Source organism: Eriocheir sinensis, chromosome 63, assembly GCF_024679095.1.
Source record: "Eriocheir sinensis breed Jianghai 21 chromosome 63, ASM2467909v1, whole genome shotgun sequence".
Classification (NCBI taxonomy): Eukaryota; Metazoa; Arthropoda; class Malacostraca; order Decapoda; family Varunidae; genus Eriocheir; species Eriocheir sinensis.
Window position 1 is genome coordinate 334,070 of NC_066571.1, and position 72,089 is coordinate 406,158.

General features: G+C 44.0%; 1 long non-coding RNA gene across 1 annotated transcript; it reads right to left on the reverse strand.

Annotated features, from left to right (window-relative positions):
* Positions 1 to 32,985: 32,985 nt before the first annotated feature.
* On the reverse strand, positions 32,986 to 48,929 carry LOC126986804 (uncharacterized). Its single transcript, XR_007739977.1, has 3 exons — positions 48,791 to 48,929; positions 38,880 to 39,041; positions 32,986 to 34,304 (listed from the first exon to the last, which is right to left on the reverse strand). It is a non-coding gene; the product is annotated as an uncharacterized LOC126986804 (long non-coding RNA).
* Positions 48,930 to 72,089: the final 23,160 nt, after the last annotated feature.

Below are 72,089 nucleotides of genomic sequence, written 5' to 3' on the forward strand. Positions count from 1 at the left end.
CTATGTACCATAAACCAAATAGGCTATATAGACTTAATGTCTTTTGTTTGTTATATATTGACTGAAGTAGCAGAGAAAGAAAAGCAAGCTATCATTCACGTAGTTTATTATTTACTTACATTTACGCCTGTTACTTACAGGCGTAAATGTGTGGATAGTCAATGTATTTCTTATTTTGTGATCTTTACATACAAGGTATCCCGTGAGGAATGTCACATATTCTCAGAAATGAAAGATTAAATCATTCTAAGACGAAAATATTCTATGAACATATGCTGATAACGGCTCAATTTTAATTTTAAAGGACCTTTAAGTATGAGCGGTTGACGGGTAAGGAAGGAGGAAGGGGGCCCCCGAGAGTGCCGAGAGGATGGTATAGCTATCTGTAGAATGCTATTTTCTAATCCGCTTTTCGTTATCTAATTACCCTAAAATAACAGTTAAGCATTACATGTCCAACATTTAATAAAAGAAAAAATGTAAAACTCGGTTGTCTGTATGGAGCCCCACAAGTTTTTTTTTTTTTATGGGGGGGGGCTCACTACTTCTTGCTACGGCCCTGTTTGGTACGTGCCCCATCTTGTCACCTGGGTCAGTGCCTGGTATGCTGGCACAAAGGGCACCTTTCCTGATGCAGACTCTTTGTATCAGGGACTTGTTAGTACAATTGAGGACTTTATTGGGCGCAGCGGGTTTCTTTCCAGGTCACCGGTATGTACCCGTAGTAATATCTATGCCAGGGACCCAGTCATAACTTCCTGTCAGCGGACGTTTGCCATATACCAGAGGCGCTGGCAGCTGGATGCTCGCACTGCCATGACTACTGTTGCCCGTCATTTGACTGAACTCCGTCAACAAATAAGGAAAGAATATTGGGGTGCCTTTTTAAATGATGTACTGTACGTGCCACAAAATCCATAACAGGAATTTGGCGTCATGCAAATCGGGTGAGAGATCGGGGCTGGCCCCTCGCCAGTGATCCTGACCCAGCTGGGAAGGCACGTGAATTGCTAAACACCCTGGGCTACAGCCTCAGCACTTGCCTGCTTACCTGCTGCTCACAGAGCTGCCCTAGACTGCCACAGGCAACGCAGACTAGCCAGCGTTCAATACAACTTGTCACTTCTTGGTGATCCTGTGTACCCATACCCCGTGACGAACTGCTTTGTGCAGTTAAATCGGGCAAGTCTACAGCTCCTGGTGCAGATGGGCTCACTTATGATGTTATCAATGCCTTACTAGTCATAAAAGATAATCCTATCTTAGATTTGTTTAACATGTCTTGCAACTCGCAATGCCTACCATCTGCCTGGAAAACCGCTGCAATAATTCCCATCCCTAAGGGTGATGGTAACTTTATACCATGTCACAGAATCTGTATGGCTTTATGAAGGGACGCTCCACTGGTGACTGCTTTATTCAGTGCTTAAGTTCTGCAGGTGCTATTTGTCGTGCTTTCATTGACCTTAAAGGTGCTTTTGACGGAGCCAATAAAGAGGTTCTATGGGTCTAGTTATTAATGAATCCAAAACTAAATTTCAGTCAATTGCCAGAGTATGTCGGGCGCCACGTATCAGTGACGTCAAACTCGATCGTGTGCACTGTTACAAATACTTGGGTGTCTGTCTATCTTAGTTTTAAACAGACCACGGAATGTATCACCTATATCAGGAATCAATGTTTACTACGATTGGCACTGTTGCGTGTTCTCGCACACAGAGGCCTAGGTGTTGGCGTCCCCGTACTTAGAATGTTTTACATTTCTGTTATTCGATCATTGATAGTCTTCGTAGCCTACAGTTCAGCGAGTCCCATCTGAAGCCCCTGAAAGTTATTAAAAATGAAGCAAGTAGGATTATCCTTGGTTGTCCCAAGACAGCTAAGATTGAAGTCCTTCGCGCTGAGTTAGTTCTCCCTAGTGTTGTGTGCCGGATTCGTGAAATTACATGTAGAACTCTCTGCCGAATGGCTTGACATGGAGAAGTACAGCCTCTACGTGCTCTTGTTGTTCTGTCTGCCAACACCAGGGCCCCTGCCAATAGATATCTACGTCAACTTCTTAAACTGCTTAACAGACTCGATATTGTAAACCTATATTTTAACAATGTCCATGCTCCCATGTACCACTCTTGGAGACCTTACAGTGTTAATGTGGACAAAGAACAGCTACAAACTCCAAAATCCGCATGATTTCCTCATGAACTTAAATCACATTTCATGGAAAAGCTAGCAACCTACCCCTTGGTTCATGCTGTCCATATTTATTGTGATGGGTCTTTTGATGGCAGCAAATCAGGTTGTGGTGTCTTTATCTGCAGTTATGGTAGCCCACATGCCTAAGCTGATATTAAGATCTCCAAGAGGCTTCCAGATCCCCTGTCTTCCACGCGTGCCATTCTTGAAGGACTACATGTTGTGGTTCCTTTTGCTAAAGATGTATTCTCTTTGTTGATAGTCAAGGGGCCTTATATGAACTACTGTCTACCTTTCCATGTGACGGCGATATTGTGTCTTCTTGCCATTGACGGCTTAGAGAGGGATAATCATCGGGTTAATTCACCTCACCTGGGTGCCATCTCATGTGGGCATCCCTTTTAATGAACAAGCGGATGCTTTGGCTCGGCGTGCCCTTAACCCCTTCACTACAGCCGGGCCAAAACAGCGCCCCGCGCCGTATCCGAGATTGCCGTGTGCGCCAAATTTCAAATGTCGCTATTGAATATAACAAGTTTTCAGCCATAAACTCAGCATAATCATCATGTACTATGTATGAAAACATGCAAAATTAAATGGTGCACTTAACCTGTACAGTGTTTAGTACGTACATATACGTACCTCTTAGAGAAGTGTTTAGTACGTATATATACTCATGTTCTTTTGAGGGCTTATACGCCCTGTATTTTTATTTGTGTATGTAACATTGTTCATTGACAGTATAGAGCAATAATTTGACAAGTTTTCGTATTTTTAAATGGACATTACAGGGCCTTTCTGTACATTTGTCCGCATTCCAACAAAAATCATTATACAAGAAGGTAAGTTACTTTCTTCTAGGTAATTACTCCTTGATTCTATAATCAGTAAGGCATGAGTAATTGTAAATTACACTTCAAAGTAATCGGAAGTGGAAACTGATCGTCGGAAGCATCATAGTATTATGTTGAGCTTTGAGAATTACGGTTGTAGTAGAGACGGCCTTGAAGCGAGCGGTGTTGCCCGCGCATCCAACCATTTTCTTGTACTTACTAATACTGTTTATTTTTTTTAGTTTTTTTTTGTGATGTAAAGAAGTACTTATACATTACTCACGATATAGGGTTGTGAGCAGTGTTTATAATGTAAAGAATATAGGCTCTAAAAAATTTAAGATAAATTTCCCTTTCCTGGTATGACATCGTCAGCTCTGAGACGGAGAAAAAAATAAGAGGACGAACACTTTAGGGTAGCCGTGCCTCCATTCCTCACATATAAGTAATATATATATATATATATATATATATATATATATATATATATATATATATATATATATATATATATATATATAGATATATATATAATTTTTTATTTTATTTTTTAATTTTTTAATTTTTTTTACATTTGAAGGGGCAAATAAAAAATACGAAAAAAGTGCAACCTGGCACGACCCCTATCGATGACAAAAGACGACACTGTACGGGTTAAAGAAAATCACTACGGCCGGTCCAAAACAGCGCCCCGCGCCATATCTGGGATCGCCGCGCGCGCCAAATTTCAAATATCGCTATTGAATATAACAAGTTTTCAGCCATAAACTTAACATAATCATCATGTATTATATATGAAAACATGCAGATTTAAATGGTGTACATAAAGAAACATAAATTAATAAATAACTTTCAGATGTAAGCATAAATATAGAGATAAAATAACTCTTATTTTGGCTAAACCGAGCCAGGACGCAGTATGCGTCTCCTCGGACACGGTACGGGGCACGCAAGGACGCAGTATACGTGTCCTCGTGTTGAATGGGTTAATAGGACTCTAGAAGGCACTCCTGCAGAATATACTTATGATTATATCAAGGGCAGACTAAAACTCTACACACAAAGCTCAATCGACACTGACATTGCCAGCTGCTATGAGAGGGGTAGTCCAAGCTCTATCCACTATGTCCATGTTTCGCAAGACACCAATGTCACCTACGGTAGAAAGAGTGCCTTATATGATCTTGTTGTAATGCGTCTAAGGGCCGCTTTCACAGTCACTTTGTTTGTTTTGATCGTTACCAATGGCGGCGATCGCCGCTATAGAATTTCCACTTAAAACTGGCCGATGGGGTAGTGGCGGCTGCGGGATTAGCCTAGCCCCGCACCTTACCACACACTCCCAACACCTGTCGCTTCCTCTACAGCCACCACTACCCCATCGGCCAGTTTCATGTGAAAAACTATAGCGTCGATCGGCGCCATTGGTAACGATCAAAACAAACAAAGTGACTGTGAAAGCGGCCCTTAGACTAGGGTATACATACTACTGGGAGGTGAGTGGCGCCCCACCCGAGTCTTGTGCTGTGTGCGCCATAGCCTGTTACCGCCCACAGGGTATAAGTGATGTGCCTTCCCTTGTCGCCTGGTTCATTAATCATAACATTGTAGCTGCCATTATTAAAGAGTACCCAAAGTTTGCTGCCAGGTGGTGATCTATGTGACTGCATGTGTACCTACTCAGGAATATTGTCAGTATTTACATTCTAATTTCTTTTTCTGTTAACTTTATAACCTCAACTTGTGTTTGTATTTTTGTACAATGGAAATTTTTGTTTTTGTAACTAGCCTAGTAAGGCATTTGTCTGCAAGACCAGCCATCCCTCTTTGTTGTATTTTACAACAATAAATATTTCAATTCAATTCAATTCACAATTGTTGTAAAGCATTTTCGGTCGGCAACATATCGTGAATGAGGAAATCTGATGATGAAGAGAAGACTATTATATGCATGATATTCCACCATATGAGTATACGTTACGTTTCATCATCGACGTCTGTTGTGATAGGTAAAAATAAAGGATGAATGAAGGTGGAGATGAGCAAAGAAAGTAAATTAAGTACTGAGTGAAAAAAGTAGGGGAGAGCAGTGATGATTCGGACAGTGGGATGGTCCGGCCATCGCACTTATTGTAAAGTGTATGGGAGTGCCGTGAGATTTTGTGTGAATGTGCAAAACTTTGTTGCCTTGGCCCACAAAGGGGCAACCACGCCCTCAGAGCTGTTCTTTTCGATACAAGTCCGATTTTTTTTTTTTTTTTTTTTTTTTTTTTGCATCTCGTATGTAATATTTTCAGGGTGTATCGTAAGCTCTCACTTAAAAAAAACATGGCAAGTAGCGAAATGTAAATTATCTCGGTGACGCAGCGATGCACGGCGAAGGTATTGCCGTGTAACACGATCACCACCGAGGCTCTCGTGCTGAAAAAGGAGTGTGACCACACATTTGTTTTTTATAGAGTCGTGATGATTCGGACAGTTGATTTTTTCATGGTTATTATTAATTTTCTATCAGTTTGAACACTATAGGTGTTGCAACGGTTATAAAAAGGTTAATTTGGTTGATTTATATTCAGATATTATGCTTGTGAGAAGAGAAGGAAGCTATAATACCATTTTTTTTTCTATATTTCTTGTAGTTCTCCTTTTATTTTTTTCTATAAATATTGAGAGGATACTTTTGTGCTTATACAAATGTCTTGTAGTAGATATAATCTTGTTTATTAGCCAATCAAACTTAAGTTATATTAATGTTATGGCGAGTATTATGAGTGTCCATACCATCCCACCCCCCTGGCCGAACCATCACCACGGTTGGGGATGGTTCGGACGATTTAGAAACTTGTCTTTCATCACCTACATCTGAAAACTGGAAATAGCTACGAGTGTCATATTAGCGGCCTAAAGAGACAAATGACGAAGGAACATTTTGAGATCAACAAAATTACACTACTTCTTAAACTTTTTTTCTAAAAATATTTTTCTAAAAAGTGCCCGAATCATCACCGCTCTCCCCTATAGTCTATGTAAAAAAAAAAATAATTCGGAATATATATTCTTTGTTCTGGGATTTTTTTTTTTTTTTTTATATATTCCTTTAGGGAATTTAATTTACCACTATAACAGATGGGTGAGAAAATCGATCTGGGTATCCTTTAATTACGAGACAACATATTAAACAATAATAAAACAGATGAAGCGTTAAAAGCACGATTGGTCAGAAGAAGAAGAACGAAGACTTGAGATTTGAATTCACGTAAACAACCGGGCGGAGGGACAACGTACAGAGTTATATACCTAGAGCGCGCGCTCCCGTGTTGTGGGGTTGGCGGCGGTTGAGGCAAGCTAACCGGGCGCGGCAGCCATCTTGGGGAGCCCACTTTCCCTCACTCTGTGGTGGTGGTTTTGATGGTGGTGGTGGTGATGGTGGTGGTTAAGGTGGTGATGGTGGTGGTGGTGGTGGTGATGATGGTAGTGGTGGTGGTTATGATGGTGGTGGTGGTGGTGATGATGGTCGTGGTGTTGGTGGTGGTGTTGGTGGTGGTGATGATGATGATGGTGATGGTGATGGTGGTGGTGGTAATGGTGGTGGTGGTGATGGTGGTGGTGGTGGTACGTGATAGTGGTGGTGGTGGTGGTGATGGTGGTACGTGATAGTGGTGGTGGTGGTGGTGATGGTGATGGTGGTACGTGATAGTGGTGGTGGTGGTGGTGGTGGTCTTGGTGATGGTGGTTTTCATAAACAGAGAGAGAGAGAGAGAGAGAGAGAGAGAGAGAGAGAGAGAGAGAGAGAGAGAGTATAAAACCTGAGTTATGTCATATGTCACGTCAGTCCGTCTCTCTCTCTCTCTCTCTCTCTCTCTCTCTCTCTCAACCAACTCCTCCACCCACCACCACCACCACCAGCACCACCACTATAGCACCACCACCATCACAATAGCACCACCACCATCATCACCACCACCACCACCTACCACTTACCTCCACTTTGAAGTTGACGGCTGGAGCAGAGTTGGCTGGACTGGGCTCCCAAAGATGGCGGCCGAGGTACTTCGGGTTGCCGCACCCGAGTGTCTGGCTCGCGCGCTCTAGGTATATAACTCTGTGGGGGGGACCCACGGGCCACGGCGTCTGCCATCTACTGCATCTAGCCCCACCACCAGCATCTGCAGAACGTGGAGACTACCCCCAGAGACTGACGTCCTGACTGCTGAGCTGTACGCCCTGCACCAAGCCCCCACACACCTCCACAACACCCGCAGCAGGCTGAGCAAGGGCAAGGCCGTCGTCTACACTGACTCCCTCTCGTCATTCCACTAGAGTCCACCTCCTCCTCTCCCCCGACTAGCAGCCAGCATCCTCAATGGCCCTGCAGCCCACACCATCCAACGGACCCTCCTCCTCCTGACATCCGAGGGTTGGGAGATCACCCTGCAGTGGATGCCCTCACACTCAGGCATCAAAGGCAATGACATCGCCGACGCCGCAGCCAGGATGTTTCAAGAAATTTGCAAGCTTGTAACAAAATTCGCAAGCGTTTCATGAACGTTAAAATTCTGGGGGGGGACGGTGTCTGGAATAAGGGAGAGGGGGGGGGGAGGGGGAGAGAGGTGGTGGGACAGGAGTGTTACTGTTTCCAAGCACTACACTTGCCCATGCTCTGCAATGTGTGAAGATAACAATGGCCTCTATACCAGATAAGTTGCCACTCTGTTGTTGTTGTTCATTTCTACTCCTGCAAATCCCCTGTCAGTTGCTGCCCTCGAGGTTTCTTTCATATAGTTAACTTTTCCACACCCTTCTGGTAATCTCAACTTTCGTCACCTGAGCCCAAAGCTGGGTAGTGGTGTCGACTCAACAGTGGCTGGCTGAGGGGCATTCTTCAGACACCAAATTAGGGTCAGTATATCGGCTACAGTTGATGCAGCCACTCATTTGCTTGGTAGTAAATCAAGGACCCCCCTGACTGTTGTCCAAGAAAAGGGGATAGGTGTTTGGAAGATTGTGTTGAGCTGACAGATGGAGAAATTGAGTTTTTGAGGCACTGAAGGACACCAACTTACCTCTGTCCCATCCAGAAATGATAGCAAGGTCAAAGGTTAATGTTCTGCAGCGTCCAGCCTTGAGTCATGTGATTCCCGTTGGGAGGGTCTTTTGTTGAGATACTGAGCAATGCACAGTAGAGTTATCGGAATGAGTGGATTGAACATTTTGTTTTGGAAAGATTATTAGTGAACAACAGAGTGGGAGATAGCCCAGAGCCCTGCAAATCATCGCTGTTTACAGAAGCAGGGGAAGAGCAGTGCCGGTCTGTTATAAACACAAGGCCTCACTGTTGTGATTGTTTCTTGAAGTGACCACGTGGGCCGAGCGGAAAGCCATCTCTCTCTCTCTCTCTCTCTCTCTCTCTCTCTCTCTCTCTCTCTCTCTCTCTCTCTCTCTCTCTCTCAGGATAATCAAAATCGTTGCGTAAGGTAGAAATATATTATACAATCTTACACACACATAAATACACTCGGTGGAAAGAATGAGGAATTGGCTAAGAGATGTGGTTTGAAGGAGACAGAGGAGAGACAGAGAAGGCTGCAATGGTTGGGACATGTGAGGAGAGAATTACATAGAATTACATAGACTCCTTCTCCATTCAGAAATGACAGCAAGGTTAGGGACTAAGTGTTCTGCAGTGTCCAGCCTTGAGTCCTGTAATTCCTTGCACCCGTCCCTGGCGGCAGGTTTACCTGGTCGGACACATCAAGGGACCGGACGTGGACAAGCCTGTCAGCAGAGCCAGGGCGGGGTTGCCAAACACTGTCCTCCACCGCCACCACATACAGCAGCACCACACAACACCTCAGGGGAAGTGGATCTTCATGTGTCTGGCAATATTCTGCTTGGTCTTGAAATGTTTTTCACAAACATCACACTTATACTCTCTCAGATCAGAGTGTCTGACAGCGTGGCTGTTCAACTCAGATTTAGAAAAGAACCTTCTGTCACACTCAAGGCATTCATGAGGTCTTACACCAGTGTGTGTAAGGGTGTGTGTGTTAAGGTAACTCTTCCTACTGAACACTTTGCCACACTCATGGCATTCATGAGGTCTTTCACCAGTGTGTGTAAGGGTGTGTGTGTTAAGGTGACTCTTCCTATTGAACACTTTGCCACACTCTTGGCATTCATAAGGTCTTTCACCAGTGTGTGTAAGGGTGTGCGTGTTAAGGTTACTCTTCCTACTGAACACTTTGCCACACTCTTGGCATTCATGAGGTCTTTCACCAGTGTGTGTAAGGGTGTGTGTGTTAAGGTGACTCTTCTGACTGAACACTTTGTCACACTCCTGGCATTCATGAGGTCTCTCACCAGTGTGTGTAAAGGTGTGCCTGTTAAGGTTCTTCTTCCTACTGAACGCTTTGCCACACTCTTGGCATTCATAAGGTTTTTCACCAGTGTGTGTAAGGGTGTGCTTGTTAAGGTTACTCTTCCTACTGAACACTTTGCCACACTCTTGACATTCATGAGGTTTTCCACCAGAGTAAGTGGGTGTGTTTGTTGAGGTCACCCTTCCCAGGGAGTCTTTTCCTACACTCTTGGCACTCATGCTTCCCTTCACCAGCGTGTGCGAGGCTGTGTCTCGTGAACTTGCTCTCGGTCTCAAACCTTTTCTCACTCAAAATCTCCCTTTCCTTAACCCTATATCAACCAACATGACAAACTCATCATACATGTTTTCCTAGGTTTTCAATGGGCCAGAGCAAATCTGGGACCCTCTGTGTCAGACCTGACGAATTTGTCTAGACTTTTTCTCTCGGAGAATAGTAACTGGAAGCTGATTGGTTGAATCTGGGAGCTGCCATGCTCAGTCAGCTGTTGGCCACATGTGTGTGCAGCTGCTAGTTTCTCTCCTACTTATTTCGATGATGGATGAGTTTTCAGGCCAGTAACATAGTCTTGTAGTTACTTTTCTGAAACAATAATGCTTCCAGATCATGGGGAATGTAATGATTCTTCAGTTTTTGTTGAAGTTTCGAAGTTATGAGCGTTTATATATCGGTGACGCTTTCGTTATGTGAGTCAAATGGCGACAAACATTTGATATTTGTAGATAATTTTACCCCTAGCCTAGTTTTCACTTCTGTGCAGAGAATAATCATAGTGTGTACTAAGATTTGCCATACACTTTCTTTAAACAAAAAATTGTTATGACTGGCAAACTGAAATAAGTAGTTACTTTTTTTTTTTTTTTTTTGCTATTATTTATAGTATATCTACTGTTTACAGGGCTCCAGGCTTCCAGCTCTTACTCAAGAGTTAGAAGTAGGCAGCTTTGTAGAAAAAGCACAAAAAATTGTGCCAATTGAACAAGATAATGGATTGAGTAATGAATCTTCAGATGAGGAGGAAGAGAACACGGACGGTGCTGACACAGGTGACATAACTCTTGGTAGGCAAATGTAATGCATGTACTCATTTCCTATGACATGATATATCTATCATGATTATCAATACTTTTACAATTCATAACCGAAGCTTTACTATGTACTTTCTAATTCACATGTTAGTAAGAATTTCATTGGAGAAATTTCATGTTGTGGATTGTCGAGGCTTTACAGTGAAACTTGTGCCCATCTCTGATTTTAGAATTGAATTACTGTTCCACATATGTACCAAATGAATGTGAGGATGAGGTGGTAGAAGGCCAGATTGGCCATGAAAGATTCACTGAAGATAACAGTTGTTATTGATATTGCACCTGATAATTTAGAAGTTCTTCAAGATCTTTCAGCACTTCCATCAACCTCTTCCAACACTAGGGGTGCAGCAAAAGCTTCCCAGCCCTCAAGGCGAGTTCTGTGGACCAGACAAACAGACATCTCACTTTCACCAGTGCCAACTTTTATCCATAGTAGTGTTGAAGCTTCAAACAGCAGTGACCCTATTATCATAGACTAATCTTTCACATGATTGACATGGCTATCAAACAGGATTGGTTGATATACCGCAGAGATTACCAAACAAAAAGGATTCCACGGGAGAAAAGACATTCCCTGCTATCTTTCAGGATGTTTCTATCTGAGTCACTAACCAAGGCAGGAAGCTATGTGCCTAAAAGAGGTTGTCCCTCTTCAAGTGAGAAGATAGCAGATCCCCCCAAGAAAAGAAGTCAGAAGATGGGTCAAGTCAGACCACAGAATGATGTCAGACTGGACAAAGTAGGCCTCTTCCCAGAGGTGAAAAATCCTTGACTATTGCAAGCGACGTGGATGCAAAGGTCGCACAAACATCACGTGCATCAAATGTAATGTAAACTTGTGCCTGAATGAGAAAAACAACTGCTTCCTGCAATTCCACACCTAGAAATGGATGATTCAAACATGCTCTCTCTCTCTCTCTCTCTCTCTCTCTCTCTCTCTCAATTCCTGATGCGTGGAGCAAATTAGAAAAAAAAACCTGCATTACAAAAGTGGATACCTGTTGATATTTTTGCGGTATGTGACACTTTTTTTATATAATCATTGGGGTTCACATTATTATAAAAAGATTTATTTATATTTGCTATGTCAAGCCAATATTCATTCCAAGTAACATGATAAGCTTATGTACTTTCCATGTACCAAATATGTAATAAATTAAGATACTGTATTCAGTGGCTAATTTCCTCTCTCTGGTGACCAAAATGACTAATTCGTCATATGACTGTATAATTGTATAGATTATAATTATAGCAAAGAAGTATTATCTGGGACTTTTCTCCGGTCCATATAAATCTAAAAACCAAAGCATAATTTTTTTTGGCCAAGGAAGGTAGGTGTGGTCCATATAGGGTTAATGGCTGGAGATACCAGCAGCAAAGTGGTGGTGGTGGTGGTGGTGGTGGTTCTCCTGATCACCCTTGATCAGAGCATGCAGTACAGTAAGGTGCTGTACGACTGTGAGGACAGTGACAGCACAGTACAATATTACGTTGGAATTTCTTTATGGTACGGTACGGTAAGAAGGAAGGATCTGTGTTCCTCCACGTTTCTGTACCTCTCCGCAGCAAGCCACTCTTGGTAGAGGCCGGGTGTGGCCCTGTCTCAGCTCCCTCACCAGGCCTGAGTCAGCAGGGGAGCGACAGCAGTCAGTTCACCTTGTCTTGACAAAATTACAGTATAATATCTTAGTGTCAGTACGGTACAAAGGCAGTACACAGGCACTGTACAAAGTTATGGCATTAATTTTTTTCTTTGGCACAAAATATGACGAAAGAATTGCACTGTACTGTACTGCATGGTCTGGCACTGATCCTCACAGCAGTGGCAGGCTGCTCCTGCTGGTCCTGGCCCCTCAGGCTGCTGCCTGGCCCTGCAGCCTCCACTGCAACAGAAGTCAGCGGCAGTGAAGACACATTGAGCGCTGAGCACGGCACCCGCCTCAGACCCTCGCTGCTGCACCAGCACCAGGGGTGGCTGTTGGGACAAAGATCACAGCCTCATAGAAACATGCTTCAAAGTGAATACCAAAAGCATCTACAAATTTCATAAAATGTAATAGAGTGCATCACAGTTACTGGTTTTCAACCCCAATATTGTGACAACTGCATCAAAGAAACTGAGGCAAAATAGACCCAGAGCAGTGAACTACCCTTGACAACCTGGAGGCAACCATGCAGCAGGCAGCTGAAAAGCACCTTGTGGATATGGGAAGCGGAACAATGCTGCAGAACAGGCAGCATAGAAAAGGGCGTCAAGGAAGGGAATGAACAGAGCAGGGAAGTGTGCAGAGCGCCGTCGCTTTGAGAGAAAGAACAACAAGATATTGTGGATCAAAAACAAACAAAAGAGAGAAAATGAAATAAAACCAGACATGTTTAAACATGAAAGAATCAAATCGTTACCAACCAGGTTAAAGGAGACAAAAACTCTGAAAACAATCAACCACGGAGACAAATAAGCACACTCGGAGGCCAAGAAGTAAAGAAGAAAGCTCCCTCTTGCTCTCCGTGAAGATGCAGCAACGGTGCCGGACAAGGGGACCAGACGTGTGTGAGAGCGGTCCGAGGTTTTTGAAGATTTTTCCGGCTACGTGCACTGTTTTTGGTGAGAACCGTATCTAATAGTTACTCAAGAGATAGGTGTGGACGACTGTGGCGTGTGTGGCAAGGAAGTGACCGACAGTGGTGTGTGTTGCGAGAGGTGTGAGGTGTGGTCTCACCAGCCATGTGTAAGCATCAAGACCTCTTCGTGGCTTCTGGAACACACCCTGATCGTGTTCCTGTGTACGGTGTGCCTGAACACCAGCAGGAAGGAATGGCGGAGTGAGAAGCACGACAAAACGGTCCTGACGGAACCCAACGTGGAGGAAAAGGCTGTCCAGACAACGGTCGTGCAAGCCGCCCCAGCGAGTGAGCCTTCTCCCAAGATCGGCGTGGCGGTCCAGACGGAACCCAGCGTGAAGGAAAAGGCTGTCCAGACAACGGTTGTGCAAGCCGCCCCAGCGAGTGAGCCTGCCCCCAAGATCGGCGTGGAGGACAGGGCAGTCCAGACTGCCCTGTCCCCCAGGGCTGGACTTGAGCGGCGGGACCTAGAGGACAGGAGTATCCAGATCGAAGAAACCCGGAGGAAGAAGACAGTGAAGATGGAAGTGAAGAAGACTCCAATCCGCATTATAGGCGACAGCATGGTTAAGAATGTCCACGTGCATGTGAAGTGCAAGTTGGAGGAAGTGGCATCACCAGCATGAGTGGTGCACAGATACTGAACATCAGGAAGAAAGTCCAGGAAGAAGCTGCCGGAATGAAGGATGGCCTCCTGATCATACAGGGCGGTGGGAACGGCCTGCAGTATGTGGGTCAGGAGGACACCATCAAGGAAGTCATCGACTCCGTGAAGGCAGCAGAAGGACGAGGCATGAAAGTGGCAGTAGTGGGCATCATGAGAAGACCGAAGGCAGGACCCGACTATGAGAAGATGCGACGGACGACTAACAGGAAGATCCAGGAAGAGGTGATGAAGCTGAAGATGGAGTGGTTGCAGGAGAAGAAAGGCGACGTCAGCTTCATCGACCTGGACAAGGCGTTGGAGAGGGACGCGGTGTTTGCTGCGGACGGTGTCCACCTCAACGAAGAGGGGACGAGACGGATGGGACAGCGGCTGTGTGAGTGGGTGAAAATGAAGTCCCTCCGTCCGGTAGAGGCTGTATGAATGGGCCCGAGTGCCCTAGTGCGGAGAAGTGAAGACACCAACCAGGCGAGTGAATGCATGAAAATTGGATGTTTGAATGTGAGAGGCTGGGGTGTGGGGAAGTATGAGGATGTGTGCAAGGAGCTGGATGAATAGAAGTATGATGTGGTAGGTCTGACAGAAACACACCTTAGAGGAAGGGTACAGTCTGAGGAGAGTGAGTATGTGATGTTAGGAAAGGGCCGCGAGAAACAGACGATGATGGGAGGAGGCGTAGCCTTTCTCCACCGAAAGCACTTGAAGATGGAAGAGTTGGATGTAGGAAACAGTGCTGGCAGTGAAGATGTTTTGGCTGTGAGAGTGGAATGCAAGGATAGGAAGGGCAGACCAGAGAGAGTAGTAATGGTTGTTGTGTACATGACTGTGGAGGGTGAAAGGGCAGTTAGGGAGAACAGGGTGAAGTACACCATTAGGAAAATTGTGAGGGAGCATGCAGGAGAGAGAGTGATTGTTTTAGGTGACATGAACGCACACACGGGTATGGTAGGTGAACGCATAAACAGGAATGGGGAAATGTTAGCTGAGTTTGCAAGTGATATGGATCTGGAGAACCTGAATGAAACTATGGCAGAGGGACGGGTGACCTGGAGTGCGAGAGACCAGGAGTCGGCGATTGACTATATGTTGGTGAATGGAAGAATGCGTGAATGTGTGTCTCGCTGGAGTAGGTAGGAAGACACCTACCGAACGGGCGCAAGCCACTCCCGGTGAGGTATATATGGGAGGTGAGAAGGGAGCTGAAGCCCTCCAAAGACCCTTCCCATGTCCTCACTAACCGTTTCCCTATTGTCTCACCAACACCGGAGAGTAGTTCAGCATGCTCTCTAAAGACAGATCCTCTCTTTATCCACACCACACTACATTCACATAACATATACACCTTTTTCCAAAATTCAAAATTCAAAATGGCTCAATTAAGCAATGCCTCGGAGTCCCCGCCTGGGGGGGGGACCACAAATTCCCCCAGGGAGGACTCCCCTTCTGGCTGCCGACCCGAGAGGTGTCTTGATAACTCCTCGAACCTCTTTCTTCTCAATTTCTGCAACATTCGCGGTCTTCGCTCTAATTTTCATTCTGTGGAACATCATCTCTCCTCCTCTAAACCTCACCTTCTCTTCCTTACCGAAACACAGGTTCTGAGGCTACTGACAGCAATCTCTACTCTGTTCCTCCTACTATCTCTATCCTAAATTTCAATCCAAAGCTGGATGTTGCGCCTACGTGCGCAACGACATCACTGCTCTCGTGCCCACAACCTTGACTCTTCTGAATTTTCCACCATCTGGTTAAGACTTCACTGTCATTCTAGTAATCACTACATCCGTGCTGTTTATCTCTCCCCTAACTCTACCAACTCTGTAAAATTCTTTGACTATTTGAATTCTAAAGTGGAGCACATCTTGACCCCCTCTCCCTTCGCTGAAATCTCCATCCTAGGAGATTTCAATGTTCACCACCAGCTTTGGCTTTCATCCTCTTTCACTGACCATCCTGGTGAACAAGCCTACAACTTTGCTATCCTCAACGACCTAGAGCAGTTGGTCCAGCACCCTACACGTATTCCTGACCGTCTTGGAGATCGGCCCAACATTCTAGACCTCTTCCTTACCTCAAACCCTTCTGCTTATTCTGTCAAACTGTTCTCTCCGTTGGGCTCCTCCGATCACAATCTTATTTCTGCATCCTGTCCTATCGCTCCTGTACATCCTCTGGACCCACCGAAGAGGCGATGCTTCTGGCATTTTGCTTCAGCTCGGTGGGACGACCTGAGGATGTACTTTTCCGATTCCGTGGAATGATTATTGCTTCCAGGATAGAGACCCTCTGTGTGTGCTCAGCGCATCACAGAGGTGATTGTCTCTGGAATGGAGGCATACATTCCTCGTTCTTTCTCTACTCCTCACGCTAAAAACCTTTGGTTTAATCACGCTTGTTCTCGTGCTGTCAATGATAGAGAGGTAGCTCACAAAAGATACCAGAGCCTTCAAACTAATGCTAATTATGACCTTTACATGTCTGCCCGACATCGGGCCAAATCTCTTCTCCGACTAACCCACAATTCGTTCAGTCATAGAAAATGTCAAAACCTTGCTTTCTCTAACTCTTCCCGTGACTTCTGGCATCTAGCCAAAACATCTCCTCCAACTTCACTTCTTCATCTTTCCTCCACTCCTCAGTCCTGACGGCAACACTGCCGTCTCATCTATCTCTAAGGCTGAACTCTTCTCTCAAACTTTTCTAAAACTCCACTCTGGACGATTCTGGGCATATTCCTCCTACTCATCCCCTCTGACTCCTTTATGCCTGTTATAAAGATTCTTCAAATGATGTTTTCTATGCCTCTCTGGCCTCAATCCTCAGAAGGCTTATGGACCTGATGGAGTGCCTCCTATTGTCCTTAAAACTGTGCCTCCGTGCTGTCACCCTGCCTGGTCAAACTCTTTCGCCTCTGCCTGTCAACATCTACCTTTCCTTCTTGCTGGAAGTATGCCTTCACACAGCCTGTACCTAAGAAGGGTGACCGCTCCAATCCCTCAAACTACCGTCCTATTGCTTTACTTTCTTGTCTATCTAAAGCTTTTGAATCAATCCTTAACCGTAAGATTCAAAAGCACCTTTCCACTTCTGACCTTCTATCTGATCGCCAGTATGGGTTCCGCAAGGCGTTCTACTGGTGATCTCCTAACTTCTTAACTGACTCTTGGTCATCTCTCTTAGCCGTTTCGGTGAAACTTTTGCTATTGCGCTGGACATATCAAAAGCTTTTGATAGGGTCTGGCACAAATCTTTCTTTCTAAACTACCCTCCTACGGTTTCTATCCTTCTCTCTGTACCTTTATCTCCAGTTTCCTCTCTGACCGTTCTATTTCTGCCGTGGTAGACGGTCACTGTTCTTCCCCTAAATCTATTAACAGTGGTGTCCCACAGGGTTCTGTCCTATCTCCACTCTTTTCTGTTGTTCATTGATGATCTTCTTTCCAAAACGAACTGTCCTATCCATTCCTACGCCGATGATTCCACTCTGCATTATTCAACTTCTTTTAATAGAAGACCCACCTTCAGGAACTTAACGACTCAAGTCTGGAGGCTGCAGAAGGCTTAGCCTCAGACCTTACTATGATTTCAGAGTGTGGCATGAAGTACCTGGTGTACTTCAACGCCTCAAAACACAGTTTCTCCACCTATCCACTCGACACAATCTTCCAAACAACTATCCCCTATTCTTTGACAACACCCAGCTATCACCTTCCTCAACACTAAACATCCTCGGTCTATCCTTAACTCAAAATCTCAACTGGAAACTTCATATCTCATCTCTTACTAAATCAGCTTCCTCGAGGCTGGGCGTTCTGTACCGTCTCCGCCAGTTCTTCTCCCCTGCACAGTTGCTGTCCATATACAGGGCCTTGTCCGCCCTCGTATGGAGTATGCATCTCATGTGGGGGCTCCACTCACAGCTCTTCTGGACAGAGTGGAGGCAAAGGCTCTTCGTCTCATCAGCTCTCCTCCTCATACTGATAGTCTTCTACCTCTTAAATTCCGCCGCAATGTTGCCTCTCTTTCTATCTTCTATCGATATTTCCACGCTGACTGCTCTTCTGAACTTGCTAACTGCATGCCTCCCCCCCTCCCGCGGCCCCGCTGCACTCGACTTTCTACTCATGCTCATCCCTATACTGTCCAAACCCCTTATGCAAGAGTTAACCAGCATCTTCACTCTTTCATCCCTCACGCTGGTAAACTCTGGAACAATCTTCCTTCATCTGTATTTCCTCCTGCCTACGACTTGAACTCTTTCAAGAGGAGGGTATCAGGACACCTCTCCTCCCGAAACTGACTTATCTTTCGGCCACCTCTTTGGATTCTTTTTAGGAGCAGCGAGTAGCGGGCTTTTTTTTTTTATTAATGTTTACTTTTTTGTGCCCTTGAGCTGTCTCCTTTGCTGTAAAAAAAAAAAAAAAATGTGGATAGATGAGGAGGGAATGATCGATATTGTGTCTGACCATAATATGTTGACAGTAGCGTGCACGTTGAAGGGTAAGAATGAAATGACAAAAGAGGTAATAAAAAAGAAGTGGAGGCTAAGAGATGTAGGATGGGAGAATTTCCAGGAAGATCTGAGTGAAAGAAACTGGGAGTTTGATGGTGTGCAGGATGTGGATGCACTGAATGAGAGGCTTGTAGAGAATGTAAGAAAAGCTGCAGTCCGCAACATTGGGTATGTCAAAATGAATGGTAGAAAGCGTGTGAGCAAACCGTGGTGGAATGCAAGTGTTAGGGAAGCAAGGAAGGAGCGGAAGAGGTTGAATAGACTGTGTCGGCGGCTGAAGAGAAAGAGGCATGATAGCGAGGAAGCTGAGGGTGCGTATCAGAATGCATGGGAAGGATATGTTAGGCAGCAGCGACTGACGAAACGAACGATTATGAGTGCGAAAGTTGACTGCGAAAGAGGTGTGATTCAGAGCCTGAGAGAGAAGGGGCTTGAGGGTGGCCGTGAATGGTATAGATTCCTAAGAGGTGAGAGGATGAGTGACAGTGATAATGTAGAAAGACTGAAGGTGGATGGTGTAATAATTACAGATGAAGAGAAAATGAGGGAGGTGGTCAAGGAGTTTCGGGAGAAAATAGGAGGAGTGGGTGAAGAAATGAACGTGAGAGAAGCGGGTGTGACCATGGAGAGGAAAGATGCAACTGAGCTGAATGAAAGGATCAGTAGGGAGGAAGTTGAGAGGTGTATTAAGAGACAGAAGGATGGAAAAGCAGCAGGACCAGATGATATCCCGTACGAGCTTTAAAAGAATGGTGGTGAGTGTTATTGACAGAGTGACTGACTTGTTTAACCAGGTGTGGGAGGAAGAGAGAGTGCCGAGCAAGTGGAATGAGTGTAAGGTGACTTTGATACATAAGGGTGGACACAAGAGTAGACAGGAGCTTAAGAATTACAGACCAATCTTCCTTGTAAACACAGTAGGGAAAGTTTTTTGTGCAGTGCTGAATATGAAAGGTTGTGTAAATGGATTGAGAGGAATAGGGTACTAGCTAGGTGAGGAACAGAATGGTTTCCGGGTTGACAGGAGAGCTGAAGATAATATGTTTGTGGTGAATGAACTGATTGAAAGGAAAAAGAAAGCAGGAGAAAAGTTGTACTTAGGTTTTCTAGACATAGAGAAAGCTTATGGCAGGGATAATAGGCTCGTATGTTGTGTAGAGTGCTGGAGCAGATTGGATTGAGTGATAAGTTTGTGAACATAATTAGGAGTATGTATGCAGGCACAAAAGCTAAATACAGGTTAGGGAACCTAGAGACAGACTGGGTGAAGAGCGAGAGAGGAGTGAGGCAGCTGGGCTGCATTCTGTCATCAACATTATTTAGCCTGTATACAGAGGAGCTGGCAGTTAGGATGAGAAGAATGAATGCAGGAGTGAAAGTTGGAAAGGACAAGTTGTGTGTGTTGTTGTATGCGGACGATGTTGTGATTTTGAGTGACTCTGCGGGAGACTTACAAATAATGTTAGATGTGGTAGGGGGCTATGGAAGAGATTTTGGTGTTAGATTTAGTAGTGAGAAGAGCAAGATTATGATAGTCAATAGGTCAGAGGATGAGAGAGAAACAACTTGGAGACTGGAAGGGGATGAGTTGGAGCAGACGGAAGAATACAAGTATCTAGGGGTGTGGATGGAGGTAAATGGATGCGGCAGGGCCAAGAATGTAAAGATAAGTTTGACAAACCAGTGGGTAGGCCGTTAATTAGGGAGTGCAGCGAGGATAAGAGCGAGCAAGTATGATGTCATCCGTGAGGTTTGGAAGAGTGTGGCTGTCCCGAGCAATACGTATGGAATGAATGTGATGACATGGAACGACAGTGAGATAGAAAAATTGGAAGTGGGGCAGAATAGGGTAGCAAGAATGGCACTGAATGCACCAAGGTTTGCAGCAGTAGAGGCTCTTAGGGGTGACATGGGATGGAGCACTTTTAGGGAAAGACTAGTAAAGGCAACCTTGAGATATAAAGTGAGACTGGAACAAATGGAGGATGCAAGATTAGTAAGAAAAGTATACTTGTGGAATATAAGAGATGGCAAATGGGCGAATAAATGTGGGAGAATAATAGACAAGAATGTTATGCTAAGTAGGTGGGTGTACCGACCCTTTGAAGATAGACAGAATGTGTTTGAATGGAGAATAACAAACAGAAATGGAGAGGGGTTTGAGTGGGATGTAAGAAAGTGGAAGAATGTGATAGATATGGCAGTTAAAGATGAGGGATTGAGCAAGTAGAAGAATGAGATGGAAAGAAAGGAAACTCTCGACTGGTATAGGGAGAAAGAGGCCCCAAAGTGTGAGGTGTGGTATGAGGGAAGCCTGGGAGGTGATCTTCTTTTCCGTGCTAGAGCGCAGTGTCTGGATGTAAATGCAAGGAACTATAGATGGTCTGAGTCCCGCAGAAAAGTGTGCCAAATGTGTGACAGGGGTGTGGACGAGACTGTGCAGCATGTAGTGCTGGAATGCAAGAAGTATGGCAGGGAGAGAACGAAGATGATGCATGTGTTTTTGAGTGAGAAGGGGCGTGGAGTGAATGGGAGGACTGGAAGGGAGTGGATGGTGCTGCTACTGGGGCTCAGTGGTGAGACGAGTGGACGAGTGATTGAGGCAGTGAAAGAGTTCTTGGAGGGCATGTGGCGTGCAAGATGTAGGGAATGATATCTTGCCCAGAGAAGAACATAGACTTTCCGCATGCTTTGTTTTCTTTCCGCAGGAGCTGCTGATAGAAAGGCCTGGCTGGGGAGAAATCCCAAGCCACCTGTGACATCAAGATCAAGATCAAGATCGGATGCTGTGACCTCCATGACTACTAGAAGGTCTCTGGCTCAATAAAGAGACAAAATAATGCAAACACTTGTGCTGTACAAAGTCCACAGCAAAACAATGGATGCAACAAACAGCCAACACTTGCCAAAACAACAAGACATTCATATATATTGGAGAGAGAGAGAGAGAGAGAGAGAGAGAGAGAGAGAGAGAGAGAGAGAGAGAGAGAGAGAGAGAGAGAGAAAAATTAGGCATAACAAGTAGTACCTATTAAACAAGGACTCATGGCTCAACAAGCTATTTAAGCTGATCACTTTCCTCACTATAGAAAGGCTACAAAATGAACACACTGGCTTCATAAACCACAAACCCAAACTAGCAAGAGCTTATGTTTTATCGCCACCATCATCAACAAACTCCCTATGTCATGTTTTTGACTTTGGGAAGTTGAAAAAAGCCGTCTCCTTTTGGTAATCTTCTGGTCATAGGCAGAAGAGTTGAGAAAGGTGACTTTGAGGACACGCACACCCCACACAGAAGGACAGAGGCAACTCTGCCCAAAGGTGTGCACCGCACCATGGCGGAAAACTGGCTGAGGAAAATATCTGGAAATACAAGAAAAATGGCTTACCAGGCAGACTGTTACGAGGGTGACGACGTACTGATGGTGTGCTGAAATCACTGCTGATGATGTGCTGACAGTGTGTTGATGATGTGCTGACTGTGTTGATGATGTGCTGATGACGTGCTAACAGTGTGCTGGTGATGTGTTGACAGTGTGCTGATAATGTGCTGACAGTGTGCAGATGATGTGCTGACAGTGTGCTGATGATGTGTTGACAGTGTGCTGATAATGTGCTGACAGTGTGCTGATGACGTACTGACAGTGTGCTGGTGATGTGTTGACAGTGTGCTGATAATGTGCTGACAGTGTGCAGATGATGTGCTGACAGTGTGCTGGTGATGTGCTGACAGTGTGCTGATGATGTGCTGACAGTGTGCAGATGATGTGCTGACAGTGTGCTGATGATGTGCTGACAGTGTGCTGATGATGTGCTGACAGTGTGCTGGTGATGTGCTGACAGTGTGCTGATGATGTGCTGACAGTGTGCTGGTGATGTGCTGACAGTGTGCAGATGATGTGCTGACAGTGTGCAGATGATGTGCTGACAGTGTGCTGATGATGTGCTGACAGTGTGCTGGTGATGTGCTGACAGTGTGCTGATAATGTGCTGGCAGTGTGCAGATGATGTGCTGACAGTGTGCTGATGATGTGCTGACAGTGTGCTGATGATGTGCTGACGGTGTGCAGATGATGTGCTGACAGTGTGCTGATGATGTGCTGACAGTGTGCTGATGATGTGCTGACAGTGTGCTGATGATGTGCTGACAGGGTGCTGATGATGTGCTGACGGTGTGCAGATGATGTGCTGACAGTGTGCTGATGATGTGCTGACAGTGTGCTGATGATGTGCTGACAGTGTGCTGATGATGTGCTGACAGTGTGCTGATGATGTGCTGATGATGTGCTGATGATGTGCTGATGATGTGCTGACAGTGTGCTGACAGTGTGCTGATGATGTGCTGATGATGTGCTGATGATGTGCTGACAGTGTGCTGATGATGTGCTGACAGTGTGCTGATGATGTGCTGGCAGTGTGCAGATGATGTGCTGACAGTGTGCTGATGATGTGCTGACAGTGTGCTGATGATGTGCTAACAGTGTGCAGATGATGTGCTGACAGTGTGCTGATGATGTGCTGACAGTGTGCTGATGATGTGCTGACAGTGTGCTGATGATGTGCTGATGATGTGTTGACAGTGTGCTGATAATGTGCTGGCAGTGTGCAGATGATGTGCTGACAGTGTACTGATGATGTGCTGACAGTGTGCTGATGATGTGCTAACAGTGTGCAGATGATGTGCTGAAAGTGTGCAGATGATGTGCTGACTGTGTGCTGATGATGTGCTGACAGTGTGCTGATGATGTGTTGACAGTGTGCAGATGATGTGCTGACAGTGTGTCGACAGTGTGCTGATGATGTGATGACAGTGTGCTGATGATGTGTTGACAGTGTGCAGATGATGTGCTAACAGTGTGCAGATGATGTGCTGACAGTGTGCAGATGATGTGCTGACAGTGTGTCGACAGTGTGCTGATGATGTGATGACAGTGTGCTGATGATGTGCTGACAGTGTGTCGACAGTGTGCTGATGATGTGCTGACAGTGTGTCGACAGTGTGCTGATGATGTGCTGACAGTGTGCAGATGATGTGCTGACAGTGTGTCGACAGTGTGCTGATGATGTGCTGACAGTGTGCTGACGATGGACTTCTCTCACCACAATTTGTCGGGGAAACAAAACAACACTTGCACATCACAATGGAGGTGAGTAAACAGTAAAGGAGATGAGTCAAGGGACTGGAGATGAGTAAGGAGTAAAGGTGATGAGTAAAGAGCAGAGATGAGTCAAGGGACTGGAGATGAGTGAAGCGCAGTTCACACGGGCAAAGTTTCCCTATGTTTGGCCCAAAGTTGCCCAGAAACTGAGTTCCGGCACTCTTGTTGTATTCAAGTGTCTGCATTCCCGTGTTTCTGTGAAGACAGTCATCTTTCTCCTGTTGTGGGAAACTCTTATGGCCTTCTCACGTCAAAATTACAGTCATTATAATGTCTGACGAGTTGGTGTGGCCTAAGAGTGTGTTGAAATCCCTGTGCGATTTGGTAGAAGAGCATAGATGCCTCTGGGACCCGAGAGATGCTGATTACCCCAGACACAAGCTTCGTGTAAAGATCTCCAATATAGCCCAGGAAATCAAGACTCGGTACCCAATAATGGGCACTTTGACTGGAGATAAGGCTTCTTTCACAATGTTTCTTTAACCCGTACAGTCCCGGCCGATTTAAATATTTTTGGCTTGCCCAGTACCGGCCATTTTTTTTTTTTTTTTTTTGCTTAAAAATGTTCCATGTGATAGGAAAAGTGGAAAAAATAAGAAAACATACGTCATAGACCTACTTTTCGCAGGAGAACTCCATGAAGTGTTACCACGGTGTGGCTGGAAACGGCCCCTGTATGTGATGGTTTATGGAGGATTTGACAAGTGATAGAGACCAGGTAGCCCATTTTTGTTGCACAGGTGTAGAATATACTCCAGAGAGCACCATTTCATGGCGTATAAGCGTGGGATTTTCAGAATTTCAGCTCACTCGTACACATATACTTTTTTTTTTACTGGTATGTGCACTTTATTATTACCGATCTATTTTCTATAAACTAAATGATGAATGAACTGGTAATTGTTTCTCAACCCTCTTATAATATAACATGCTTACAATATTCACTATGATATTATTTAGAATTGCGTCAATATCGCATTCCACTATATACACATGCGTCTATATCGCAGTCTACACTCTACAGTCTACACTATACCACACTAATATTTCACAAGAGTGTGGTATTCTCTTAACCCTCAATTGGGTTTAAGTCACGTCCTTTATTGGGCCAGTCAAGCAACTCTAAATTACGATAATCAGCAAACCATTGCTGGACAACACGAGCTGTGTGGATAGGACATCGGTCATGAACGAAAATGATGGGTCCAGTAAAAGGGAAGTTGCTTTCTTGGAGACAGGGCAGAAAACTTTGTTCTAATATATCGATATATTTAGCAGCTGTGAAGCGTTCTTTAATATGGGTTAGGCTTCCCGCACCATGAAGACGGACCCTTCCCCACATGTTGCACGTCACATGACCATTTTGTGTTTCTTCATAAATATTTTTTCTGTCGAACCTCGAGAAACTGATACAGCCTTTTAATAGTAGATGCACAGTTTTCATAAAGTTTTAATCCCTGTTAATCATTATCATTTGCCTCATAGTTATATATTTATTCTAAAATATTTTGTCCAACTCCCCAACTTTCCTTTCTTCCTCTTCCATCCCTTTCTTTTCTCTCTCCCTTCCTCCTGCCTCACCCACTACTGCACCATAATATAATAATTCGTATGTCCCTTCATTCTGACATATTTTGCATTGCCTGAGGAATCTAGTGTTCATACTCAGTTGCCAGTTAGCCAAAATACTAATTTTTCGGATAGAAAATTATTGTGTAGGGCATAGCTAAAATGTCATTTCTACTGTAGTACTACTATTTAAAAACTATTGAAATATTCTGATTTTCGCTTTGGTTTACTCTCATATGGATACAATATTAATATAAATGAATAGAATGATTTTTTTTTTTAACTGAGTTCTACACTCATTTATATGGACATAACACGTAATATTTTACCTGGTATCTTCTCCTCCAACAGTGAAGCTTTCCGTGTGCTGTCGATCGGAATGTCTTCTCATCTGTGAAGATAACACGTCCCCAGAGGTTCAAATCTTTATCAACATACTGCTGAGCGAACTTAAGTCTCATAGCCCGATGCCGATCATTTAATAACTGCTTGATAGCGGGTGTTCGGTGATGTACTTCTCCTTCATGCAGACGTCGCCTGACGGTGTGACTTGACACATTTAACTGGAGCTCCTCCCGTATCTTGACCGCATTTGTAATGGGATGATCTTCGGCAGCTTGTAAAATTCTTTCATCTTGTTCACGAGTGGTTCTTCAGGGAGGTTTTCCTCTTGCACGATCTAATGGATTTCCATTCTCTTCCCCTCTATGGATCCACCTTTGCACAGGTGATCTTGATATTCCCAGCTGCGTGCTTATATCTCGAGTGGATAACCCAGCATCTCGTAGGCCAACAATCCTGCCTTTCAGGACTAGACGTTCTTGTGTGTGATTCATGGTCCTTCATGACTGGGTCTGATTCACCTCTCAGGATGGCAGCTTCCTTATCACTTCTGTTAATACCACATAAACCCAACTGCTTCGTGAGAATGAGTGTTTGGAAATTGGTGCAACACAGCATACAGTCGTCCCTCAAATAGTACTATTCGAAAATCCGTATAAAATTAGTGCCCCCCCTAGAAACACTCCTGGGCTGCGTTTGAGAGAGGGAATTGGGACTCTCGAAACGTCCCGAGTGTTCTCAAACGCGTGACGCGGCAGCACGAGTTACCAACGTCCGCTGGCTCCCGGCTTTGAGAGGTGGAGCGTCTTTGTGCTGTTATGACGTCATCAGCAAATGTGGTGGCCCAAACAAACACATATAAGTGTTTCCATTGCATTTCACCTCTCTGTGCCACCATAACCACTGCAGCTTGCTTTTCATCTTCTGTTGTAAGGAGTTCATCAGCCAGGACAGCTAGAATGCATGTTAAACGTCGCCAGGAAGATCAGCGTACGCCATTTTGCTGCAAGTGAGACGCCGTTACCATAGCAACGACGAGGCTTAAAAGCACGGCCTTTATCTCCACTCTTGCAGCACTCTTGGAGCACTGCCATGGCAGTTACAGCGGCAAGAATTTCTTTTACATTATGATTGTTACAGCGAACACTGCTCTCATTCACGTGGTATGCTCTCCCTACCGCAATGTAACTCATCCCAAAACGTAACTTCTCCTAAATCTGAATTCTTCTGCAAGGTGAACATCTTTCTCAAACGCTTATGGGTGTTTTCAGCAGGTGTTTTGGTAGAACAGTGATGCCACTCACGCCATGGCTACTTGGTGCAATGAGCGGGAAATTTAAAAATCCTACAAAAATTCTTCCATGACAATCCGTATAAAACCGAAACCGTACTATACGAAACCATACTATCTGAGGGACGACTGTATAGGTAAACAAGGATCCTTGGTAATCAAGAGTGCAAGGCTAGTGTCTCCTACATGAGTAGTCGGAGGCTCGAGCCCATGAGGAGAAACAAACCGGCGTAGATAATTATATGGTTGTGCCATCCTGTCTCGCCATAAAATATAAATATATTTATTTGTGTGAACACGGTAATACCAAAAATATATTATCATGCTATCAGAACCAAAAACATCTGATGATCAAATAAGAGGTCTCAAATGTTGAGCAGAGTGGGTTATACTGTGATAAGAGGAAAGAAATTGAGAGAGAGAGAGAGAGAGAGAGAGAGAGAGAAAGAATGATCTCTCTCTCTCTCTCTCTCTCTCTCTCTCTCTCTCTCTCTCAGAGGTGGAGAAGGAGGAGGAGGAGGAGGAGGAGAAAAAGATAACATACACACACACACACACACTGCTCATAGATCGACTTTAAAGAACACTTGCTTATATCGGGAGGGTAGTACTACCTGCTGGCGATTACGAGTCCACCTCGTCATCAGGCTGTGGTGACACACACACACACACTTCAAATGAGATTTAGCCGGCTTGAGTCAGACACGCAGAGACCTACGTTTCGAAACAGCAGCAAACTGAACCCGTGAGTGAAGATCCATGAAAACTTTCACTGTTGCCAAGCAAGATACGCACCTGATCACGACAAGGTGGTGGAAGGGGTGGCTTCGAGTCTTCTGCTCGCATTTGTACGTATCTGTGCAGCCAATTATTTATAATGATAAACCGGTAAATTTTTACTTTGTTCCCCTTCTCACAATTCATGCAGAGAATTTTTTTACTGGTTGATTTAGGTGTATTTTGAACAAATTTGATAAGCGTTTCCATCGCAAATCGTTTTTTTTCCCAAGAAAATTTGCAATACAGCTGAGGAAGTTGTTGCAAAGTTAGTATTCCAAACCTAACCTAGCCTAACCAAATAGATGATTAATTATAGGAAAATTGCATCATTAATAGAGACAAAACTACTGCTCTGACAGCATTTTCCTTTGTATAGTACGATATGTCAGGATAAGACAAACCTAACTACAAAAAATTTGGTAAATTTTCACTTTCACCCGTCTCCGCCGCTCGCCCGTGGCCGCCAGTCAGCTGTCACGCACCACCACCAAACATAACATAACAAATCTACCTTAACCTAACCTCAAATAACCTGTCAAGGGAGCAAGCGAACTTGCTTCCCCCAAAAAACATATATATTAAAAAATCATTGTCAGCCTTATGAAACAATTGCGGTAGGTATAGATGGGGTTCAAATTACTCAGAATGAGAAGCTCTGTCTGATGAGAAGGATAAGAAAAGACATGTTGAGACTGGTGAAAGACTGAAATAATACCAAAAATTTGAACTGCTAATAATAGCAAACTAACCTACACAGCATAACTGGTACATTTTCAGTAAAGTGGATCTCAAAATCTTTTCCCTTGAATTCTCTATCAACAATTTGAGTAAATTTTCACTCACCAGCCTCTGCCCCTCACTGGTGGCTGCCAGTCGGCTGTCACGCACCACCACCTAGCATATCATAACAAAACTACCTTAACCTTACCAAACTAACCTAACATAACAGAACCATAACAGAACCTAACATAACCTGTCACTGGAGTGAGCAAGCTTGCTTTCACAAAAAAACAGATTAATCTTCACAAATCGCTGTCAGCATCATAAATATTTATATATAATGGCGAGCGGCAAAGACTGATGAAAGGGTGAAAATTTACCCTTAATTGTTCAAAACTAAAACTTTACTTTAACTTTACCTGTGCTAGGTAAACCTAACCGTCTCCGGTCCAACCAAACCTAACCTTCTACAGAATATAAAAACCTAGGTGATTTGCATCCTTCTTCTTCCTGTAATATTGTAACTTTTCCCAAAGTGAGATAATCAAAACAAATGTAATTCAACCCACTCTTGCCATACTTAACCTAAGCTAATTGAGTCTAGCTTAACTATATTTCCAAAAAGGTAGTTCTGTCTTTACCCAAAATGTACTTACAAATAAATAAATAAGAAGTGGGGGAAAAACTGCCTTCTAACAAAATTAGACAAAGGATGCATTTTACCAAAAGTTTACCAAGCAGTTCTCAATAATGCAGCATACAGACATTTATACAATTGATGAAACAGTGTTATCAAGTAAGATAAAAAAAACTCTTGTTACAGATCAAGCTCGTGCCAAATTTTAGAAGCTTCATCAGAGAGCACAAAAAGATACAATCAGCACCAAGTGGCACAGCAGGCAAGATATCTGTATAATGGGAATTTTACGACTGCCTTGCATTCCTGTCTGCAAGTGATGAGGAGTTCTTGTCAGAGGCAAACTGGTCGGGACCAACACACCATAAGGTAATTTGCAGTGTTCTTGTAGTTTTTGATGGGGGGTGACAAGGGTACTATCACTAATATTCACTAATAATAAAAAAATAAAAAAATTGATACATTTAAATCAAATATTTTTTATTTAAAGAGACTTTTTTATCTAAATCATTTTTAGCATTAATCCTTGTTTGTTTCCACTGATTATTTGTTTCAGTCTTATGAAGCTATTTTTTTGTATTAAACTTGGCCAATGTTAAATGAAACCATAGTTTAATATACATTACCGAAGATGAGTTTTTCGCATAAAAATCATAATTATGTAGCCATTAAAATCATAAGTTGCCAACTTGTCTATTTATATGTTGTCAAATTTGGATCATATAAATATTTCATTAGACTTAATCATGTTACTTTCCATAGAAAAAAAAGCTCATTCAACTTTAAAATTACATTTATTGTTATTAGCAACAAAAAGACCTTACTTTCTTTTTTTATGCTTCTGAATATTTTTCTTGTAAGAGATGGCTATGATTCACTGGTGCCTGACTAGACCATGAGCATGAGCAAACCAAATTCAGTACTAAGAAAGTAAAATAAAATACAGTAAACCCTCAGTTATCCGGGTGCACTGTATCTGACCTCGCCCGTCTCCGGGAGTTTTCAAAAATATTTGATTTCTTCCAAAAAATAAAATAAAAAATGTTGTGAGCCGCCAAGTCATTCAAATTGCCCGCGTGATGCCTCTAAGCTCTGTCCGGGTGGCGTATCACACCCGTAAAGCGCTTCCCAGCTTGCATGTAGCAATGATATTGACCTCCTGGTGTGAAGGTTCACAGGAAAGTTGTGTGCTTCGCAGTACAACTGGCACATAAATGTTCTTGCTGAGCGCCGCAGACCATATCGAAGTGACGAGAGTCAAGGCAGTGCAGGCTTAAATGGTGGGAGTGTCAAAGGACTGTTTAAATGAAACACACAGTGCAAACCCTAGCTTAAGCCTTGATGACTGCCTAAATCCAGACTGGACAAGGTGAGTAGTGCCCCGTCCCCATGGAGAAGGCGTGCGGGTCTGCTAGCACTCCTGCAGGAGTGAGGGCAGAATAAGAAATGCAGATAAGTACCGCCCTCGGTCTGACATGTGAAGGAAGGATTTTACCATGCTTACGGTAAGGCGAGTAAAGGGGCCTGCAGGGATTCGGGAGTCCTGTGGGCCAGCCCGATCTGGAGGTGCAGGCTGGGCGTAAATCGTGGTTACTTCTTGTGGCTGGCCTCCCAGTGGTCCCGCTGGATGCACTGTGCAGGGGGTACCCCCCCCCCCCTGGCTCGCAAGGGCAATACTGTGTAACTAAACAGCCACAGATCATCGTGCAAGTGGATGCGCCAGGTTGTCATTGACTCCTTGGTTATCCTCCCCACTAAAACTCAGAGAGTGGGGCGGCCTGGCGTACTTGCCCAGCGTCTGTGGGCCTTCGGGCTCGTTGCCGGGCTTGAAAGGGTAGTGCCTTGGGGTGCCTGCCCAGGCGTCCGTATAGAAGCCTGCATTGAGCACTTGATGCCCGTTACTGGCCCGGACCACTTCGGGTATTGCTCTGGTATGCCCGTGGTGCTCGTAGCCAAGAGGTTGCTAACGCAGCTACGAAGCGATAAAGCCGCGGGCACGCACCTAAGAACAACACAGAGCGTCGGCCTTTCAGTTTTGTAAAACTGGACCCGTAAAAGGTTTCTTGTGGCAGTGCTGGGTCTGCTAGAAAGCCTACTTGGTAAACACGATGGTGCAGACTTGGGCGGTTAAGCTGACACAAATACCTGGGCTTTTCTGGGTTGGGTCCTGGTCCTGCTGCTGTGATTGGCCAGGCAGGGGAGCATTAGCTGCTGCCTGTGAACACAGGGCTAGGCACCCCAACAATGGGTTCGCGGCTGAGGCTGTCGTGCTTAATTGCCGAATCCCAAGTAACAGATCTCCCCAAGGTGCAGCAGGACTGCGATAAGCCAGGGAGAGATTGCCGCGAGTGCTAACCGTGACGATACTGCTCGAACCCTTTTCTCAGCACCCGGAGCACGTCAATCGCGCACATTTCACTCCCTGGTGCAGACTGACTGCTACAAAGACATAGGGCGTACCATATTATGAGTATGGACAGAAGCACCTATATAGTACTCTGTCGTTGCCTTTATGGCAGGCCATGATCAAAAGTTGGGTTTTTGGGTCTGTAGACTTAATCTACACCATATCCGGGGTTTTCCCATATCCGGGTGCCCCCGTGGCTCTGTTAACCTGGATACCAGAGGGTTTACTGTAGGGGTAAAAGTAAACATCTCACAATGGAGTAAAAAGAAACAGACTGGGGGAAATGTAAACATGGTCCAAACTATTTTTGTAAGACCTAGGTACATATTTGAGTACTGTTTCCAGGTCCTCTACTCCACATCTGTTAGCTACATCTGCACTGGACACCCTATCTTGCCACCTGATCCCTGCCATATACCTCATCATTCTGCAATCAGTTGCTCTCAATACCTCCACTAATTTTCTAGTTAAACTCCATGTTTCTGCTCCATACAACATCACTAATCTGATACAAGCTTGGTACACCCCTGCTCTGCTCTTTTGAGGGATGCTACGATTCACGAGCAGACTAGCCACCTCCCTCCACTTTAACCACACTGCCGCCACTCTCGCTCTTACTGTCCTCTCCACTCCCGCCTCACAGTCCAGAACATCTCCCAAATAACAGAAATGTTTTACCTCATCCAGCTTTCCTCCATTCACCTCTAGGTCCTTTTCAGTTTCTTGTCCTTGCTGTCTCCTTTTGCAAGCTGGGCATATAAAATTCTGCACTCCTCTTACATTTCTGAGGCCTGAGCATCTATGGTGGCACCACTGCCTGCAACATGTGCACAAGACTGAATTTACACCTACTCCCTTCCCACACCATCCACATGGATATTTTACTGATTTAATCTTTTCTCTTGCTTCTTTTCCAGTCACCATGTACTTTGTTTTTTCCATATTAATTTTTAAATCTCTCTCCTCCATTCCTTCCTTCCATTTATTAAACTTTTCTTTCACTTCTTCTGCTGTCTCTGCATTCACTACCAAGTCATCTGCATACAGCAGCTCCCATGGTGCCTCTCCTCTTGCTTCCTTCGTTGCCTCCTCCATTACTGTTATAAACAAGAGCGGGATAAGGGCAGATCCCTGGTGAACCCCCACTCCAATTACAAACTCATCTGATGTTCCCACCACTGTTTTCATTCTCGATTTTGTACCTTCATATAGTCCCATCACCGATTCAACCAATCTTTCTGGTACTCTTTGCCCTTTCAATGCCTATCTTATAGTTTCCCTTGGTACTCTGTCAAATGCCTTCTCTAGATCTACAAAAACATGATACAATCTACTCCTCTTCTATGTAAAGTTCGGTTGAAGTAGTTTAAATATGTTCCCCCAACCAAAAACGCTGATTTCCCCGTGGCTGGAGCTACTTTTGCTAGATTTAGCGGACCGTTGGCATCACTGCTCACCTCCATATGGCCGCTTCTGCAGTGGATCGTTGGCAACACTGCTCACCTCCCAGTGGCCGCTTCCGTTGCCGCCGCCCAAACCATAATATGTATGCCTTTTCACTGGTGTTTTAATGTGATGCTGTTGATTTCTTGACTTCTTTTGAAATGCATATTACTTGATTTCATGCTCCCCCACCCAAAATTCCCGAGTTCCCACAGGTAAGTGGTAAATAAAAGAAAGCTATCTGTAAGTTTATTAAATCTATGTGCCGAATATAAATATAGAATTAAAACCTTCAAAACCTAATTAAACAACCTTTACTAAATAATACATAGCATCCCAAAGAGTGAATATTGTACCCTGCAAATCCCAATATTTTTTTTCCGATAGATCCTTTGCAGCTATTTTTCTGATACTAGCCTTATGTGCACAGATGTTAATTTTTCAATTGAAATGCGTGGAAAACAAGTGGGAGGTAAATGTACCACCCGTAACCTTGGGTGAAATGACTCCATGGTGTGGTGAAATGGCATGTGTGCAAAATGACTGAATGCCAACTTGTAACTTGAAAAGGCATAACTCAAAAAGTAGACATTTGCGACAGAAATGAGGTACAAAATCATGCTATTCACTACATTTATCACCAGAAAAACATGAACCACATGACAAAATCGTTGGTTGGGTTAAACTGTAAATTGTCCTATGTTTTTATTACCTCAGTTCAAAGTCGGCATGGTGCTCGAGGGGCCAATAATGGCGCCCAGCAGCCTTATACACAGGGCCGCCTATGTCGGTACTCTCTCTATCAAGGGACTCTACCCTGGACTGGCACTCTTCTAGGGCATTAACCCCTAAAGGTCAGCAGGTTTGAGCTTGTACAAGTTTTCCCACTCACCCACCTGCTACGCTAAAGTACGGCTGGGTGAGTGCAAATCTGCAGATTTTTACTCTACTTTCCATCGCACTCACTCTTAACCTCTTAACTCACTTAAAAACACATTATTACTTTCCTTCAAGTCTTCCTCTTTCGAGTGAAGCCAACCAGAAGTCTCTGCACTGCGTGTGTGCTGAGATATGACGAAAGTGTAGTAACTTTCAGTGGTGGAGAGCGTATGTGTTTGTGCATGCGGTGTGGCTATGGCGACAGGCTGCTGCAGGGTGAGCTGCTAACATAGGGTGACCAGACGTCCCCGGTTTCCGGGGACAGTCCCCGTTTTCAGTGACCTGTCCCCGGCTACTGCTGTCCCCGGAAATGTCCCCGGTTTTCACTGACAAAGATCCAAAATTGGAATAAAGGAAAAAAAATAAATAAATAAATAAAATGTTGACCAAACTATATACATATAGTTGTGCACCGTACTACTCGCACTGTACAGTGTACAGTGTATTTAACTAAGGAAATGATAAACAGCTTTGCACGGCATAATTTGTGAGTGCCTTCCAAGAACATAAAACCAAATTTCCTGCCAAACCATCGTCAGCATCATCACCCGCGTCCCCTCCTGCCTTCCTGCCAGCAACCAGCCAGCACCACTCTCTGCCATCCAGCGGTGTTTCGCCCGCAGATTTAATACTGTTCAATCATTGGTAAGTAGTCATTAAATTATAGCCTACCTTGATTCAGATTCAATATAAGAGATTCAAGAAGGTTTGTAGGGCCCTGAAAAAGCATAAATAACAGTAAATATTGAGAAATTAACAAAAATAACACACGATGTTAAAATATGTTATTTAACATTTAATTTATGTGTATTTATTATTTACAATGTGTGTGATTGCTGTGATAATACTATAACAAATCTGTTTGTCTGTCAGAGGTAGTTGGAAACTTGTCGGCAACTTGTCATTAAATAACACCACTAGAAACGTATTACAAGTTATTTATCAGGAACTTGTGCCAGCCTGTCAGTGTCAGTGATGACTAGATAGTCTTAGCAGATAAAAATAGGTTGAATTCCATAGATTGCAAACAGTGTTATAATAGCAATGATAATATTCCTAAGTGAATATAGTTACAATAGTGCATCAATTATGTTAAGCTAGGGGGTGATTCTGAAATATCAATGTCTACTTGCAGGGAGAGTTGAAAGGACGGACATGTGGAAGTCAGGACAGGAAGGCGAGTCAAATAGATACGAGCAAGAAAGGGGAGTGAGAAGAGAGTGAGAAACTAAGGGAGAGAAGATTGAAGGGACAAAAGAAAAGGAATAGAAGTGAACAGACGAGGACAAGAAAAAGTTTAGAAGAAACCGTGAGGAAAGATAGAAAGACAAGACTCTACAATGTCTCTCTCCAAGAAAAGGAAATGTCACGTTAATGACAGCATTCTGAAAGAATTTCCATTTATACGGCCAGGTCATGATGAAGCAATAGCTTTCTGCACTCTGCAATTCCTCTTTTACAGTGGGTAGTGGAGGAAGATCGTCTGTGGTAGAACACCAACAGACAAAAAAACATAAAGCTTGACCTCTTATCTTTAGGCTACTATTTTAGAATGCCAGGAATAAGGAGGAGGCCTTAGTTTGGGTAAAGTGTCTGGCTGATACCTGTTTTTTTACAGCTGATTTTATGGATGTTCTTGATCTCAGCTACTTTGATCAGAGAAAAAACTCATTGTTAATCAATTTAGGATAAATAGGATGAGAGAAACTTTTAAATGCTGCTTTATGAATGGTAAGGGCAGTGTCCCCGTTTTAGTTTTTCAATGACAAAAACACTACATGTTTTTTAGATTTTTACGCCTCTGAACCGAAAATGTCCCTGGATTTTGTCTCAGAAATCTGGTCACCTTATGCTAACACCACCCGCCACACCACGGTCTCTCAGAGTCTTCTCACTACGCCCGTAACCATGACGTTTCGTGGAGAGAGATAAAGAAAGCGTGAGAAGAGAGAAGGATAGAGCATTGTTTTCGTCGGACTGAGATGAGCGCAGCGATCCGAACGCATGAGAACTCAAAAAATCACGTTAACTCATTATCACAAGCAGGCAGAAACTGGCTATCGAGCGGGGTGAGAACCTATTCGTATGCACTAATAAGCAGTCTAGCAAATCCAGCAAAAAATTGCTCGATTAGGCTACAAATATAAATTGACGGTATACCACGTCAGCCGACCTTCTAGCCCAGACAGTATACCACGTCAACCGACCTCTACGGGTTGACGGCATACCACGTCAGCTGACCTTTACAGGTTAAGGTCATCACAGGTGCCAGCTGGTCTATGCCATCACCTCAGCACTGCTAGCCTTGTCCCCACAGGCTATTACTCCATTAGGACGGACTCCACCTGAACGAGGTCACATTTCCATTTTGTACACAAATGCACGCAGTCTATTACCCAAAAAGGACGAAATTAGGGCATATATTGCAACTGAGAAACCAGATGTGGTAGCCATCACAGAGACTTGGGCCAACTCTGCACATCTAGTATCTGAACTGTCATTTCCCGGGTACAAAAGCTTCCAAAAAAATTGATTGCACAAGAAAGGAGGAGGAGTAATTTGCTATGTAAAAAGTACACTCCCTGCCATAAAAATAGACAAACAGGACGCAGAGAATTACGACTCCGTCTATGTGGAAACAACCGCGAATAATAAGAAACTAACACTTGCAACCATATACAGGCCTCCTAAACAACAAGCAGCCGATGACACTGCCCTGTACGAAGAGCTTCACTCTTTAACACAATGCAAAGAAGCAATAATAATTGGGGACTTAAATTGCCCTAACATTGACTGGGGATTGATGACTGGAGATCAAGAGGGTAACAGGCTTATAGAAATGGTGGAGGATTCATTCCTCACTCAAGTTGTAACTCAACCGACAAAAGAAACTCTGGTATTAGTAAGCAACCCCGACCTTATTTGCGACTGTGAAGTTGGTGAAAAAATTATCGGTTGCGATCACCACTTAATCCGTTTCAATGTCAACATTAGTCACAAACTCGTAGACAATCCGTCAGTGATACCAGACTACAAAAAAGCAAATTTCAACCTAGCCCATGAGCTGCTTCCCTCTGCGACCTGGGACCAACTTCACCTAACCGACAATACAATCGACAACGTGTGGAACAACTTCAAAGATAAGCTTTTGCGGGTAGAGAAGGCTACAGTGCCTACGAAACCCAGGCGAGCAAATGGTACCATGGATCCACCGTGGATGACCACAGAAATAAAAAGGGCGGTAAACTTAAAAAAAAGGAATTATAACCTGATGAAAGAAAATGACACAGCCGAAGCCCGTACTCAGTACCACAACAGCCTCAGAGCTTGTCGCACCCATATTCGGAGTAGAAAACGCAACTACGAAAAACAAATAGCGCGTGACATCAAAACAAAGTCAAAAAAATTCTTCACATACATCAGATCGAAAAAGAATGTAAAATCCAATATTGGTCCCCTGACAGATGAGACTGGATCTGTAACTCAGGACAGTAAACAGATGGCCAGAATCCTCAACAGTAACTTCGCATCCGTATTCACAGCCGAGGACATCGAAACCCTTCCCGAGAGCCCTGACCCACCAAAGGAAATCACGCCCCTAAAAATTGACTCAATATGCGACCAAGAAGTGAAAAAGTATTTGGACAAACTCGACACGAACAAGTCAATGGGACCCGACAGTTTGTCCCCGCGGTTATTAAGAGCTTAAACAACAAATACTTCAGCCACTCACTAACATCTTCAACCAGTCTGTTCAACTGAACAAGGTCCCGGAAGAGTGGAAGATGGCGAACGTAACACCGATTTTCAAAAAAGGAGACAAAAGCGTTACATTAAACTACAGGCCCAAAAGTTTGACATCAGTGGCAGGAAAAATACTCGAAAAGATTATTAGACAAACTTGTCAAGTTTCTAGAAGACAATAATGTAATCTCCGACACCCAGCATGGCTTCAGAAACAAGCGCTCTTGCCTAACGAATTTATTAGACTTCTTCCAAGGTATATATAAGAACTGGGATGCCCACATCCCCAGTGATGTTATATACCTAGACTTTCAGAAAGCCTTCGACAAGGTACCGCACGAGTGACTCCTTAAGAAACTGCACTCGGTGGGCATTGGAGCCAATCTGATCGCGTGGATAAGAAATTGGCTCACCGACAGAAAACAACGAGTACTACTAAACGGACAGCCTTCCGATTGGCTTCCAGTCACTAGTGGAGTGCCTCAAGGGTCAGTGCTGGGACCCATTCTCATCATCATATATATCAACGACCTCGAATCAGGACTGAAATCAACAATATCAAAATTTGCTGATGACACCAAGGTGGGTGGAAAGGCCCTCACAAAGACCGACTGCGAAATCATTCAGAAAGACCTCAATCACATTATCAAATGGTCGGAAAAATGGCAAATGTCCTTTAATGTTGACAAATGCATAGTCATGCACATTGGGTCCAGAAATAATAACCACACATACATCATGATTGGGAAACCTCTGCAGGCAATGCAGGAGGAAAAGGATCTTGGAGTCACTATCAGCAGTGACCTGAAACAAGTAAATCACTGTAAAAAAACCTTCAACAAAGCCAACACTATGCTCGGGTTCATAGCGAGGATCTTCGAGTGTAAAACGCCAGACGTGATGCTATCCCTGTATAATTCCATGGTAAGACCGCACCTTGAGTATGCAGTGCAGTTCTGGTTTCCTAATTACAGAAAGGACATTGATTTATTGGAAAGGATTCAACGACGCGCCACGAAGATGATGCCAACCTTAAGGGCTCAACCGTACGAAGAACGACTCAAGCGACTCAATCTCTTTACATTGGAGAAAAGACGCCTACGAGGGGATATGATTCAAGTCTTCAAGTATCTGAAAAAATTCAATAACGTCGATTACTCCAAATTCTTTGAACTGTAAACCAACCTAAGAACGAGAAATAACGGTTTACCCATTCAGTCTAGTCGATGTAACACAGACATCGGAAGGAGTTTCTTTTCAAACCGAGTCATCCGTCACTGGAACAATCTTCCTTCAGAAGTAGTGAATGTGAATACCATCAACTCCTTCAAATATAGAATCGACCGTCACTTCGCTGCATCAATATCGAGGTGCTTTTCATCTGCTCCTCAATGTCGAGGTGCTTTCATCTGCTCCCCAGGCCCCAAGTGGCTATTGAGCAGATTAAATCACCAAAGTGGGCAACCTCGTGATGAGCCAATAAGCTTTCTGTTGCCTGCACTTCCATGTTTCCATGTTTCCACCCTGACAGACAGACACTCACACTCACCCTTGAGATGCGTCACACTCTCCTTCTGCCTCGCCTCCTGCTGCTCAGGACAACACCCTCACAGTGCACTTTTCTCTACTTGTGGAGTATGTCAGGGCCTCCACAGCCCCGTCAGCGTGGCGGGTGTTGGCAGGCCGTCGTTCTGGCAGCAGGTCATCGGCACTGAGGAAGGTGTGAGGGTCAGGAGGGGAGGGCAGGTCAGACAGGAGAATGTTAACCCATTCGTGGTCAACCACGTCACCTGACGTTTTAATGTCTGGTCAACCACGTCATATGACGTTTTATTATTATTTTTTATCCACGTGAATGAAATGCCTCTAGCGGTTTATAATTACGTTTATTGAAGTGTCAAGCATCTTTTCTCAAGTGATGACTTTATGCGCGGCAGTTTTATTGGTTCTGAGCATGCTTATACAGTATGGCACGTAGAGGTCGACTCGGCGCTCTCACTGATGAGCAAATTCAACTTCATTTCAATGAGGAGGATGATGATACTGACAGTGAATCTACAATAGATGATAGTGATAAAGATGAAGATTATGTTTTTCAAGAAAGTGAAGAAAGCCAATCAGCAAGTGGATCTGAATATTATCCAGCAGACACAGCAGCAGCTACAACTCCTCAAACATATGCTCTGGACCATCACCTACTCAACTATCTTCTCCACCTCCTTCCACCTCTAGGTGTTTATATCCACCACGTGGTGGCAGAACCAAGATGGCAAGACATCGGAGTTCATCAAGCGAAGATGAAAGCAATGCGTCTCGTCAAAGAGTGTCTCCCCCACCCGCCTGTGGTCTCACTCCAGCCAGACAGACGCCTTCCCGCAGATCCTGTAGGTCACGTGTTATGCCATATTTCCTTTTTATGTTTCCTGTTCAGAATTACAATCCTATTTTGAGACAAATTATGTTCTTATAGCCTAGTAATACACTATCATAAGAATGTAGTGTTGTATAAAAGGAAACAATTGTTATGCCACATTTCCTTTTTATGTTTCCCATTCATAATTACTATTTTGAGACTAGCTGGGTTCTTATAGTAATACAATATCATAAAAATGTAGTGTTGTGCAAAAGAAAAACAATTGTTAGAGGAAGAGTTGAAAATAATATCTCAGTGGTGAGATTACGTCTGGGAGTGCCGCGCCACAGGTGCCAGTTAAATGCCGGCAGGGCATTTAAAAAAAGGTAAGGAGGAAATTTCCATGTTATTTTCTTTATGTGGAGATATTTTTGGGTTCAATTGTAACACAGGAAACCACGAATGGGTTAATGAAGCCAATAGGCACAAAAGACCAACGTTAAAATTGAAATACTATGGTATTTCAGGACCTATACTTCACTGGATCACTGCATTTTTTACTAGCACGACTCAACGTGTTCTTCTTGACGGATCTTCATCTGGCACTGTCCCTGTTTCTTCAGGCGTCCCTTTTCCTTCTGTACATTAACGATCTTCCACTGTCAACACCTAACTCTTCCACTAGACTATTTGCCAACGACAGTTTACTGTTAGAGCAGTAAAGACCACTGACGACTGCAGACTACTACAAAACGACTTGGACGCCCTCGAGCTGTGGGAGCGCACCTGACAGATGCACTTCCAACCAGACAAATGCAAACTATTAAGATTCACCAGAGCGCACAACCCCATCCATCACGCTTACACTCTCCACAATTCAGATTTAGAATCAGTTCACACACAAAAGTACCTTGGTATCCATCTCTCAACTAACTTGAAGTTCAACACTCACATAGACCATATCAGTGCCACAGCCAACAGAACACTGGGGTTCCTGAGGAGGAATTTACATAACTGCACACCTGACATTAAACACATAGCTTATGACACACTTGTGAGACCAACACTGGAATACTGCTCCACGGTGTGGGATCCTCACACACACAGAAACATTGATAGGTTAGAACAAATCAACACCAAGGCGGCTAGGTTCATTACAAACAATTACACTCGAACGCCTGGCATCACAACACGGATCAAACAACAGATAAACATGGACCCTCTTCACATATGCAGACAAGCACACAGACTTACACTTATGTACAAGATCACAAACACTCACATTGACATTGACTCACAAACATACCTACACAACGTAAACAGTCAATGTACTCGTAACACACACATCCATAAATACCAAACATATCACACTAACACTGACGCATACAAGCACTCATACTTTCCACGCACTATACGTGACTGGAGCAGGCTCCCTCAACAGATTTTAGACTGCGGTACAATAGATTCATTCAAAAAACAAAGTATGTTGAGGTATAGCCCAGCGGGCGCGCATAGTCTCGCTCGCGCTCCACTTTTTTTCCGTGTTTTAGGTCGCGAACTATACGCTAGCTCCTACTATTACCGAACAGTGATCAGCTAAGGGTCTAGCCGAGACATTGCGCACCCAAATACCGTGAAAAAGGGTAGAAAATACAGCGATATTAAGTGATATAGTGTGCACATGTGGGTGACCCGACCCGACCTAACCCGACCTGGGAGCAGGGGCACCACCATCGCATCACCACTGCACCCCTTCCACCAAGCCTCCCACCATCTACCTACGCCACTAACCCGCAAGTACTTAGACTCCATAGAAGCATATCTGAATGTGCGGTAGTGAAGACAAACTGGGCACTGAATCCATCATCATTCTGAGTTTGACCTTGAACTCGCTTTCAATATGGCCGGCACAATCATAAACAAAGATACTGCGGCGCGAGTTTCAACCGACCCTCTATGTGTTGCCTGCCAGGATGTGTGCAACACTGGCATCAAATGTGGCTCCTGCAACAAATGGTCCCACTATAAATGCTCCACCATGCCCATATTCAACTTAGCAATATTAACACTCACAAATAGAAAGTTCACTTGCACCATATGTGCCCCAGATATTCATCCTGGCTACCAGGCAACAGTGGCACAAATTAAAGCAGACATTGAGTCGGGGCTGGCACAGGAGAGGGAAAAACACTCAGGGGAAACTGATGAAAGCCCACCAAATATGGACACACCTCAGGGGAACACAGCAACAGAGCTAGGGGACACACCAGTAGACATGAACCTTAGTCTGCTGGCACAGCCACACAACATTGAAGAAGCACTAACACCAGACTCTACACAACAAGATACACTGACCCAGCAGGCAAGTCAAGACCCTGTTTCCAGCACAACCACCCAGACAGTGCGGCCAACCCGAAGGGAAGAGACACATCAAGAGCCTACGGAGGAAATAACCATATACCCGCACTACAGAAGAGGCACCTGCAAATATGGCTTCTCAGGAAATGGTTGCACTTATCAGCACCCACCGCCATGCCAAAGACTCCTGAGACATGGAATTAAAGGCACACAGGGGTGCAAATTGCATAACAATTGCTCCATGTTTCACCCAACACTGTGCAGGAACTCCATCAAGAGGCTCAAGTGCCTGTATGACCGGTGCAGGTACGTGCATGTCAAGGGCACGATCTGGAAGAGGGATGAGAGGAGGGTGTCTACCAGCTACACCGCAGCACCCAAACCCAACTCCCAGGTGGGCGCTCCTAACCAAGATTTTTTAGAGCTAGCGGTGAATATAAAAGCAGCCATGGAGACCATAACAAGAAACATTTGAAACATTTTATTAGAGCAGTGGCATCCCAGTCAACAATGCTGACGGACCTCCTGCGGGAGAAGCGAATGGGCTGGACACCACCACCCCACCCGCAATTGCAGCAGCCACCAGTAGTGCACACTCCACAGCACCAGGTACCCATCCAACAGCCACTGGGAACCACAATGCAGCAGCACCAAAGCCCACAACAGGTGCCCACCAGGCAGCACCAGCCACCACAGCTGATACCCCTCCATCTACAACAACCACCCCAGCAAATACCCTGGGTTGGGGTCAGCTGTTAGAAAAGTTCATCATGGGAAATATACAGGGCCTCTACCCAAAGTCGAACAAGACCAAAATCTCGTTTATGAGAGAACACACCATTGGTGAGGCTGCCATGTTTATTGCCCTAACCGAAACACACCTGAAGACTGATGTGAAAGAGGCCAAAATAAGCATCAACAACTACTCCACATACAGGGTAGACAGAGTGTAAAGAAGCCATGGGGGGGGCAATTATATATGTGAGGAATGACCTCTCGCCCACCACAAATACCCTAATATCTCACTCCAATGGAGAAGTTGAACTAATCGGCATAAAAATAAATAAATACAACCTGGTTATACTGAACTGCTACAGGCCACCACAGTGCACCTTGGAAAAATTTGATGAGGTGATAAATAAGGTAAACAAACTACTGGAAAATCTCCCAACGCCAATGCCAAACATTATCCTCTGTGGGGACTTCAACCTCCCCATTATCCAGTGGCCAGAACACAGGCTCTCTGGTGGCACACTAGCAGACAGGGAACAGGCTAGACGCCTCATGGCAACAGCAGACCAGGCCTTTCTTAAAGAACTCGTAACCAGGCCCACCAGGAAGGAGAATATATTGGATCTGCTGTTCACCAACAACCAAGAAGCAGTAAGAAACTATGCAGTGGAGGAAACTATCATCTCTGACCACAGGCTTCTTACCTTCAGTAGACTATTTAAGGAATGCAACCCCACAGGCAAGATCTTCACCAACACATTCCCAGCCACTTGCTGCCCTGAATTTCTACAGCAACAAGGTAAACTGGGAACACATAAGGCTTGCACTCAGTGAAGTGGATTGGGATGCTACTTTGGTATCAGAGGACCCCAACCATATGCTCCAGGCACTCCTTTAAACAATAACAAAAGTCTGCCAAAAGTATGTGCCACCAAAACGGTATAAAACAGCCTCCCAAAACAAAATCCCAAGAGACAGGAGGATCCTAATGAAGAAAAGAGCATCCCTGATTAGACAGCTACAAACGGCCAACAACCCACACCGAAAGTCCGCCCTCATCAATAGATTAACACAGGTGGAACGAGAAATCACATGAAAAACAGCAAATAGAAGAAAACAAGGCAGTAAGCAACATCAAAGAAAACCCCAAGTATTTCTACAGCTACTGCAAAAAATTCTCCACAACAAAATCCAAAATTGGGCCACTCGAAACACAAAAAGGCAAATTAACAAATGACCCCTCAGAAATGTGTCAGCTGTTAATGCACCAATACAATAGGGTATTCAGTACACCACAACCCACTGCCATCATCCATGACCCCACCACATTCTTTGCCGAGAACCCAGCCCACACACTACTGCCAGAAGTGCCAATAACCACCAGGGACATAAAGAAGGCCACAAGGGAACTACGTGCAAACTCTGCAGCTGGACCCGACGGAGTGCCAGCTATCCTGCTCCGTGAGTGTATTGAAACAATGGCACATCCCATACAGAAGCTGTGGCAGTGCTCTTTCGATACAGGAAAAGTGCCAGCGCTATTCAAACACTCCTTCATATGCCCTATCTACAAGGGAGGCGATAAACGCCTTCCAAAGAACTATAGGCCGGTTGCTCTCACCTCTCATATTATCAAAATCCAGGAGAAATGTGTGAGGAACAAGATCCAAGAATACCTGGAAGCAAACAACCTACTGAGTGAGAGTCAACATGGCTTTAGGAAAGGAAGATCATGCCTATCCAAGCTGCTAACCCACTACGATTGGCTCCTGAACAACCTAGCCACAGGACAAAACGCAGATGTCGTCTTCCTCGACTTTGCCAAAGCTTTCGACAAAGTAGATCACGGCATACTGCTACATAAACTCCAGAAGCTAGGCATAACAGGCAAGCTGGGAGTCTGGCTGCAAGACTTCCTCACACACAGAAAGCAGTCAGTATCCGTAGATGGCCAAAAGTCAGAGAAATGTGTGGTGAAAAGTGGAGTGCCGCAAGGGTCAGTGTTGGGCCCTCTCCTCTTCCTAGTACACCTGGGAGACATAACCACCACCCTAGACAGAGCTGTTATCTCCTCCTTTGCTGATGACACCAACCTCAGCCAGAGCATCAGCACTCCAGAGGACGTGAACAGCCTACAACAAGACCTCAATAACGTGTACACATGGGCCACACAAAACAACATGAATTTCAACCAAGAAAAATTCGAGCTACTGAGGTGTGGCCCAAACCAGAACATCAAAAATGCAACCAAGCTGTACACAGAGGGAGGACACGAAATTGTCCTGCAGTCACACGTCAAATGCCTTGGAGTGCACCTCAGCAGTGACACCACCTTCACGCATCACATCACGACCACGGTGAAGAAGGCCAAGGCCATGGCAGGCTGGGTCCTCAGAACGTTCAGCTCCAGAGAACCACTAGTCATGCTCACACTCTGGAAGTCCCTGATGCAGCCCATCCTGGACTACTGCAGCCAGCTGTGGTCTCCCCACAAGAAAGGAGACATCCAGCTATTGGAAGCAGTACAGAGATCGTACACCAGGCAGATTAGTGGCATGAAGGAGCTGAACTACTGGCACCGGCTTCACAAGCTAGGGTTGCTCTCCCAGCAAAGGAGGAGGGACAGATACCGGGCCATTTACACATGGAAAATCCTGGAGGGATGCTGACAGCCCACATCTCCGGAAGAGCTGGACGAATGTGTTCAAGATACGCCCTGCCAACAAGAGCGCCGGGGAAAATTAGAACACAGCTGGCGGCCAGCCTAGCCCACGGTAATACTTTATAAGAAGTCCGCAACTCCAGCCCCCCCTACCCCCCAAGACAAGCCTGGGGAACTGTGGGGAACCAGGGTTTGGGGGTGAAGCCAAAATCACTGAAAAATGGGCTTCCAAAATTTCCCTAGAAAAATCCCTAAATGAAGGAAAATTCCCATGTCTCGCAAGTAAGGAAAGTCCCTAACTTTATAACCTAACAGCCCCCCTCCTAACCAAGGGGGGCTGCATCCCCCCTGGACCCCCCCACATGTATGATGCACCGTAAACTTTTTTTTTTTTTTTTTTTTTTGGTGGGGGACCATATTTTAACTACTGTAACCGAAGTTTACATAACCTAACCTCGACCCCCATGCTAACCAGGGGGGTCTGCGCCCCCCCTGCAAATACCCCATGACGTCGGGTCTAGTGGTGAGCGCCTTTTCTCCCACCGTAGGTAAAACTAGAAAAGAGCAATAGTATGTCAGACCTTGAGAAGGATATTATTCTCAAGGGGGCAATATTGGAGGCGTGTGCATGCTGTAATAGCTCCGAGACTGTGATGCGTCTTGGATTTTCCCCAAGTCCAGCCACTTCCTCACTGCTCGAGAGTTGATATACAAACGAGTGTCCACTGTTTTTAACTGGGAATTGTCGGTAGCAGCTTAGTATGGTTTCTCATTGTATCTACCGAGCACTGCGCCAATCACATGCCACCATTGCAAAGTCCACCAATTGCAAACTTCCACCGAAGGTTCATTTATAGGCTTTGTTTGTTTTAGAGACACGTCAGCCATTGATCAGGAGGCCGACCGTCATTTCTCAACATGGCAGCCAGTGTGCTGGACCTTCGCGATGATCTTCTCCTGTCTTGTGTAGGATGTTACTTGTCCTACGGGGACTTTGTAGGCACATACTACAAGGACTGTGAAAGCCTGTTGAACCTTTTAGTGAAACATGGCTTACTGCCTGAGAAAAAACTGCGAAAAGTGTGGAAAAGAATGCAGGCTAGATGTGCGCAGAGAGTCATTTAGGTGTGACAAGACCTTCACAAAGGGCAAAAAAGGCAAGAAAAAGTGTAATTTCTTACAGTCTTATACAAGGGCACTTGGTTGGAGAAAAGCCATGTTGACATTGAAATAAATATGCACTTTGTGAACTTGTTTGTGCAGGATTTCTTCTCTTATAAAGTAGCCTGGAATGAACTTGAAATGACGGACGAAAGCATCTGTGACTGGGCGAGTTTTGCTCGAAAGGTATTGGTTGCCTGGTGCATTGGACATGATGAAAAGATTGGTGGCTTTGGTCAAATTGTCGAGATAGACGAGTCAAAGTTAGGGAAAATAAAATATAATAGGGGACGAGTAATTGAAGGACAGTGGGTGTTTGGCAGTTTCTGCAGGAACACATGATCTTGTTTTATGGTGCCTGTGGAAAAGAGAGACCGAGAAACACTCACCAGTATAATAAAAGAGAGAATATTACCTGGGACAACAATCATTAGTGACTGTTGGAAAGCGTATGACTGCTTGGAGAGTGAGTTGTTCAAACACCTAACAGTGAACCACTCCTACAATTTCGTTGACCCCGAAACTGTTGCGCACACGAACACAATTGAACGGCAGTGGAGGGAAGTGAAGCGGAAAGTGACAATGTTCGGCAGGAAGAAGAGTCACTTCGTGGGATATTTAGCAACAGCTATGTTCAAGATGTAGTTTCCCGATATGAAAAAAAGGTTCCACGTGTTCATCAAGGAAGCCGGCAAACTGTACCAACCTCCATCTCTTTGAAAATGCACTCTTAAAACGTAAGTTACAATGCATATATGTATTGGGTCATTGTCACTTTTTAATATGAAACGAGGATAAGTTTATAATGTATGGCTAAGGTCATTCGGTTCATCTAGCTAACTACTGCTTCTAATATACCGAAAAAAATACCATGCTTAGTGCATAGGATACTTCATTTGCTTCACATTTGTTGGTTTTAGTTACCGATTCATATCAATTTACTGCGTCAACGTCTTAAATATGTGGGGATGCATTAGAGGAACTGCATGAACACATTGAAAATATCCCATAATGAACACCACTGAGTGCCGGGATTTATTAGCTTTCTACGTTCGGTTGTAGTAGTTGTTTAAATATATTGCACATAAGGTGTGGGCTGTCGAAAATTACCTACGCAGCGCGGGATGGATTTGGGCGGCACTTAATTGGTGCGTCGTGGGCGCATCAAGCTGTGACACGCACGCCCCTCCAATATTGCCCTCACGAGAATAATAACCTTTCCCAAATCTCACATACTATTACAGTTCTCGGTTAGGATTCGTTTTAGTACCGTGCCAGTATCTCAATACCTACCTTATGAAACTTCACTAGCTCTTCATATAGGTATCTTTTCTACAAATGTTCAACAGTCATGGAAATGCTTTCAAAATCTAATTCAAGGGTAAAGAATTTTTTTTAGCAATGTGCCAGTACCGTTAGCTGTTAGGTCGTAAAGTTCGGCTCCTCCACCAAAAAAAAAAAAAATTTAAGGCGCATCATTCCTATGGGGAGGGGTCCAGGGGGGGGTGCAGTCCCCTTTGGTTAGGAGGGGGGTCGAGTTGGAGTAGATTAAATATACTCCCCCACAAAAAAAAAAAAAATTTTTTTCATACATCATACATGGGGGGGGGGGGTAGCAGAGGCCTTTGGGGGGGAAGAGGGGAGGGGGGGGGGGGTTATAATTAGTTAGGGAAGGGACTTTTTTTGAGACTGAGATTTTTTTTATTTAGGGATTTTTTTGAGGATTTTTTGGCCCAATTTCTTCACCCCCTTTTTCCCCCCCCAGTCACCCGGTTAGGGGGCTTAGGGGGGGGGGGGAGGGGAGGCGCTTATAAAGTATTACCCAACGCACTACCAAAAGAGGTATGGGAAATCACAGGCTGCTCAATGGACAGGTTCAAAGCTACACTGGACAGGTTCCTTAGGGCAGTGCCCGATGAACCACTAATGCCAGGCTATACAGCAGTCTGCAGAGCAGCCTCAAATTCCATACCGGACCAAGTGCGGCTGAAGAAGCAAGACGCCAGCAACCTCCAAAACAGCGGTGGACCACCACGACTGTGAGGCACAAGACCTCTAGACACAACTAAGTAAATATATACTCACTTGTTGCCACAACACACCAACACTAACAATTACACTTGATTCACTTCCCTCCCCTGCACACTCGGCTCCCCCGTCCCCCCAACAGCCAACAAATATGCGTATTATGCACCTGTACGGGTGCTCTGCGCATCATTAATCCAGATCCAGATCCAGGGGCGAGCCACACACCAGTCGTCCACTACGCGGGGCTTTGTTTACACCAGCTCACACTCTTGCTCTTGCTGTACAGGTGACCCGTTGGAGTGGACAGGCGAGCGGAAGATGATATGTTTGTTGTGACTTGTGAATGAGCTGATTGAAAGGAAAAAGAGATTTACATAAATTTACATAGAAAATCAGACCACACAGACCCCATGGTCCAGACTTGGTGGTCTGTCCTTAAACCTAAGTGATTTTACATTAATCAGAAGACTCCAAAACGTTGCATTTCTACTCTAGTTGATATTAAGTTGAAGGAAGTGACGGTCGAGCTTATTTTTGAAGGAGTCAATCGTGTTACACTGGACCACTGATGATGGGAGCTTATTCCATTCTCGCACTACAACGTTGGTGAAGAAAAATTTGGTGCAGTCTGAATTTACTTGTCTACATCTGAGTTTTACGCCATTGTTCCTCGTGCGCAAAGTGTCATCGATCATAAACAATGTTGATCTGTCTACATTCGTGAAACCATTAAGTATTTTAAAACATTCGATCAGTTTTCCTCGGAGGCGACGTTTCTCAAGAGAGAACATGTTAAGGGTAGAAAGCCTTTCTTCGTAGGATTTGTTGCGCAAGGAAGGGATAATTTTCGTTGCCCGACGCTGAACACCTTCTAATTTAGCAATATCCTTTGCATGGTGGGGAGACCAAAACTGTACCGCATATTCCAAGTGGGGTCTGACTAAACTGTTGTAGAGCGGGAGTATTACATCTTTATTCTTAAATAAAAGTTTCTTTTAATGAAGCCCAACATTCTGTTCGCTTTATTTGCTGCATCGATGCATTGCTGTGAGAATTTGAGGTTTGACGCGATTTTGACCCCCAAGTCCTTGACGCATTGAACGCTTTTGAGATTAACGCCGCGCATTTCGTAATCAAACTTCTTATTCCTCGTTCCAACTTGAAGGACCTGGCACTTGTCTACGTTAAAGGGCATCTCCCATCTATCCGACCAAGCTGAAATTTTGTGCAAATCCTCTTGGAGGCTTTGCCTGTCTTCGTCAGTGAGAACCGAGTTACCAATCTTTGTGTCGTCTGCAAATTTACTAATGCGGTTATTGAGTCCAACATCCACGTCGTTGATGTAAATAATGAAGAGCACTGGGCCAAGAACCGAGCCCTGAGGGACGCCACTAGTGACCGGCGCCCACTCTGAGTTAAATCCGTCAATCACTACTCTTTGTTGTCTGTTGCTCAACCAATTCGCGATCCATTGGTTTACCTGACCGTCAATACCTATTTGCTTTAATTTGTAAAGTAATTTATGATGCGGGACTTTATCAAACGCTTTCTGGAAATCAAGATAGACTACGTCCAGTGATTTGGTTACGTCATAAACAGTGAAGAGGTCGTTATAAAAGGTTAATAGATTTGATAGGGAGGATCTTTTGTTTCGGAAGCCATGTTGTGAGTCCCCAATTAATGAGTGGCTTTCAAGGTAACTCACAATTTTGTCTCTAATTATGCCCTCAAGTAGCTTACCTACAACCGAAGTTAGACTAATGGGCCTGTAATTACCTGGTACTTTTTGTCTCCTTTCTTAAAAATCGGTGTCACGTTAGCCTTTTTCCAATCTGAAGGGACAATGCCTTGTCGCAAGGACATATTGAATACGGTTGTGAGGGAGGAGAGTATTTCGCTCTTTGTTTCTTTCAGCAGAGTTGGATATACTTTATCAGGTCCAGGACTTTTATTTGTTTTAAGTGATTTGAGGGCTTTAAGGACTTCATCGGGTTTTATTTCAAAGTTAGACAATGCATGCTCAGGATTTACATTAGTACTGGTGTTGGTGGTGGTGGTGGGAGGACTGTTATTATTAAACACCGAGGAAAAGTAATTATTTAATGGGTTTGCAACGTGTTGGCTGTCAGTCACTAGTGCACCGTCGCTGTTTGTTAAAGGTCCAATTCCACTTCTGATCGCCTTTCTGTTGTTTATGTAACTGAAGAAGGATTTCGGATTATTTTTACAGTTGGCTGCAATATTTTCTTCATATCTACGCTTTGCCTGATGCACTAATCTTTTACTCGTCGCCTTGCATCATTGTAAAGTCTAATGTTTTCGGGCGTGCTTTGGTCTTTCTTTAACCTGTACGACAATTTTCTCTCCTTGACTGAGTGTTTAATTTCGCTATTAAACCACGGTAGACTTTTATTAGTGTTAATTCGCTTCTCGCACAAGGGTACAAATGTGTCCTGCTGAGTGAGTAAGTGATTTTTAAAGTTTAGCCAGGCGTCCTCTGCATTGCCGTCATCTGATAGTTGCATATCTATTAGTTTTCGTCGGATTTCTACGAAGTTGGCTCTTTTGAAATTGGGCACCTTAACTTTATTTTCAGTCACCGATGTTTGAGCTCTAATGTCAACGCGCACTAGTTTATGATCGCAGGAACCGAGGTGTTCTCCTACCGTGACATTACTGACTAGGTTATCTTGGGTCGCTATAACAAGGTCAAGTATGTTATTTTGTCGAGTTGGTTCAGAAACCATTTGGCTTAGATAATTTTCCTCTAGAAATTCGATCATTCTATGGGACTCACCTTCTGTACCCGACAGTGTCGCCCAGTCGATATGGGGGAGGTTAAAGTCGCCTAGTATCAGTGAGTCGCTGTTATTAAGTGACTGCCTTAAGACGCTGTACATTTCAAGATCGCCATCAAGTGATTGCCCCGGAGGCCTGTAAGTGACAGATATATTTAAATTGACTTTTGCAATGTTTACTCGCACGCACAAATGTTCAACGTTACTGTTTCTTGGTGTTTTGTCAGTAGGTTGCAAGTAGCTTTTGACAAAAAGGGCGACACGACCCCCTCTACGGTTTACACGATCATTGTTGAAGAATCTGTAGCCATCTATGTTGTATTCGGAACTTAAATCAATATTAGTGGTGTCAATAAATGTTTCGGTTATAGCAATTACGTCAAAGTTTTCTGTCAAAGCAAGACATCGCAGTTCATCAAACTTGTTTCTTAGGCTACGCGCATTGAAACTAAGGACTCTTAGGTTATCTTGAAGCTTGGTAATAGAGGTACTGGAGTGTTCAATGTTACGAGTCTGTTGCGGTGTATGGTGTCTATTTACACGGGCGGGATGGAAGGACGTGGCTGAGAGTCGCTTTTTGTTGGTCGGGCGTTACGTACGGGGTTGTTGAGGAGCCTTCCAAATCTGGCTGCCCCGATGGGGACAGGTGTATGCCGTCCCTTTGGAAAAGTCTACTCTGGCCGTAGAAATCGTTCCAGGCATTAAAGAATTCGACGTCAAGCTCTCCGCAGAGAGTCTGCAGGCGGTTGTTGAGGCTGAAGGCCTTACTGTAGAAGTCGCCCTCATCCCATGTCCGTGGTAGAATTCCTGAAATCATAATATTAGGGGATTTAGACTTGTACTGCTGGATGAGCCTACGGTACTTGTCCAGCAGTTCCTCAGACCGGGTCGTGGTGACGTCGTTTGTACCTGTGTGGAGAACAAAGAGTGAGTCATTAGAGGCCACAGCGGAGACCTCGTCCAGGGCAGCTGTGATGTCGTCAACACCAGCTCCAGGATAACAGTAGTTACGCCTACGACGGGGGACTCTGCCACAGAATTCAACCACCTGATGGCGAATCATAGAGTCACCGACCAAGAAGGTGCTCTGTTCCTCGTCCTCCTCCTCCAGTATGGCAAATCTGTTGTAGCAATGAGTAGGATAAATGGCTCTAGGGGCGGGTCTGGCTCCTCCTCTCACGGGGGTGAAGCATTCAGCGTCAGCTCTACCGGTTCCCTGTGACGTGCCTTCTTCGGAAGGTGGCTGGGCATCGAGTGCAGGTGAGGAGGGTGATGAGGCGTCCGTTGCAGGAGGGGCGACGATGTTGGCCTGGATAAACTCCTGCAAGGTATCAACAGTACTTGTTAGTTCGGTGATCTTCTTCTCGCCAGCCGTCAGCCTTTCGTCCTGTTGAAGGAGTCTCATTTCCATTTGCTGTGTCAACAGGCAGATCTTGCAGACGGTCGATCGTCCTGAGAAGAAATGACCAGAGAAGTTTCCTGTGCAAGTCGAACATTTCTTTAGCGCCATCTTGGTAAGGAGGAGAGAGCAAGTGAGTAGTGTTTATCTATATATTTGCTTTGCTTTTTCTTTTTCGTAGGGCAGAGGGACGCGTGCGTGAATAAGCGAGAATAAGTGAGAGAGAGAGAGAGAGAGAGAGAGAGAGAGAGAGAGAGAGAGAGAGAGAGAGAGAGAGAGAGAGAGAGAGAGAGAGAGAGAGAGAGAGAGAGAGAGAGAGAGAGAGAGAGAGGGAAACTACTTAAGCTTCCTAGATATAGAGAAAGCTTATGACAGGGTGAATAGAGATGTGTTGTGCAGAGTGATAAGATTGTTAACATAATTAGAAGTATGTATGTAGGTACAAAAGCAAAGTATAGACTAGGTGATCTATTTCGGTGAAGAGTGAAAGAGGAGTGAGACAAGGCTGTATATTATCACCGACCTTATTTAGTCTTTTCACAGAGGAGTTAGCAGTCAGAATGAGGAGAACGAATGCAGGAGTGAGAATTGGAGAGGATAAAGTATGTGTGTTGTGGTATATGCGGATGATGTGACGTGGTTATGAGTGAGTCTGCTGAAGAACTACAGTCTCCTAGATGTGGTAGGGGGTTATGGAAGGGATTTTGGTGTTAGATTTAGTAGTGAGAAGAGCAAGATTATGATAGTCAATAGGTCAGAGGATGAGAGAGAAACAACTTGGAGACTGGAAGGGGATGAGTTGGAACAGACGGAAGAATACAAGTATCTATAGCTAGGGGTGTGGATGGAGGTAAATGGATGCGGCAGCTAGGGCCAAGAATGTAAAGATATATATAAGTATGACAAAAATTAACCAGTGGGTAGGCCGTTTAGGGAGTGCAGCGAGGATGAGAGCGAGCAAGTATGATGTCATCCGTGAGGTTTGGAAGAGTGTGGCTGTCCCGAGCGTTACGTATGGAATGGATGTGATGACATGGAACGACAGTGAGATAGAAAAATTGGAAGTGGGGCAGAATACGGTAGCAAGAATGGCATTGAATGCATCAAGGTTTGCAGCAGTAGAGGCGATCGATCTTAGGGGTGACATGGGATGGAGCACTTTTAGGGATCGAAAGACTAGTAAAGGCAACCTTGAGATATAAATTAAGTGAGACTGGAACAAATGGAGGATGCAAGATTAGCAAGGAAAGTATACTTGTGAAATATAAGAGATGGCAAATGGGCGAATAAATGTGGGCGAATAATAGACAAGAATGTTATACTAAGTAGGTGGGTGTACCGACCCTTTGAAGGTAGGCAGAATTTGTTTGAATGTAGAATAACAAACAGAAATGGAGAGGGGTTTGAGTGGGATGTAAGAAAGTGGTAGAATGTAATAGATATGGCAGTTAAAGATGAGGGATTGAGCAAGTAGAAGAATGAGATGGAAAGAAAGGAAACTCTCGACTGGGACAGGGAGAAAGAAGCCCAAAAGTGTGAGGTGTGGTATGAGGGAAGCCTGGGAGGTGATCTTCTTTTCCGTGCTAGAGCGCAGTGTCTGGATGTGAATGCAAATTAAGGAACTGTAGATGGTCTGAGTCCCGCAGCAAAATGTGCCAAATGTGTGACAGGGGTGTGGACGAGACTCTGCAGCATGTAGTGCTGGAATGTAAGAAGTATGACGGAGAGAACGAAGATGATGCATGTGTTTTTGAGTGAGAAGGGGCGTGGAGTGAATGGGAGGACTGGAAGGGAGTGGATGGTGCTGCTGCTGGGGCTCAGTGGAGAGACGAGTGGACGAGTGATTGAGACAGTGAAAGAGTTCTTGGAGGGCATGTGGCGTGCAAGATGTAGGGAATGATATCTTGCCCCGAGAACATAGACTTTCCGCATGTTTTGTTTTCTTTTCGCAAGAACTGCCGATACAAAGTAGGGGTGGGCAGGTACCGGTACCAGTACCGGTACTAACGGTACCAGCTAAACGGTACGGTACTGGTACCAGATTGCTCGGATTTATTTATTGGATTTATTGATAATTCTTCATGTCCGATTTTTTTTAGGTTGCTAATAAATATTGTTATTGTTATTAGACTATGATCCTGTACATCCATAATAACTATACATGCTATTTTTTTATCGAAAAAATAAATATTCACTTCATTCACAGAGAGAGAGAGAGAGAGAGAGAGAGAGAGAGAGAGAGAGAGAGAGAGAGAGAGAGAGAGAGAGAGAGAGAGAGAGATTTACATAGATTTACATAGAAAATCAGACCACACAGACCCCATGGTCCAGACTTGGTGGTCTGTCCTTAAACCTAAGTGATTTTACATTAATCAGAAGATTCCAAAACGTTGCAATTCTACTCTAGTTGATATTAAGTTGAAGGAAGTGACGGTCGAGCTTATTTTTGAAGGAGATCACTACTCAGTGAGTGGATATCTCGGTGATATGGGTACTCGATCATAGTCTAATAACAATAACAATATTTATTAGCAACCTAAAAATGAAAAAGAATCGGACATGAAGAATTATCCAGTAACTCCAATAAATAAATAAAATAATAAAATAATGGAAACGGGAGCTGTGATGGAAACGGAAAGCAGGACAAAATGGTGGGAACTTGGGGACAAGGTCAGCGAGGCAGTGACTCAGCGTCTACACACAGGGCCCATACCGCGTGATACCGCATGGAGGCGGGCGGGCGAGCACCGAGCGTCACTAAGATCCAAACGGTACCGGTACTAGCGGCAATGCGCAGTGCCGAGTGATCATTACGCTTCCCGGCACCCGAGTGATCATGAGGCTTCGCGGTATCAGGTACCGGTACCGTGTACCGCGAGGAATCGATTCCTCGCGGTACCCGGGCCGCCTCCATGTGGTATCACGCGGTATGGGCCCTGTGTGTAGACGCTGAGTCACTGCCTCGCTGACCGTCCCCCCAAGTTCCCACCATTTTGTTCTGCTTTCCGTTTCCATCACAGCTCCCGTTTCCATTATTTTATTATTTTATTTATTTATTGGAGTTACTGGATAATTCTTCATGTCCGATTCTTTTTCTTTTTTAGGTTGCTAATAAGTATTGTTTTTGTTATTAGACTATGATCGAGTACATCGATAATAACTATACATGCTATTTTTTTATCGAATAAATAAATATTCACTTCATTCTGAGAGAGAGAGAGAGAGAGAGAGAGAGAGAGAGAGAGAGTTTTCTTCACAGGAAATTTATTTGGGAATTTCATCAGAAGTCATAGAGATAAAAAAAATACTCCTTCGGGTACCGGTAGGTACTTGCCCATCCCTAATGCAAAGGCCTGGCTGGGGAGGAATCCCGAGCCACCTGTGACATCAAGATCAAGACTGGAGACTGGAGAGTCAGGCTTTATATCGGCACAACCTGTTAAAATAAAAACAAAACAAGCAGTATCCATTAAAATCTTCCGGTTAATCTAGCCAACAACTGCTTCTCATATACCGAAAAAATAGCATGGGTACTGCATAGGACACTTCTTTTGCTTCACCACTCTGTCCCAGCAGCAGCAATTAACATCCATTCCCTCTCTGTTCTTGCAATCCTCCCATTCACATCTAAGCCCATCTCACCCAGTGCCACCCTCATCATTTCCGTCCTTTCTCTCTGGAATGTACCACCCACAGACCCACACACCAGTATCACATGCGCCACGTTTTCAACCACACCCCTGTCACACATCTGGCATACTTTGCTGCGGGATTCAGACTACCTGCATGTAATTTCTTGTATCCACATTCAGACACTGCTCTCGAGCTTGGAAGAGATCACCACCCAGGCTTCCATCATACCAGCTGACACACTGCGGGGCTTCCTTTTCCCTGTACCACTCCAAATACTCTTTCGTTCCATCGCATGTTTCCACCTTCTCAGAGCGTCACCTTTCACTGCACTGTCTCTTCCACTATCTCACATCCCATTCTAGACCCTCACTGATCCTGTCAGTCACCTTCCATTCAAAGAAACGCCTCCCTACCTCTCTGCTCATCCTCCTGACTCGCATACCACCGTCACCGACCATTCTCATGCAATTCTTAATCCAGTTGCTCTCATGCACACTCCACAAGTAAACCTTCCGTGCCAGTCTTGCATCATCCGTTCGTTCGAGTCTAACTTTGTGCCTTCCAACATCTTTCCCTAAAGGTGCTCCCCACACCACTCGCTGCCCGCTCCCCACACCACTCGCTGCCCGCTCCCCACACCACTCGCTGCCCGCTCCCCTCTGCGAGAGGTCACGGGGTCACGCGTTCCCCGTTCCTCGTTCCCATCCTCGTGGATTGGGTTACGCTGTTGCAGACGTCTTTAGTACTCGCCGTTTGTTACAAATTGTTGTTAGCCAAACGATTTGTGCTGATTGTTGTGCCGTGTTGCTTTGCGCCGAGACTGTGAGCTGTCTACAGTACGTGCTGTACGTGAGCTGATAGTTTTGCGAACGACGTTGTGCTTCGCAGAAAGGATAAGCGTTTGCCCTTAATTTTACTACCTCTCCCCTGTATCTATCTTTTCGACGTAACGATCAGTAAACATATATACACATATACACAAAACATTAGTGCTACACTAAGTCCTATTTATTGATATTTCCATATTCCACGTGGTGACGCCCCACTCCCTTCTGGTGTGGAGAGCGACCTGACCTGACTTTCCCCACAGACTTAATTACTTAATCTCATAACTACCCCCCCACCTGCCACTCTCTCTCTCTCTCTCTCTCTCTCTCTCTCTCTCTCTCTCTCTCTCTCTCTCTCTCTCTCTCTCTCTCTCTCTCTCTCTCTCTCTCTCTCTCTCTCTCTCTCTCTCTCTCTCTCTCTCCCTCCATCCCCATCTCCTCCTCCCTCCCACGCCTTCCCCTTCCATCTCTCTCTCTCTCTCTCTCTCTCTCTCTCTCTCTCTCTCTCTCTATATATATATATATATATATGCCGAGTGCCATTACGTGCTGTGCTGCGTGCTGGTTATTGTCTGCCGAGTTGTTAGCTGCTTGCAGTGGTTTGCTGAGTGCATATGCTGATTGCTGTGCCACCACGTGCTTGCTGGACAGGATTGAATGTTACCCTGACTTTTACTACGTCTATCTGCCTGTACCTACCCTCTCGACGTAGCACCTTGTAAAACATATGGGGGAGGCGGTGGCTGAGTCGTCAAAGTAACGGCCCCGCGTTCAGGAGGACGCGAGTTCAATCCCCGCCCGGTGCCACCAAGCTGGGATTTTTCAGCCGCCGCCGAGTGGCTTAAAACTACCCACATGCTGTCCAGAAGACCACCTATCAACCCGGACTCTAGATTCTAGGATCAAAGATGAGCTCTGGGAGGGCAGCATGAGCCAATGCAAGATGACGCCACTATAAACACTCGCCTGCGCCAGAACGGGCTGGGCCGACCATCAGGACCCACCGGAAAAGAAGCCTTGGACCGACCATCAGGATCCACCGGGAAGAAGCCTACCGGCGCAATAGGCTGCAATGTAAATTTATATATATATATATATATATATATATATATATATATATATATATATATATATATACATATATATATATATATATATATATATATATATATATATATATATATATATATATATATATATATATATATATATATATATATATATATATATATATATATATATATATATATATATATATATATATATATATATATACGCACATTCACAAAACACTGTTACACTTTCTGCCATATTTATTACATATTTCCAGATATCACGCCAACAGCACTCCCTCACAGGTGTGGGAGTGACCTGCCGTGACCTGACCCGAGTATTTCCCTGAGACACCAATTTTCTTAACTACCCCCTCACCAGCGTCTCTCGTTCCTCGCGTCTCGCTCCTCCTCCCCTTCCCTCGCCCCTCCCTCTCCCTTGTTTTCTCTCTCTCTCTCTCTCTCTCTCTCCCTCTCCCTCTCTCTCTCTCTCTCTCTCTCTCTCTCTCTCTCTCTCTCTCTCTCTCTCTCTCTCTCTCTCGTACCCACTTCCCCTTTCCCCATCTTTTTTTTCCATCCCTTCCTCCCACCCTCTCCCTCCCTCCTTTCTCCTCCCAGCCCTCCCTCTCTCTCCCTCTCCCCCCCGTGCCCCAAATTCTTCCTCTCTCTCTCTCTCTCTCTCTCTCTCTCTCTCTCTCTCTCTCTCTCTCTATCTCTCTCTCTCTCTCTCTCTCTCTCTCTCTCTCTCTCTCTCTCTCTCTCTCTCTCTCTCTCTCTCTCTCTCTCTTATTTACGCGCGCGTCCCTCTGTCCTACGAAAAATAAAAATAAAAATAAATAAATAAATAAACACTACTCACTTGCTCTCTCCTCCTTACCAAGATGGCGCTAAATAATTGATCGACTTGCACAGGAAACTTCTCAGGCCATTTCTTCACAGGACGATCGACCGTCTGCAAGATCTGCCTGTTGACACAGTAGATGGAAACGAGACTCCTTCAACAGGACGAAAGGCTGACGGCTGGCGAGGAAAAGATCACAGAACTAACACATACTGTTGAAACCTTGCAGGCCAACATCGTCGCCCCTGTTGCAAGTGACGCCTCATCACCCTCCACACCTGCTCTCGATGCCCAGCCACCTTCCGAAGAAGACACATCACAGGGGAACGATATAGCAACAACAGATTTGCCATACTGGAGGAGGAGGACGACAAGCAGAGCACCTTCTTGGTCGGTGACTCTATGATTCACCATCAGGTGGTTGAATTCTGTGGAAGAGTCCCCCGCCGTAACTACTGTTATCCCGGAGCTGGAGTTGACGACATCACAGCTGCCCTGGACGAGGTCTCCGCTGAGGCTTCTAATGACTCACTCTTTGTTCTCCATAAAGGTACAAACGACGTCACCACGACCCGGTCTGAGGAACTGCTGGACAAGTACCGTAGGCTCATCCAGCAGCATAAGTCTAAATCCCCTAATATTTTGATTTCAGGAATTCTACCACGGACGTGGGATGAGAGCGACTTCTTCAGTAAGGCCTTCAGCCTCAACAACCGCTTACAGACTCTTTGCGGAGAACTTGACGTTGAGTTCTTTAACTCCTGGGACAATTTCTACGGCTAGAGTAAACTCTTCCACAGGGACGGAATACATCTGTACCCCATCGGGGCAGCCAGATTCGGAAGGCTCCTCAACGACGCAGTACGTGACGCCCGATCAAAAAACGACTCTCAGCCACGTCCCTCCACCCCGCCCGTGTAAATAGACGCCATTCATCGCAACAAACTCGTAACCTTGAACCCGCCAGTACCTCCATCTCTATTACCAAGCCTCAAGATAACCTATGAGTCCTTAGTTTCAATGCGCGTAGCCTAAGAAACAAGTTTGATGAACTGAGATGTCTTGCTCTGACAGAAAATTTTGACGTAATTGCTATAACCGAAACATTTATCGACACCACAAATATTGATTTAAGTACAGAATACAACATAGATGGCTACAGACTCTTCAACATAGATCGTGTAAACCGTAGAGGTGGTGGTGTCGACAACTCGACAAAATAACATACTAGACCTTGTTATGTGACCCAAGATAACCCAGTCAGTAATGTCACGGTAGGAGAACACCTCGGTTCTTGCGATCATAAATTAGTCCGCGTCGACATCAGAGCTCAAACATCAGTGACTGAAAATAAAGTAAAGGTGCCCAATTTCAAAAGAGCTAACTTCGTAGAAATCCGACGAAAACTAATAGAAATGCAACTATCAGATGACGGTAATGTAGAGGACGCCTGGCTAAGCTTTAAAAATCATTTACTCACTCGGCAGAACATATTCGTCCCTTTGTGTGCGAAGCGAGGTAACACTAATAAAAGCCCACCTTGGGTTAACAGCGAAATTAAACACTCAGTCAAAGAGAGAAAATTGTTTTACAGGCTAAAGAAAGAGCAAAGCACGCCCGAAAACATTAGACTTTGCCATGATGCCAGGCGACGAGTAAAAAGATTAGTATGTCAGGCAAAGCGTAGATATGAAGAAACTATTGCGGGCAACTGTAAAAATAATCCGAAATCCTTCTTCAGTTACATAAACAATAGAAAGGCAATCAGAAGTGGAATTGGACCCTTAGCAAACAGCGACGGTGCACTAGTGACCATAGCTGGGCGTTATCGCGATAACTTATCGCGATACTTTATCGCTGATAACAAAATCGGGTTATTGGCCATCCGCTACTTATTTAAATATATATCGGTATCTTCGTTACTTTTGTAACCAAACTAGCGATAATCGATACTTTCTTTCCGACTCTCAGAAAAAAAAAAACGTTATCTCCTCCCTACTGCGCATGCGTGGCCCGGGCGCCCGGTGTTGTATGAAGAAAACTTCTGGGTATGAAGTATCTTCGGTGAAGAGATTTCATACTTAGATCATCAACAGTAAAACACTAGGTTATTTTTTTATGTTAGACTCAAAAATCAATCTATCAAAGAGAAAAATCAATTAACTTTGCCCCAAAAATGACTATTCACTGCCTCAACTTTGATATTCCATATTCGTTTGTTAGCATGCCATGGTATTGAAGGCACCCGGTGTTGTGTTATTTGGTGTCCCATCGTCAAAAGCTGGCGCTTTTGTTTACAAACACTGGTCTCTCGTGAACTGTGCATGTTCAGATCAGTAAGCGTAGCCCTGTACAGTCTCACAGAGCTTTTTAACACATTAAGAGTTTCTGGAAGGCTAAATCAGACATACAGTACCACCATCCTCGCTGTTTCTAGAACGACACTCTGTACGTATAAATACAACTCGTACAGTGTCGTTCTAGAAACAGCGAGGATGGTGGTAGTGGTACTGTATGTCTGATTCAGCCTTCCAGCAACTCTTAATTACGGTTAAAAAGCTTTGTGAGACTGTACAGGTCTACGCTTGCTGGTCTGAGCATGCGCAGTTCACGAGAGACAAGTGTCTGTAAACAAAAGCGCCAGCTTTTAACGGTGGGGAAGCCAAATAACACAACACCGGTTCGGGTGTTCCTAGTATTACCGTCCATATGTACGTGTCAACGTGTGGTTTTCAGGTTTGGTAAGTTTTCTAAATTACAGATAATGAAAATTTGAATTCATCTATGTTTTTTATTTGAAATATCAATATAGTATCGTTTTCGCCTATCGGACTTATCGCTAGCTAGTATCGGAATTGTGGATTTATATCGGGTATCGGTTATTGCCTATATTTGTGTCTCCAGTTTACGAATATCGATTATAATCGATAAGGTTTTCCATTATCAGTTATCGGTTATCGGGAATAAGGTTTTCTGTTATCGTGCCCAGCTATGCTAGTGACTGACAGCCAACACGTTGCAAACCTATTAAACAATTACTTTTCCTCGGTGTTTAATACTAACAGTCTTCCCACAACTACCACCAACACCAGTACTAATGTAAATCACGAGCATGTATTGCCTAACTTTGAAATAACAACGGATGAAGTCCTTAAAACCCTCCAATCACTTAAAACAAATACAAGTCCTGGACCTGACAAAGTATATCCTACTCTGCTCAAAGAAACAAAGAGCGAAATACTCTCCTCCCTCACAACCGTATTCAATATGTCCTTGCGACAAGGCATCGTCCCTTCGGATTGGAAAAAGGCTAACGTGACACCGACTTTTAAGAAAGGAGACAAAAAGTACCAGGTAATTACAGGCCCATAAGTCTAACTTCGGTTGTAGGTAAGCTACTTGATTGCATAATTAGAGACAAAATTCATGTGAGTTACCTTGAAAGCCACTCATTAATTGGAGACTCACAACATGGCTTCCGTAACAAAAGATCCTGCCTATCAAACCTATTAACCTTTTATAACGACCTCTTCACTGTTTATGACGTAACCAAATCACTGGACGTAGTCTATCTTGATTTACAAAAAGCGTTTGATAAAGTCCCACATCATAAATTACTTTACAAATTAAAGCAAATAGGTATTGACGGTCAAGTACACCAATGGATCGCGAACTGGTTGAGCAACAGACAACAAAGAATGGTGATTGACAGATTTAACTCAGAGTGGGCGCCGGTCACCAGTGGCGTCCCTCAGGGCTCGGTTCTTGGCCCAGTGCTTTTCATTATTTACATCAACGACGTGGATGTTGGACTCAATAATCGCATTAGTAAATTTGCAGACGACACAAAGACTGGTAACTCGGTTCACACTGACGAAGACAAGCAAAGCCTCCAAGAGGATTTGCACAAAATTTCAGCTTGGTCTGATAGATGGGAGATGCCCTTTAACGTAGACAAGTGCCAGGTCCTTCAAGTTGGAACAAGGAATAAGAAGTTCGATTACGAAATGCGCGGCGTTAAACTCAAAAGCGTTCAATGCGTTAAAGACTTGGGGGTCAAAATCGCGTCAAACCTCAAATTCTCACAGCAATGCATCGATGCAGCAAATAAAGCGAACAGAATGTTGGGCTTCATTAAAAGAAACTTTTTATTCAAGAATAAAGATGTAATACTTCCACTATACAATAGTTTAATCAGACCCCACTTGAAATATGCGGTACAATTTTGGTCTCCCCACCATGCAAAGGACATTGCTAAATTGGAAGGTGTTCAGCGTCGGGCAACAAAAATGATCCCTTCCTTGCGCAACAAATCTTACGAGGAAAGACTTTCCACCCTTAACATGTTCTCTCTTGAGAAACGTCGCCTCCGAGGAAAACTGATCGAATGTTTTAAAATACTTAATGGTTTCACGAATGTAGACAGATCAACATTGTATATGATCGATGACACTTTGCGTACAAGGAACAATGGCGTAAAACTCAAATGTAGACAAGTAAATTCAGACCGCACCAAATTTTTCTTCACCAACGTTGTAGTGCGAGAATGGAATAAGCTCCCACCGTCAGTGGTCCAGTGTAACACGATTGACTCCTTCAAAAACAAGCTCGACCGTCACTTCCTTCAACTTAATATCAACTAGAGTTGAAATGCAACGTTTTGGAGCCTTCTGAATAATGTAAAATCATTTAGGTTTAACAGACCACCTAGTCTGGACCATGGGATATGTGTGATCTGATTTTCTATGTAAATCTATATAAATCAAAGCTTCCACCGCAGCATACCTTGGTGCATTCAGAGCTATCCTACCAACCCTATTTTGCCCTACTTTCAGTTTATCCATTTCAGACTCCAGAGGTGGGCGCGGTACTGAAAAATCAATATAGTCCGTGGGCCACCCTCACAAAATAGCTCTAGAAAACAAGTTTCGTCGGGCATATGTCCGCATTGAAATTTTTCACTTGTAATAGGTTGCAGCAATGTTCTCAACACTTTATCCGTAGAGCTTAACCAAAAATACTTGCACATTAACATACAGTGAAAATTCATACATCGGCTTCTTGGTATGTATAAAATAGTATTCCCCACACGTTAAGTGATAGGAAAAGCAACTCTAAACACTTTTTCATCTATGGCAATTTGTGTTTAACGCCTTCGTTTTAAAGTTACAGGATGTTTAAATACGAAAATTGATCAATTTCCAGCCTTTGGTCCTGATCTGAAAATAACGGTAGAGACATCAGGATGGTTGCAAATTACTCTAAAATACAAGCCAAACAATTTATATTCAGACAACATTGGGCTAATGTTAACTATTTGACCTATAAAAACAGTCAGTTATGCATGCTGTCATGAAAATACCATTTGCATCGTATTTTTGCTTAAACAAGTTGCCATTAGACAAAGACTGTCTTAATGTAATTTGTTTGTCTTGTAAAGTAGAGTAATTTGCAACCATCCTGAAGTCTCTACCATGATATTCAGATCAGGAACAAAGGTTGGATTACAGTTAATTACAGGATGTTTAAATAAGAAAAATTCATTGGAATCCAGTCATTGTTCCTAATCTGAATATCATGGTAGGGACTTCGGGATGGTTGCAAATTACTCTACTTTACAAGACAAACAAATTACATTAAGACAGTCTTTGTCTAATGGCAACTGTTTAGGCTGTACAACTTGTTTAAGCAAAAATACGATGCAAATGGTATTTTCATGACAGCATGCATAACTGACTGGTGTTATAGGTCAAATAGTTAACATTAGCCCAAGGTTGTCTGAATATAAATTGTTTATCTTGTATTTTAGAGTAATTTGCAACCATCCTGATGTCTCTACCTTTATTTTCAGATCAGGACCAAAGGCTGGATCAATTTTCGTATTTAAGCATCCTGTAACTTTAAAACGAAGGCGTTAAACACAAATTGCCATAGATGAAAAAGTGCTTAGAGTTGCTTTTCCTATCACTTATTATGTAGGGAATACTATTTTATACATACCAAGAAGCCTTTTTTTTATATTATTATTTCGTAAACGTGCACATATAACTGGTTAAGCTCCTTGAGACTAGCTTCTATGCAATATTACGAAAGTGTACGATATCTGATGGTGGCCCACGGACTAATAGGTAACATTACGTCAATGTGATCCTAAGAAAAGATTTACTACAAAAATTTATCCTGTATTATCTCCTTTTGACATTACAGTTGACAGTACAGAAACCCTGCCAATGTATTGCACATAATAATAAAGTCAACATACCTTGGATAAACATGCCCATTTGGCAACATACCATTCCAAATTATCTCACTCTTCACTGGTTTTCCAACTGGTCTTCTTACAACAGCCTCCAGTTTCCATGCTCTTGTAAGTCCATGTCCCTCCTCCCTTGTCACATGTAAATACCTAGGCCTATACTAAATAGCAGAGTCGGTCCACTTTCTGGATGGTACACTACTGTTATTGTCATTGTCATTGTCATTGTCAAAATTATATGGATTATATTTACTAACATTACGGTCTTCTGTCTTCTTAAAAAACGAGAATAGTCCCGTGAGTCGAAATATTCATCAGAACGAACAGGCAAGGCGTTTGTTTACAGTTAATATTAAAACCTTATTAGAATAGGTACGTAAATATTTTTTTGTATAAATAAAACTACATATATTTGACATACTTTATTTGTGCTTTTTTATTCAATTCAATATTCATTAAAGCATTAAAAAAATTAAAAAATATTGAATTTAATTTAGTCAGCCATAAAAGTACATTTTCTTTGGTGCTTTTAAGCATTAGAGAATACCACAAGTTTTTGTGGAATACTATCCTATTCATATAAAAAAAATAGATTTTAATATGCTATTTTTTCGTAAACGTGCAAGTAAAACTAGTTAAGCTCCTCGAAACTAGCTTCTATGTAATAAAACCTATTATATCCTGAAGAAAACGAGCGCTGCGGAATGATGCCCGACGAAAGTGTAAGATATTCCAGGGTGGCCCACGGACTAATAGTGCGGTTGCCGGAGTAGTGCTGTTTTTTTTTTTTTTTTTTTTTTTTTTTACAGCAAAGGAGACAGCTCAAGGGCACAAAAAAGTAAACATTAATAAAAAAAAGCCCGCTACTCGCTGCTCCTAAAAAGAATCCAAAGAGGTGGCCGAAAGATAAGTCAGTTTCGGGAGGAGAGGTGTCCTGATACCCTCCTCTTGAAAGAGTTCAAGTCGTAGGCAGGAGGAAATACAGATGAAGGAAGATTGTTCCAGAGTTTACCAGCGTGAGGGATGAAAGAGTGAAGATGCTGGTTAACTCTTGCATAAGGGGTTTGGACAGTATAGGGATGAGCATGAGTAGAAAGTCGAGTGCAGCGGGGCCGCGGGAGGGGGGGAGGCATGCAGTTAGCAAGTTCAGAAGAGCAGTCAGCGTGGAAATATCGATAGAAGATAGAAAGAGAGGCAACATTGCGGCGGAATTTAAGAGGTAGAAGACTATCAGTATGAGGAGGCGAGCTGATGAGACGAAGAGCCTTTGCCTCCACTCTGTCCAGAAGAGCTGTGTGGTGTGGAGCCCCACACATGAGATGCATACTCCATACGAGGGCGGACAAGGCCCTGTATATGGACAGCAACTGTGCAGGGAGAAGAACTGGCGGAGACGGTACAGAACGCCCAGCCTCGAGGAAGCTGATTTAGTAAGAGATGAGATATGAAGTTTCCAGTTGAGATTTTGAGTTAAGGATAGACCGAGGATGTTTAGTGTTGAGGAAGGTGATAGCTGGGTGTTGTCAAAGAATAGGGGATAGTTGTTTGGAAGATTGTGTCGAGTGGATAGGTGGAGAAACTGTGTTTTTGAGGCGTTGAAGGACACCAGGTTCTTCTTGCCCCAATCGGAAATAATAGTAAGGTCTGAGGCTAAGCGTTCTGCAGCCTCCAGCCTTGAGTCGTTAAGTTCCTGAAGGTGGGTCTTCTATTAAAAGAAGTTGAATAATGCAGAGTGGAATCATCGGCGTAGGAATGGATAGGACAGTTCGTTTTGGAAAGAAGATCATCAATGAACAACAGAAAAGAGTGGGAGATAGGACAGAACCCTGTGGGACACCACTGTTAATAGATTTAGGGAAGAACAGTGACCGTCTACCACGGCAGAAATAGAACGGTCAGAAAGGAAACTGGAGATAAAGGTACAGAGAAGGATAGAAACCGTAGGAGGGTAGTTTAGAAAGCAAAGATTTGTGCCAGACCCTATCAAAAGCTTTTGATATGTCCAGCGCAATAGCAAAAGTTTCACCGAAACGGCTAAGAGAGGATGACCAAGAGTCAGTTAAGAAGGCTAGAGATCACCAGTAGAACGCCCCTTGCGGAACCCATACTGGCGATCAGATAGAAGGTCAGAAGTGGAAGGTGCTTTTGAATCTTCCGGTTAAGGATTGATTCAAAAGCTTTAGATAGACAAGAAAGTAAAGCAATAGGACGGTAGTTTGAGGGATTGGAGCGGTCACCCTTCTTAGGTACAGGCTGTGTGAAGGCATACTTCCAGCAAGAAGGAAAGGTAGATGTTGACAGGCAGAGGCGAAAGAGTTTGACCAGGCAGGGTGACAGCACGGAGGCACAGTTTGTAAGGACAATAGGAGGCACTCCATCAGGTCCATAAGCCTTCTGAGGATTGAGGCCAGAGAGGGCATAGAAAACATCATTTTGAAGAATCTTTATAACAGGCATAAAGGAGTCAGAGGGGGGATGAGTAGGAGGAATATGCCCAGAATCGTCCAGAGTGGAGTTTTTAGCAAAAGTTTGAGAGAAGAGTTCAGCCTTAGAGATAGATTAGACTGCAGTGGTGCCGTCAGGACTGAGTAGTGGATTTAAAGATGAATAAGTTAAGTTTTATGAGATTTTTTTGGATATATTCCATAAGTCAAGGGAATAGTTAGAAAAATAAAGGTTTTTACATTTTCTATTAATTAAAGAATATTTGGTTAGTCGGAGAATAGATTTGGCACGATTTCGGGCAGAAATGTAAAGTTCATAATTAGCATTAGTTTGAAGGCTCTGGTATCTTTTGTGAGCTACCTCTCTATCATTGACAGCACGAGAACAAGCGTGATTAAACCAAGGCTTTTTAGCGTGAGGAGTAGAGAAAGAACGAGGAATGTATGCCTCCATTCCAGAGACAATCACCTCTGTGATGCGCTGAGCACACACATCCTCTATCCTGGAAGCAATAATCATTCCACGGGAAATCGGAAAAGTACATCCTCAGGTCGTCCCACCGAGCTGAAGCAAAATGCCAGAAGCATCGCCTCTTCGGTGGGTCCAGAGGATGTACAGGAGCGATAGGACAGGATGCAGAAATAAGATTGTGATCGGAGGAGCCCAACGGAGAGAACAGTTTGACAGAATAAGCAGAAGGGTTTGAGGTAAGGAAGAGGTCTAGAATGTTGGGCCGATCTCCAAGACGGTCAGGAATACGTGTAGGGTGCTGGACCAACTGCTCTAGGTCGTTGAGGATATCAAAGTTGTAGGATTGTTCAACATGATGTTCATTGAAAGAGCATGTAAGACAAATCTGGTGGTGAACATTGAAATCTCCTAGGATGGAGATTTCAGCGAAGGAGAGTGGGTCAAGATGTGCTCCACTTTAGAATTCAAATAGTCAAAGAATTTTACATAGTTGGTAGAGTTAGGTGAGAGATAAACAGCACAGATGTATTTAGTAATAGAATGACAGTGAAGTCTTAACCAGATGGTGGAAAATTCAGAAGAGTCAAGGTCTTGGGCACGAGAGCAAGTGATGTCGTTGCGCACGTAGGCGCAACATCCAGCTTTGGATTGAAATTTAGGATAGAGATAGTAGGAGGGAACAGAGTAGAGATTGCTGTCAGTAGCCTCAGAAACCTGTGTTTCGGTAAGGAAGAGAAGGTGAGGTTTAGAGGAGGAGAGATGATGTTCCACAGAATGAAAATTAGAGCGAAGACCGCGAATGTTGCAGAAATTGAGAAGAAAGAGGTTCGAGGAGTTATCAAGACACCTCTCGGGTCGGCAGCCAGAAGGGGAGTCCTCCCTGGGGGAATTTGTGGTCCCCCCCCCAGGCGGGGACTCCGAGGCATTGCTTAATTGAGCCATTTTGAATTTTGAATTTTGGAAAAAGGTGTATATGTTATGTGAATGTAGTGTGGTGTGGATAAAGAGAGGATCTGTCTTTAGAGAGCATGCTGAACTACTCTCCGGTGTTGGTGAGACAATAGGGAAACGGTTAGTGAGGACATGGGAAGGGTCTTTGGAGGGCTTCAGCTCCCTTCTCACCTCCCATATATACCTCACCGGGAGTGGCTTGCGCCCGTTCGGTAGGTGTCTTCCTACCTACTCCCATTTTTTTTCTTTCTCAGTGCGGTACGCGGTGTTCGGTACTGCGGAAGCGGTAGTCAAAATAAAAATGATACTTCATTGCTTATCCTGGCTATCCAAACAAAGGAAACATGCTTAAAGTAGTACAAATTAATTGCCTTAATTTACAATAGAAAAGGACAGGGGGGGGGGGGGGGGGGGGGAGTATTTTGTGGGGGCCATTTTTTTTTTTTTTTTTGTGGTCAACATTGCAACTTTCCGAGGGAGGAGGGAGGGGACAGGGAATGGGGAAAGATTACGAATATAGGAACGTCATGACAGGAACAGTGTGAAACATTATTCAAACTGTCAAACATATTACGACAAAACACATCAACTGGTTATAGCGAAACATCGACCGTGGGAAAGCTCTAAGCACTGGCATCTCAGGCCTCAACGGAGCAACCACGTGGAAATTTGAATCGAGGAGATAATAATAATAATAATAATAATAATAATAATAATAATAATAATAATAATAATAATAATATTAATAAATTATTATTATTATTATTATTATTATTATTATTATTATTATTATTATTATTATTATTATTATTATCATTATTATCATTATCATTATTGTTTTTATTTTTATTATTATTATTATTATTATTATTATTATTATTATTATTATTATTATTATCATCAAACGATATTGATCTTGGCTACATTGAAGAGAGAGAGAGAGAGAGAGAGAGAGAGAGAGAGAGAGAGAGAGAGAGAGAGAGAGAGAGAGAGAGAGAGAGAGAGAGAGAGAGAGAGAGAGAGAGAGAGAGAGAGAGAGAGAGAGAGAGAGAGAGAGAGAGAGAGAGAGAGAGAGATTTTTACATAAATTTACATAGATTTACATAGAAAATCAGACCACACAGACACCATGGTCCAGACTAGGTGGTCTGTCCTTAAACCTAAGTGATTCTACATTAATCAGAAGGCTCCAAAACGATGCATTTCTACTCTACTATGCGATTCAGGCGCCACGAAACACAGTTTTTCGAATATGACGTTTTAACAAAGCGTCGGACAAGGAGGGTATTTTGGAAGACGATGATTGAGACCCCGACCTAATTGGCAAAAATAGGCTTAGGTGCCAAATATGGATAATTACGGCACTTGTAAGAGTAACTTTAAGGTAAACTTCACTAAAATATACAGGCACGGGTAGCGAGGCTACGTGCCGCCATCACGTATGCACCGCCTCTTGTTAACGACTTTTAAGCGTTGTTTTTAACGTGGTTAATGTAAAGTGTTACGTTTAATGTTTAAAGCCCGAACTGCTGTCTCACGTCAGGTCCGGTGCACCGTTGCCTGCTTTCACAAGTTGATTGTAGTAGGTGAGACAACACAATAGCCTTTACTTAAGTGATGTGTGGCCGAGCGGTAGCCGTTATAAGTTCACTTTAGTTCACTTTAGTTCTCTCTCTCAAGTTAATACAAATACCAAATGTATTTTAACTATATTAAGTTGTATACAAAATTTACAGTTTACGTGAGCGAAACGCACGAAATCAGAGACTGCCACACCGCTGCAGGGCGCGAGGCGGCGGAGAACCGCTCGCCCGCCCATCACTCGTCTTCTCCCCCTTCTCCGCGTTGTTCGCCCGTTTTATTTGCTTGTAGTTCGTCCGGAAGGGTGTGGGTTCCGGTTGATGACAGCTGATGAAAGTCATCATTTGCTGATCCTAGTGTCAGTTCATCACAGCTTCCCACGGCCTAAAGCACGAGGTGTTGTTAGACATCCTGTTGTGCGACACCGACCGGGTGTCGCCACACGTACAGTCATACATACACATGTACATTATAATATACACATTACATCGCTCGGTTCTCTAAAAGTCGCGACCTCGCGACTCACCCGACATTTAAAAGCAGTGTACCTACCCATGTTACAGTCGCACAATGTGTACTAGTTAAACGAGGTCCTGTTATTGCATTAAAAAAAAATATATACAAGTCAGAGCCCGTCTAACGATACAGCATCGGGAAATGCCAATGATAATAAAAATAATCATGGAAGTAACAAGAAATGGGCAAAGTACATACAGGGCGAGGTAAACAGGACTAGAGTCGTGGACATGGAAGCTCAGTACTATTCCGAGAAAACAAAATAATAGCTCGAAAAATTATTTATATGATACATCCTAGTAAAATTAAATTGACTAAACTGTCATTAGGATACATGGTAATGGAGCTATTTGGAATAGTAAAAAGAAAAAGGAACAATCCTTGAAGAAGATCTGCTACACACTGAACCTTCCAGTCACACCTTGACACAAAACTGTCACAGAGGAACACTCATCCGCTGCGTGACAATTAATTGCCAGCGTCGTTACCCTCGGCACGCCTTCGAGACGGGTGGGGTTTACAACAATAGATAAGGTTGTGTGAAATGAGGTAATGTTATCCATAGAGTCTCCTAATAGTTACAATGTGATAACAAGGACAAGTCTGGAGAACCTTAGAAGCATCGGCAGTCAGCACTACTAACTCCTAATACTCCGTTTTTCAGGTCTACAGTACTATAAAAGAAAATCTTGTCA